The sequence below is a fragment of the Apteryx mantelli genome, unplaced genomic scaffold (genome assembly GCF_036417845.1).
Source record: "Apteryx mantelli isolate bAptMan1 unplaced genomic scaffold, bAptMan1.hap1 HAP1_SCAFFOLD_62, whole genome shotgun sequence".
NCBI lineage: Eukaryota > Metazoa > Chordata > Aves > Apterygiformes > Apterygidae > Apteryx > Apteryx mantelli.
This window is the reverse complement of record NW_027118791.1, coordinates 1,029,938-1,099,899: the sequence shown is the minus strand read 5'-3', so window position 1 is coordinate 1,099,899 and position 69,962 is coordinate 1,029,938. Positions and strand designations below refer to the sequence as shown.

The 69,962-nt window shown below is 50.0% G+C and overlaps 2 protein-coding genes across 2 annotated transcripts; one reads left to right on the top strand and one right to left on the bottom strand.

Annotated features, from left to right (window-relative positions):
- Positions 1-22,903: 22,903 nt before the first annotated feature.
- LOC136996626 (ankyrin repeat domain-containing protein 7-like) lies at positions 22,904-29,287 on the bottom strand. The gene is made up of 11 exons (XM_067317514.1): positions 29,073-29,287; positions 27,630-27,744; positions 27,210-27,383; positions 27,011-27,117; positions 26,127-26,264; positions 25,688-25,836; positions 24,846-24,879; positions 24,677-24,749; positions 24,006-24,089; positions 23,427-23,511; positions 22,904-22,983 (listed from the first exon to the last, which is right to left on the bottom strand). Exons 1-11 carry the CDS (start codon positions 29,285-29,287, stop codon positions 22,904-22,906), a joined length of 1,254 nt encoding a protein of 417 aa, XP_067173615.1.
- A 7,298-nt stretch (positions 29,288-36,585) lies between these two features.
- On the top strand, positions 36,586-64,834 carry LOC136996625 (ankyrin repeat domain-containing protein 7-like). Its single transcript, XM_067317513.1, has 12 exons — positions 36,586-36,800; positions 38,130-38,244; positions 38,491-38,664; positions 38,757-38,863; positions 39,610-39,747; positions 40,038-40,186; positions 40,995-41,028; positions 41,125-41,197; positions 41,785-41,868; positions 42,363-42,447; positions 42,967-43,139; positions 64,784-64,834. Exons 1-12 carry the CDS (start codon positions 36,586-36,588, stop codon positions 64,832-64,834), a joined length of 1,398 nt encoding a protein of 465 aa, XP_067173614.1.
- The last annotated feature ends 5,128 nt before the right edge of the window (positions 64,835-69,962 follow it).

The following is a 69,962-nucleotide window of genomic DNA, read 5'->3' as shown; positions in this document are numbered from 1 at the left end:
CCCCGTCGGCGAGCACAAGATCCAGCTCCTTCAATGCCAAAGCTTTATTGAGCTGGGGGAAGGGGTGGCCGGCACGGGGGCTGGCGCAGGGGACAGCGCTGGAGGGGATGCAGGATCCCTCGGGTGCCCTCGGAGCCAGCTGGCACCTGGGGGGAGAGAGAGGCTGAACTAAAGGGACAGTGGTGGCACAGTGTCCCTGTGCCACCCGTGTCCCTGTTCCCGTGGGCACCATGTCCCTGTGCTCCCCACGTCCTCATCCCCGTGGGCACTGTGTCCCCGTACCCGCCCCCCATATACTTATCCCCTTGGGCACCATGTCTCTGCATCCCCCCCATGTCCCCATCCCCATGTGCACCATGTCCCATGCCCCCCCCCATACCCCCATGTCCCTGTGCCCCCCATGTCCCCATGTCCCTGTCCCCATGTCCCCCAGACCCCCATGACCCCATGTTCCCATCCCCCACAGGCACCACATCCCCGTGCCCCCCATGTCCCCATGTCCCTGTGTCCCTGTCCCCCATGGGTACCATGTCCCCGTGTCCCCATGTCCCTGTTCCCGTGCCCACCAGCCCCCATGACCCTGTGTCCCCATCCTGGAGGGGCACCATGTCCCCATGCCTGCAGCACCCATGGGTGCGGGCGCATTCCCAGGCGGCCGCCCCACCCCAGGTGCCGCTTTGAAGCGGCCGCTGGTGCCGCCGAGCCCTTGCGGTGGGCACGGCCGGGCACAAGGGCCCTTCACCCGGGGTGGGGCTGCCCGGATGCCTGGGCCCCCAGCCGGGTGGGGGGGGGATGGAGAGGGAGGGGGCCTCACCTGGGGTCAGGGCTGGCACCAGCAGAGGTTGGTGCAGATGCTGGCGGGCTCCTCGTCCCGCACCAGCCCTGCCTCGATGGGCTCCAGGTAGCAGCTCACCAGGTTGTGGCAGCGCTCGGATATTGCCCGTGCCAGCAGGGAGCACACCGTGCGGCCTGCCTGCGTCACCCGGGTCTGCACCGGCACAGCCCCGCGTCAGGCACCACCTCGCATAGCCTCGCACGTGCTCGCGTGGTCTCGCACGGCAGGTGCCGCCTTGCATGGGCTTACACGAGCTCGCACGGCTTTGCACGATGGGCATTGCCTCACACAGGCTTGCATGAGCTCGCACAGGCTTGCATGGCTTTGCACCGTGAGCACTGCCTTGCACGGGCTTGCATGAGCTCTCATGGCCTTGCACGGTGGGCACCGCCTTGCACGGGCTTGCACAAGCTGGCACGGCCTTGCATTGGCTGGCACGAGCTCCCACGGCCTTGCACGGTGGGCACTGCCTTGCATGGGCTTGCACGAGCTTGCACAGCCTCGCACGGCTTTGCATGGTGGGCACCCCCTTGCACAGCCTTGCACACCAGGCATCCCCTTGCACAGCCTTGCACAGCCTTGCACACCCCTGCGTGGACCTCGCACGCCCCGGCCCCTACCATGTTGTGCGTGTTGAGCACCAGACTCTTGAGCTTCTTGAGGACCTTCTTGCAGATTGAGCAGCGGAGTTCGCCAGGGTCCTGTCCAGCAGCCCCGTGCGTGCCCGTCACCGTGAGCACCCGCCGGGCACCCTGCCCACCCCCTGGGTGCCCCAGCGGTGCCCAGCCAGGGCCCACCCACAGCCCCCCTGGTGCCCACCCAGTGCCCCCCATGGTGTCGTCCCCACTGGTGCCCACCCAGTGCCCCCCTGGGTGTCCCTAATGATGCCCTCCCAGTGCCCACCAGTGCTCCCATGGGTGCCCCATGGATGCCCACCCAGTGTCCCCATGGGTGCCCCACAGATGTCCACCCAGTGCTTGCCAGTTCCCACCCAGTGCCTGCAAGGGTGTCCCCATGGGTGCCCCCATGGGTACCTCCTTGATGCCCACCCAGTGCCCCCAAGGGTGCCCCCCATGCACCCCGTGCCCGCTCACCATCCTCTCCAGCATCTCCAGGTCCTCGAACAGGAGCTGCAGGCCATCCCCCGAGGCAGAGGGGACCTGGCACTCCGGGGTGTCCGGGCTGCACCCCTTGGCCCTCGCGGGCACGGCCCGGACCCTGGGGTGCAGCCCCTCGGCCCCCATGGCGGCCAGCAGCAGGGCTGGGCACCGCGTCAGGGGCCGCTGGCACCCAAACCTCCCGCCTCCCCACCACCCTGTGTCCCCACCCCTCCATGTCCCCGACCCTCCGGTATCCCAGATTCTCCTGTACCCCCGTGTCCCCATCCCTGTCCCCCCATCCCTGTCCCCCCCATGTCCCTTGGTATCCCCAGCCCTCCTTCCTCCCATGTCCCCGTTCCCTCTTGTCTCCATCCCTCCGTATCCCCACATGTCCCCATCTGCTGGTGTCCCCATCCCTCCCGTCCCCTCCCGTCCCATGTCCCCATCCCTGTCCTCTGTGTCCCCCCATTCCCCACATCCCCATCCCTCCCACCTCTCCACATCTCCGTCCCTGTCCTCCGTGTCCCCCTGTCCCCCCACATCCCCATCCCTCCTGTCTCTCCACACCTCCACCACTGTCCTCTGTGGCCCCCTGTCCCCCCTGTCCGTCCCGTCTGTCCCGTCCCCCCTTGTCCCCACGTCCCTGGCCCTTCCCATCCCTCCACCTCCCCAAGTCCCCATGTCCCCGTCCCAGTCCCCACCGGTGACAGCAGGCAGCAGGGCCAGCAGCGGTGGGGCCATGGCTGGCTGTCGCCGTGCCCCAGGGTGCCTTATGTACCCGCTCGGGGGGGGGGGTGGGGGGCACACTGTGGGGCTGAGGGCAGGAAGGGCCTCCCCCCTCCCCGGAAACCACAGTGGCCGCAGTGGGGGGCTGGGGGGACCCAGGCATCTGGGCAGGGTGGCCACATGTCACGTCCCCCCACTGGGGGGGGCTGCGAGCTTCCCCCCAACAGTGACCTGATCAGGGTGGTGGGGGGGACGAGGAGGTTTGGGAGGACTTGGGGGGACAAGAGGGCCTTGGAGGGGACAGGAGGGACTTGGGGGGACAAGGAGGACTTGGGGAGCTTGGGGTGACCTGAGTGGACAAGGAGGAGGCAAGGGGGGACCTGGGGGGGACTTTGGGGACCTGGGGGGGATAAGGGGGGTAGGATGGGAGCCGGGGGGCTGGAGGCACCTGGGGAGACTGGGGGAACAAGGGGACTTGGGGGAGGTGGGAGGAGTTGGGGGGACAGGGGGTGACAAGGAGGGGGCAAGGGGGGACCTGGGGGAGATAAGGGGGAGGCAAAGGAGGCGCTGGGGGGCTGGCAGGACCTGGGGCGACCTGGGGAAACTGGGAGGACTGGGGAAACTGGGGGGGACAAGAGGGGCTTGGGGGGGACTTGGGGTGACTTTGGGGACCTGGGGGGCCTGAGGAGGGAGAAGGGGAGACGGGAGGGACAAGGGGAGCTTGGGGGCACCAGGAGAACTGGGAGGATGGGGGGGGCTTAGGGGGAACTGGGGGGACGGGGGAGACCTGGGGGGGACACAGGGGACCTGAGGGCACTGGGGCAGGGGGGAAGTGTATGGGGACATGGGGGGGGGGGGCTCAGGAGGCCATGGAGGCCTGCGGGGACAGAGGACAGGGACATCCCAGCCCCCCAGTTCCTGGCAGTCATGTCCCCGTGTCCCACCGCAAACCCCAGAGCCACCCCCCTCCTCCCCCCCGGCTTCCTGTGGGGCTGGGGAGGAATGGGGACACGGGGGGGGGGGATGACACAGGGGCTGGGGGGGGGGGGAATGGAGACACAGGGCTGGCACAGGGCAGGCGGACATGGGGACATGGGGGGGGTCATGTCTGTCCCCACTGCCCCCAAATGCCACCCACAGCCCCCTCTGCCCCCCATGGCACCCCTCTGCCCCTATTGCACCCCATGCACCCTTCTGCTACCTCTGCCCTGCATGGAACCCCCCCACACACCTCCCATAGCACCCCATTGCACCCCATTGCACCCCAATGGCCTCACTGCCCCCGCACTGCACCCCCCTGCCCCCCTGGCAACCAATTGCACTGCTGTGACCTCTCTGCCCCCCACGGCACCCCTCTGCTCCTCATTGCACCCCATTGCACCCCTCTGTCCCCACTGCTCCCCATAGCAGCCTTCAGCCTCGTCTGCCCCCCATGGCAACCCTCAGCCCTCTCTGCCCCCCATGGCACCCCTCTGCTCCTTATGGCAGCACTCTGCCCCCATTGCACCCCTCTGCCCCCTCTGCCCCCCCTGTTGCACCCCCCACACACCCTCTGCCCCCCCATGACACTCCTCTGCCCTCCTTGCACCCCACTGCAGGCCGCTGCCCACTCTGCCCTCCCAGGCCCCCCCTTTGCCCCCATTGCGCCCCTCGGCCCCCATGGCATCACTTTGCACCCTCCTGCCCCTCTGCTCACATTGCACCCATTGCACCCCATTGAGCGCTTCTGATCCCAAGGCACCCCTCTGCCCTCCTTGCACCCCATTGCACCCTGCTGCCATCTCTGCCCCCAAGGCACCCCCTCTGCCCCCCATGGCACCTCTCTGTTCCCTCTGACCCCTATGGCACCCCCCTGCCCCCACTGCACCCTTCTGTCCCCTCTGCCCCCCCATGGCACCCTGTTGAACCCCGTGGCATCCTTCTGCTCCCCATTTAACCTCTCTGACCCCTATGACCCCATTGCACCCCTCTGCCCCTAATGGTACCCCCACTGCACCCCTTTGCCCCCCTATGGCACCCCTCCACCCCCCATGGCACCCTCGGCCCGCACTGCACCCCATTTTACCCCTCTGCTCCCAATGCCCCCATTTAACCCCTCTGCCTCCCCTCTGCTCCCACTGCATGCCATGGCACCCCTCTGCCCCACATGGCAACCCTCTGTCCCCCAATAACACCGCATGGCAGCCTTTTGCCCCCGTTGCACCCCATGGCACCCCTCAGCCCCCATGGCACCACGTTGCACCATTCAGACCCCCCACTACACCCCTCTGCCCCCCATGGCACCCTTCTGCCCCATCGCCCACCATTGTACCCCTCTGTCCCCAAGGCACCACATTGCACCCTTCTGCCCCTATTGCATCCTTCTGCCCCCCCCCCCATGGCATCCCCCACAGCACCTTTCTGCCCTCCATGGCACACCATTGCACCCTTCTGCCCCCCATATCACACCATTGCACGACTTAACTCACCGCCCCTCATTGCACCCCTCTGGCCCCTCTGCCCCCCATGGCACCCCTCTGTCCCGAAAGCACCACATTGCACCCTTCTGCCCCCACTGCCTCCCATTGCACCCCATTGCACCAAATGGCATCTACTGCCCCCCATGACACCCCTGTGCCCCCCTCTGCCCACCATGGCACCCCTCTGCCCTCTCTGCCACATGTGCACCCCATTGCACCCCTCTGCCCCCATTGCACCAATTGCCCCCCACTCCCCTCTCTGACCCCCCACGGTACCCTTCTGCCCACATTGTACCACATTGCACAGCCCTGCCCCCATTGCACCCCATTGCACACTTCTGCCTCCCCCCCTCCAGGGTGCCCCTCTGCCCCTATGGCACCCCAAGGCACCCCTCTTTCCCCCTCCCCCATGGCACCTCTCTGCCCTCCCTGCCCCCACATTGCACCCCACTGCCCCCATTGACTCCTATTGCACCCCTCTACCTCCTTTGCCCCCCATGGCACCCATCTGCCCCCCCAGGAGTGCAGGGGATCAGCCTATGCCAAGGAGGCTGAGAGGCCAAGCCTTCCCCACCCAGCGGACCACTGCCTGGCCAGCAAAGCCAGGGGTTCACAGCAGCACCTCTCTTTTTATTCCCTGCAGAGGAGTCCATCTCAGGTACAGGGTGGTCTCCCCTTTGCACGGCAGCAGTTCCTAGCGCCTTCCCCTCCGCTGCTCCAAGGGCATCTTCTCCCCGGTGCTAGGGAGTCCAACGGAGAGGTGGTCAGTGTCAGGTATAGGGAGAAGGCAGAGAAAGAGCGGGCCTTGGTCAGGCCAGGTCTTCCTGGAGCTGCTGTGGACCATGCCCTCCAGATGGGCAAGGAGACCTCAGGCTCTTGCCACCTTGTTGGAGAGCAGCTGGCTGCTCAGAGGACTGGAGGGAGGAGGGACAGGTCCCAAGGCTTGCAAGGGGAAGATGCTGACATGTGCCTGAGGCCGTGGCCCTGCTACCTCCTAGGCCCTCTCTCAGCTCCTTGGAAGCCACTGCAGAAGAAAGCAAATGCAGGGGAAAAAAAAAAAAAACGTTCTCCGCATTCATGGGAGGCAATGGCAGGGTCACTCCTGTGTGAGAACATTTACAGGCCAGCAGCAGGGACAGGGCTGGAGTTTGTGCTTGTGCAGGCGCTGCTGCCTGAGGAAATGGTAGGGCAGCAGCAGGCACATGGCTCAGACACGGGGCTGTATGGTCACTGCTGCCTCAGGACCTGACAGACAAGGACCAGGCACATGGCTTCACCGCTCATTCTGAGGTCACTTCTGCCTCAGGACCTGTTAGGCCATCGGCAGGCTCTTGGTTGCTGTAGTTTCTTGTAAAGCCACCTGGATAGCCCAGCAGCAGGAACAGCATCAGCACAGCGGCTGTGAGGTCACTTCAGTCTGAGCAGCTGAGCAGCAGGAACACGGCTGTGAAATGGCTTGTGAGGGCACTTCTGTCGCTGAAGACGCTAGGCCAGAAGCGCGCTGGCCTTGCAGGGCTCTTCCCTGCTGGGCTGGGCTCTCCAGGGAGGAGTGAGCTGCCCCCAGGCGGCATTGGGCAGGGGGGCTCGTGCCGGGCTTCCGCTGCCGTGGATCCAGCAGGGTGCGTGGAGTCCGCTGAAGACACTCATCACCGAGTTCACACAAGCAGGGATTTGGTTGGTTTGTTTGGGACTATTTGCACACTGAAAGCAAGAGACTGCTGTTGCATTTAAAAACAAAGATTTATTATCCTATTCAAATGAACCGCGCACAGCACACAACTACAACAACACAGTTCATGCGGTTGTGAGGTGACTCTTGTTCTACATAAGTACTCTGCCACGAAATAAATATAGGGGTGTGTGTATATATATATGCATATATACGCATACAAACACGCACACTGTATCTTCCACTCCAAATTAAAGTCAGGATGTTGCTGACAGCTCAGGGAGCTGGAAGACACTGCTCATAAACCTCTCTCCATGGAAAGAGCTTCTGCTGATCTCAGGGGGATTCAGATCGTGGTTTCCATCGCCTCGTACAACACTGTAGCTCCCACCACTGCATGGCCCTGCATCAGACTGACTGCAGGCCCTGCACTTTTTCTAGCCTACTGTTTTGTTTTGTTTTGTTTTTTTAATAATAATGGTGGAATGCAACCTAGGTGTTTTTGTGGAAAGAAATGTGTTTCTTTTCTTTCATTTAACTTAAGAGGAACAGTTATAATACATTTGTTGATTAATATAAACATTTCCTTTAGTTGGGTACATTTACCAAAAGTAAACAATCCTGCAGCCTGTAACGCTGCACTGTAGGCACTAATGGCATTTTGACTCGCAGAACACTTCTATTTCTACATCTGTGTCTTTTTCTTAATGAGAAAGGTAAAGCACAAATAGACTTAGTGCTGTTCTGTTCCTTTTTACTTTTAGGCAGGAAATCCATTCTGTTGTTGGGCCTCCCTGTATTGCAGCATCTGGACCTTTAGTAGAAGCATTTGAGAAGCATCCTGTGAAGGCATGCTTGCCGCTTTGGTCATGAGGCAGCGGCTTGTCTGCTTATGTGCTTGAGGTACCACCCGCAGGCAACGGCTTGTGGTCTTCCCGAGCAAGTAACCTGGTCCAAAGGAGCCTCTGGAAATGAGACAGCAGAGCGTGAGCTGGCGAGCTCTTCGGACAGGCTGAACGTTGGTCACCTCCTATAAAATGAACTTGGAAATTTCGATTCACAACCGGGCTTCTTTGACAGGGCCTGCCCTCACCTTTCCTGCCTATGTTGTGGCGCTGCTTGTGCTCCAGACTGGCTTGGACACAAGCCCACTCTGAACTGAAAACTCGGCACTCCCGGTGGTGCAGCAGCGTACCCAGGCTCCTACACCTTGCTGAAGGGCTCATCTGCTTTGCTCAAGCACAGCCCCACACGAATCGAGCTGTGAGGCTCCTTAGGAGGGACCTTAGCTCTCAGTAGCTCTGAAGTCAGGCAGAGGTTCAGGTCTGCTTCTGTCTGGGTAGCTAGGCCTATAATCGAATCCAAGGAGAAATTACACTCTGTTAGTAAGTAACTGTTTTGTCTTGGTAGGCGTGTTCTGACACTTTGCCTGTACCCGCTGTATGGTTGATACACAGTTTACATCCTGTTTACATCCTGTTTACACGTGTTAGTTTGCATAGATAGAGAGTTATTAGTTCCGCAGCAGCCTATTCTACATGCCTCAATATTCTCATGCAAACCTCCTTTTCAGCAGCACGCAGGAAGCCCAGAGGACAGCACCAACTATCTTTTATACTCCGCATGGCCGTGTAGAGTGGGGGGCTCTTGGAGTCTCACGGGAAGCTACATTTACTACATTTTTACAGCACAGTCCAGCATAGGCACCAGTTCTGGTGCTTGCAACATCAGATGTACGTCATGCAAATCTCCCCAAGGAGCTCTTCCATTGGTAGTTTTCCTTTTTCAGTTTCAGATTCATTTATGGATCTCTTAAGCACCTGAATGCTGTGCTTTCCCAAGCAAATGCATACTGATACCACTAGGACACCCTGCCTGAATCTCTTAAATTTCCTTAGGCAGAAGACAGTACTGAGAACACTTGTCTAAACTGTTTTCTGACTCAAGAGATTCACGCTGACCCAGCCTTCCCCCCTCCTCCCCACAGGCTTATTAGACAGATGTATAAGTTTGCTTAGGAGAAGAATTCCCGTGACTTTGAGATAGTTACTTATATCCTGAGTCCAGTGTATGTAATATGTGCAATGGAAAAGGCAAGCAAGGTACGTTCACCAAAAGCCTACCTTCTGACAGTCTGCCATTGCAAAATATAGTTGTTACATTGTTCATAAGAGAAATCCAGTTAGCATTTCAACGCCTTAACCAAGATGTCAGTTCTTTCTTCATGAAGGCTAAGGCTTGAAAAATTGGGAAGCTCAATTCCACCCTGTGTTTCAGGGACTTTAGCAAGACAACTACACCAATGCCCATCAGCAGACTTCAGTAGGAATGCATCCTTCACCTTCTAGACTTCTGAGAGTTCACGTTCAAGGAAGGCGATAAAAACGTCGAACAGGTTACTCTCATGCTGACGATTTCCTCCTGAATACAGAAACAAAAATCTTGACTAGGTGTGCTTACCGTCCAATACTTTGAAAGAGTGGAACTTGGAATTTCTACAAATTTGTCCCACTGTTAATAAATTCCTTCTAAATTGAACACTGCACTTCCAGCCATGTCAACAGTTGCTGGCATCAAGGCAGCTCCCTTTTCTCATAGAAGGCTCCAGCAGTTCAGGCCTAAGCCCCCAGGTCAGGGCTCAGTGCTGTCCCTGGAAACAGTCCTCCGTTTCCTCAGGACTGCAGAAGCCAGGTCGCTCTCCCATGGAATACTCCAGCAGCCAGGGTGCTAAGTTTCTACCTTATTTTTCCAAAGACGATGACAAAAAATGGTGTTAGGATACAAGAGTTAATATTGGCCTCCTCAAAGAGTGCAAAGCGCTTCAGCCCTAGTAGCACTACCTCAAACATTGACATCTTGGAGTCTCTACCGGAAGCCATTCTTGCAGTTCCTTCAAATGATAGCATGAAGCTAATGCCGTCCTGCTATGCAAAACTTTGCAGCTTCTCCCCAAACCACCGCTGTTTCCCCCTAGTGGTCCATCTGCCTCCTCCCATTTCCATTTCCTGTCTTTAACAGTTCATTGAACTCATTCACAAGTCAGCCCTCAGCCACGTATCTGATCTCTCTCTCTAGACAGACAGGCAAGACTTGATAGTAAAGCCTTTGGTTACTCTTTAAGAAGATGCAAGTTCTTGGATTTTCTCTCCTGGAATTTGTCAGCAAGAGTTGAGCAGAAAGTCTAAAGCTGGGGGAAAGAAAAAGGTATTCTGCATCTCCAGATAATACCTAAGTATCAATAAGAAAAGCTAACCTGCTGGTGTTTAGAAAAGAATTACAAGGAATAAAGAAGAAAAATCATTCAAAGCTTTTGGTTTTGTTCTTTTCTTTGCGATTCCTTTAAACTTGCTGAAAGCAAAGAACTTAAAGTCATATTTCATCATACTGTGAGTTGAGTTTTGCTGACAGAGAACAGATACAGGTAATCATTACATCTGCAGATATTGTGCCCATACAAGGAAACACCTGGTCTTTCAAGCAGCAAATTAGAATTGACTTCCAACAGTTAAACCTGTCGTGCTCATAAACTAATCAAGTGTACCTAAAATGCTCAAAAAATCCCCACATCGCCAAACTCACCTTTTTAAACCAGGACACTTTTGGAGTACAGTCTCCTTGTAAGCCCTTAGCTATGAGAAAGCATTGTATACGGTTTGATTCTACATATATTCCAGCTTTTATCCACCTTTAAGGAATTACTACCATAAAAGCTCAATACTGACAGAAGTTTTCTAAGCACGCAAATGTACTGATTCCTCAATTCAATATTCTCCTGCAAACAGCTGAGTTTGCATGGATAGTGGTAATACAGTCTCTGTTACCTTGGACATCACACTTTGGATCTGTCATAGGACCTCTGGATAAAGCAACGGAAAAATGACCATCTCTCTTTTTACATCTGAACTTTGGTCAGAGAGGCCACCTGCACCTAAAGATCAATTCAACAGAACACATACCATAGGTTAAAGAAAGGTAAAGAAACTCCATCATTGCCTCTATTTATAATTTGGGGGTTATGGGAGTATTCTTTCTGAATAAACTACTATAAAGGAGAGGGGCAGTAGAATTTTACATTCAAACATTTAGAGTTTACTCCCAGCCCCTCCAACAAAGTCCAATTGCTCTTAAAGAATCACTTCTAAAAGGCCAGGTGTAGACAGCCCAGCTAGAGTCACCAGTCCCAAGAGATTAAATATTATGCCAAGAGATTCAATGCTGACACCATTTAGAATCTGTACAAGAGCAGGGAGGAGAGCACTTCACAGCCACGCAGTTGCTCCTCCACTTCAGCAGATTCCTCCCTCCCCCCTTCTCTAACCACACTCACCTTCTGAAAGCTCTGCTAGGGCTGCGCTTCCTGCGCCTCGCAAAATCTTCCTCATCCTCAGAGGAGGAGGAGGGCGAATCACTGTAGGAGACGGCATGTTTCCATCTGCCAGCTTGTCAAGAACAACAACACAAACAAGATTAAGAACACACTATGTCAAAAATCAAGAGAAGTCTACCTTGGAACGCACTGCGAGAGAGATCTACGAATTGTCCAGCTCACTATCTTCCTCAGGCATGTGATTTCCAAAAGCGTTACATGTTTTTCCTTGTGAGAGCAAAATTCAGCCTTTGCTGGGAAGGCAAAAGGCCTAACTAGTTTACAACCAAAATTCAGCTACAAATTGCTCATTTTCTCCAACGCAACTGACACAGAAAGCACCCAGTTTCACTGAGCATGAAGTATCCACTCTCTGAAACATAAGCCACTTGCACATACCAGTCTGTCTTCCAAAACTGAGGCCCCTCTTCTTTCCTAAACAGACTGCTCTCAAGAATGCTAAACAAAGTGCTCATATCATGCAATAGAGAGCATTTTCCAAGTTCCAAGTGCTTACAGAACGCAAAACAACCTCTGTCACCACACTCACCGTTACCGCTTCTTTTTGGACTTGTTCTTGTTTAAGTAGGCTTCCACAGAGAAACAGTCCAAGAAGAAACTAGGATTGGCAGCTGAGGGATTAGAAAAGAACATTGCACTTCTGTTCAGTCTGACTTTTGCATACAGTAGGCCAGAGCTGTGCAAAGGCACTGTATTGTGCTTGCGAATCTATTGCCCCTGGTTTCCACTGAACTTAATGTTCAAAGCGGTTACCAAAAACAGCAGGAAAAGGAAAGAAGGGAGCTCCTGAGACAGCTTCAATTAATTATGATGCATACAGGAAAGGCTTTTGCCATTAGCTTCTGCAAAGTAACTTGAAATTCTTTCAGGAATGACACCAAGAATGCAAAACACTGAGTGTACTTGTCTAGTCAGCTTTTAATAATACCTTCTCAAGTAAGTAGCCAGATGCCAGCAAAGGAACATACATGCTCTCTTTACCTACCTGCCAACTAAGAATAATTTCATATTATTTCTCAGTTAAAAAAATTTTTTTTCAAAAAAAGAAAATTGGTCCTGCTTTCTGAATGCAAGATAAATGATAGGGAGTATAGAGACAGAGCACATGGAAAACTGAGAAATGAGTCTGTGAGCACTGCCAAGCCCACACCTCACTCCTCCAGCACTCTTCTCTTTGATCACAACGGCATGAACTTCTCTCCTCTTCTGTTCTTTACTCTCCTGTTCCTTGAATCCCTCCACTTGGTCCAGTGATGCCATCTAACTTCCTTTACACCAACACTCACACATGCTTCCCTGTAATCACACATTCTCTTCTGGCACTCTTCCCACTAGGAAAGCATACTTCAGTTTTTCTCCCCATTTCAAATTCCACAGTTTTCACTTTGCACCTTAACGGAATGCCGCCCCCTACTCTTTTCTCCCATTTGACACACTATTTATAGTGCCTTTATGCAACTTTCTCCCGTCCACCTCCCTGAAATCCACACACTTGAACCAAGTCACACCGCTCCACTCTCTAGATCTCCCAGGCCTTGTATTGAAGCCACTCTGCTTAAAATCATAGGGTAACTTTTCTGAATTAGACTTCCAGACCATTAGTCAACTCTCATTCTTCCTTACTAGTCTACTGCCTTTGGCACATTTCACCATGCTTCTTTTTAGGCATCTCTTGCCCTACTACCTCCATTTCTTTCCGCCACCCTCCCTAGCTTCCTCCTTCCCTCTCAATGGTCTCTCACAAGGAGTCCTGATGCCAACGTGCTTCTTTGGGTGGCCCAGGCTATGGCTAAACTAACGCATAAAAAATGGCCGTGCACTCTTCCCTGGCCTGTTAATGACTAATAACAAGATTACCCCAGGGCTAACTAAGACCTCATACCTGCACGTTTGCCTTGAACTTTTTGGTAGGTTTTCATTCCCCTCATTCAAAGTTTTGCACAGCCTGCAGAACATGTGCGAGGAACCGCCTTCACGAGGTATTGCATAATTACATCTCTCCCTCAAAGCCTGATCAGCTCAGCTACTGCAACATGCTCTTCTGTCCTGAAATACAGCCTTGCCCCACTCACATCCTTTCAGAAAGGTGCTGCAAAGCTCATATTCTGAGCTTAGTGCCTTAATCACAAAGAGCATTCTCCCCAAACCCTTCAAGTTTCTTCTCTCACAGCAAACATAAATTTGCTAAGGCTTTTCACGATTTAGCCTCATTCCTACATTATTTCCTACGGAGTACCCAGAGGACAGCTCTGAATTCCAAGCCGGCCCTGACAGCAGCTCCAACTGCCTGCCTGCTCAACACACAAATGCGGAAGCACGTTCCCTTCTCCCCTGTCATCTTCACGCTTCACAGGAGCTTTTCATATGCATCTGGCAGTTTACCTCACCTCCTGAATATTCTGGCTGGGCTGCTCACAACCCACAAGAACTGTCAGGCTGCTGCTGTAGTGAGAGCTGTGCTTACCATTCAGGGTAGTACTCTCCATTTCCTTGTATTCCCACCTGCCCTCAGACAAGCCTTTTCTCTTGTGTTAGGTTGTAAGCATTTTGGAAAAGGACTGGTTCCTTTTGAGGACTCTAGGTCCTGAGCTTACTAGCAGCGCCTTGGAGTCCATGACTATGGCTTTTAAGCTCCTTGGCTCTACAGAAATATGAAGAGATGAAGAGTATCCAGTAGTTCAGCTCATTTCTTTAAGATGAGGTTCTGGCTGGAACATGGTAAAGAAAACTGAAAGCCGGAACAAACCTACACTGCCATCCTGAGTGTCAGCGATTTCCTCATCCGTTCTTTAAGTTTCTTTCTTGTTCTTTCCTCCTCGGGAGTACATACCAAGGTTTTCCTAATTGCAAGAAACAAGAAGGCTCAGACACAAACATGCAGAAAATCTGACACGCACACTTGGTGCCTACATAGGAACTTTATCAAGGCTCTGCATATACACAAAAGATTAGCATACACTTCCACTATGCAGAAAGCAAGAAAGAATCCCTGGAAACCAACCATCTAGTTTTACTTATTTTCACAGTAGGCAAATTCCAATTTAGGCTTGTAGCCTTCCATCTAATAGTGGTGAGAAGTTGGAAGCGTATTTTAATAAAAGAAATGATTAGCAAAACAAAAAGCAGGACATCCACAGAGATTCCTGGAGTATATGAATCTCTCTTTCCTTTTTATCCTAGAGTTCTCGAAGAACAGGGCCGTGATCCCCGCAGGGAGCACCCAGGAGGAGAGAAGAGGAACATCATTCTGGCATCCAGGACTGACCACAAGAATTTCTGCTCTAAACTGGCATTCAGTAAATGGGGAAGCTACCATGCATTTCTTATCCAGATACAAAACTGAGTGTACCAGCTAATCACACACTAATAATCCACCAGTAGAATCATGAAAAAAAGCCATATTTAACCAGCGGATACAGAAGTATTCATACTGGCACTTGACAGGTATCATATGAAGCATTGTGGATAATTCTGGTCTCTTCTGGAAGGACAAAAAAGGGAATTTATATTCAAACAAAAAGCAACAAAGGCAGGCTGTGAATATGCTCCAGAAATGAAGTGCCTGTCATTCAAAAGGACACTAGGAGAATTTAACAGTGAAGAGCACAGTGAAGACAGAGGAAACATGATTGTTACATATAACCGAAGGTGCTCTAGGCACAGAGAACCACTTAAGCTCACGGGAAATGCTGGCACAAGAACAAACATCCATAAAGTTGCCACCAATAAATGTAGTTGGATTTGAGAAGGCTTCAAATCCCTGAAAAGAAAATTCTGGAAGTAGCTCGCAATCAAGGGAATCTCACGAGGGAGCTTAAGTCCATTTCTGAAAATGATTCTAGGATACATTTGCCCTGTAACAGGTGCCTAAACTACCGGACACAGGAGATTCTTTGGGAGGTGATGAGATGTCAAGGAAAAACAGGCAAACGGGAATCCAAACCTGAGTTTCAGAGAGAAGCACAGGAAACAATACACTGCCTTTTTAGCCTGTAGGCTAACCACACTTCCCAAGCGCACATCGTTCTTCAGTGCATGACGAACAATAAGAGTCAGTAACTGCGGAGGAAAATCACGACACGTTAACAGCTGGTTGTGCCCATGCAACGGAAGGCATCAGGCCATCTCTTAGCACATTTCAACCCCAGCCATCATTTTGATAAGTTTTAGAGTAAAAAGGCAGGCCCTGGAACAGCTGTTTGTAAACAGAGTGTCCATTCCAAAAAAAAAAAAAAAGAAAGAAAATCACAGAAAGGGCCTTCAGAGAATGCAGCATAAGGTGTATATGCCAACTTGTCCCTGTGGGATCTTGCAACGGCACTGTCATTTCTGAGGTCTGACAAGGCTTCCTTGCCATAACTTGAGGGGAAATCCCCCTGAAAGGTAACACAGTACCTGCTGACTTTCTGCTACCAGGAAGATCAGGCTCTTGCCAAGAAGCACATCCGTACTTCAGAGATGCCGACACGCCAGGCTCCCAGACATCTACGTGCGACTCTGCAGTGACTGACCAAACATGTTGCAGGTTGCCTACACGGAGCAGAGAGAGCACAGGCAGCTTCACTGACTAGCATCATCCTCAAACCCAGCAGGAAAGGAGAAAGCATCCTTCCCTTACAGAGAGCAGCAAACCTACGTAAGCCTCACCCACTCTCACTGGAGTACAGAATCGCAGAATGGCCGAGGTTGGAAGGGACCTCTGGAGATCCTCCTGTCCAACTCCCCGCTCAAGCAGGGTCCCCTAGAGCACGCTGCCCAGGATTGTGTCCAGACGGCTTCTGAATATCTCCAAGGAAGGAGACTCCACAAACCTCTCTGGGCAACCTCTTCCAGTGCTCTGTTACCCTCACAGGAAAGAAGTTTTTCCTCGTGTTCAGCCGGAACTTCCTATGTTTCAGTTTGTGCCTGTTGCCTCTCCTCCTATCGCTGGGCACCACTGAAAAGAGTCTGGCCCCATCCTCTCTACACCCTAAATTACGGAAAGCAGGCAAAAAGTCATGGGAAGGACAAACTATCCAGCACAGAAAGGTCAGGAGTGCTGCTCTTTTCTGGTTTTCCCCTTCTGATTAGAGGCCTCCATGAACATTTTTGCTAGTACCCCAGAGTGGCAGGAGGACACAACTGAAGCCTGTTCATTGCTTGCTTCCACCCCGGCCGAGGTTTCACAGGGAACACGCTCAAACCTGCTTTCCTGCAGCACAAGTCCGGCTTTTCTGACCGCCTTCTACGCTTAAGCAGAAACCCCAGCCATGAGGAGGGCTCTGATGGCTTTCCAGACTGTCGGTATTGTCAAGAGAGAAAAGACAGTCTGCACTGCAGTCAGTGATATGAAGGAACAGGAATAACGTTGGGCTCTGGATCCAAAGACGGGGAGAAGGGAAAGCAATTCAAAAAGAAGAACGAATCTCCTCGCTTTGAGAGAGGCCTGTACTCCACGACTGTCACGCAGACACCGCAGGACAGACACGTGATAGCAAGAGAAGGGTCCTGTACAAACCTTCTAGGGCGTGTTATATTCCTTTAGGGAACGGGTGCTGTAAAGATGAGTGGGTATTTCCTCCCAGTCTGGACAGCGCAGAAACAACTGGGCGGAAAGAAGAATACCCTAGTCACTACCCTCTCATCTAACATCTCAAAAGGAGTGATGAGAGACCTCCCTTATCCTGTCCACAGAAATGACTGATCATTGCCCTCGCAAGATCAAACTGCGAGTCAAGGCAAGGGAAAAGCCTGTCCTGCTTGTCCAGGATTGGCCTTCAGCAGTTAGAGGTAGTTGGAGATGTCATCTTCTGAAATGGCTTTCAAGCCCTTCCTTCCTTGCAGCATATTTGAATCACCTTAAGGGAAATAACCTGACTTACTTACTCTGTGACTTGATCTTACTCTGTGACTTGATCTTACTTCAGGAAGATTATGAGTGAAGGACCAGGGGGCAGAGAGGGAAGAAAGGGAGGGAAGATTGGGTCTTTCGGGACCCCACTACATCTGCCCAGCCACAAGAGTTCTCACTTCAAAATGATTTCTAAAAAGGGAACCAGGGCACGTAGTTGAGTGCTGCCTTAAATACTTAGGCTGAAAAATTATTAGTGAAAATCAGTTTTCTGTTCCTCTTGATGTTTGCCCCAACAAAGAAATACAATCTAAACACATTCAGAATCAGAGCAGGAAGATGGCCAGTAAAGCCTTTGCTTTTTTTCTTTTTTCTCCTCCTCCCTCCCTATCTCTCCAATCAACTTAAGCATTCAGCTGCCAATTCTTTCAGGTGACAAAGTTCATCTGAAGAACACTCCACACCTGCCACTTTGGGGGCAGCATGGCTTCGCCCATCTCCCTCCTACATGCGTGCAAGACAGGACAACCCAGCAAAACCACATCGACTTCACTAACAACAGCTTGCAAGCCCCTGAGCAAAAGCTGCTCCTCGAAACAACTCCTGTTTTAACAGGTCAACGGGTTAAACACATTTCTCCCCAAAAGACACAAAGACCACATACATTACAAAGCCATTGTCTGCAGGCCCTTGCCCAAGAGGAAGTGCACAGCTTCTGCTGGCAAGCACGTGTCAGAAATCCAGACAGACAACACAGCTCTGACCTGCAGAGGCCTCTGGAAGTCCCAGCCCTCGTCCTACACACCAAATATGCAGAGAGCTGCAAAACCCCAGCCCCTGCCCCAGACACTTCACACCTACACCACTTCCCCACTTCTGCCATTTGGGCAAGACATCTGCAGCTGATGAGGAGCTGCACTCACCTCTGCGAGTCTCTGCTTTCCTTCACCTGCTTTGTCTCTGGACACACAATCTGCCCACATGCACAGAAAAATCCTCACAGGCACTTCCATTCAGGTGTCGTGGAATCTCCTAATGAATGGAAAAGAGAGGGAGAATTTGCCTCTCTCTTGGCTGCCTGGCCCACTTGCCCTCTCAACTGGTCCATTAAGAAGAGGACCAGATGCCTTTGGCCTTTCTCTAATGGCTTGCGCTCATTAGTACGGGTTCAGGCCTTACGAGGAGGAATTCCATTCCCCTTCCCAAGCCAAGTAATGCTCACATACACGTGACTCCAGCTGCTTACAACAAAAAACAAACATAAAAAAACCCACTCACTCATCTCCGTATGGTAGGCCAACAGAAAGAATCAAAGGACACTGCCTGGCTGGGCAATAAAGTGTCCGAGGATAGTCACTGCAGGACAAGTAAAGCATCTGGGGGAGAAAACCCCCAAATCTTAACTTTACATGCACAGCGACAGGCTGTGACCTAATGGTTATTGGTCAAGAAGACCCAACCACTCAAACAGAGATGGCCAGGAAAAGACATGCTCCTTGCTCTGCAGAGGTCAAAAGAAGCAGAGCAAACGGTATTAGAAAAGGAACAGAGAACCCAAGCAAGAAATTGCATTAGGCCCTTCCAAGGACTCATGGTAGGCCTTCAGCCCAAAGACTGGGTGCACCCCTGGAAGAACAAATACAGCCAAGGCCATCGGGCTACTACCTCTGCCTGACGAAGCTCCCAGGTCTGTCACAGCCTGCTGGAAGAATACTCTCAGGAGAAAAAAAAAAAGTCACTATATGCTGCCCTCTTCTGGTCCTGCTTCCTCGACAGCTGCTGTTCAACACTAGCCAAGAGAGTACCAGGCTGAAACAACATCTCGTTCAACCCAGTGGCCCCTCTGCTCCTGCTCTCTAAAGCTGTTGGAGTAATCATCTTCACTACCTCTGCATCAGGGGCCAAGACGTCCAAGGGTGTCAGCTGAGCTAGAGATTTGTGCTATGCCAGCTAACACACGCAGAAATGTTTGCTAACACTGAAGAGCTGTGATAGTTTGGAAGCTCTTGAAGTGGGGAGAGCGGGGGCCAGGAGCAGTTACAAAGCTCTTGGAAGAACGCAATGCCTCCCATGGATAGCACGCTTCCTCTTACACTCAGGCTGCTACTAGGAAGCACTTCCTTGACATTCTTCCCTCTGCTCAAAAGCCTAGCTTTACTGATTGCTCTGTAAAGTTAGCACATTTGTGCCAGAGGCTACCATGGATTTGACAGCAAAGTTGTGGCTCTGAATATACTGGGAAGGTGGCAGAACCTCGGCATCCAAGACCCCGCACGGAGGGCACAATGCCACACGAGATCAATAACTCGGGTCCCATTCCCTCCAACTTGCAGCAAGTCAATCACAAAGACTGACGGTCTGCATCTACTAAGAGAAAAGCAACAACATCTAATCCTGCGTTAAACAGAGAGAACCTGACAAATCCTTCTGGTGAGTCAAAGCAGAAAAGCACTGACTGAGCAGTTACAGCAAAGCTTCACAAAGCTTGCTGCCTTTTGGTCCCATTGCATCAAAGCATTTCCTGGCCTTCTTTCTGACCTGTTATTAAGATACACTTGTTAAAGGAGACACAGCACAGCCTTGGGCTGCACACAATAAAACCAAAATGGACTATCCTTACTTGCTGGTGCTCCTCACCCAACTCTAAAGAAAAGCCAGTTTGACTCACCACCAGTGCCCAGGGCGTTCTCAAGTGAATGGGCACTAAGATGCGGTCCTCTTGGAAGACGTACACTCCTCCCCTCCATCTTCCTACTGCTCCAGAGCCCCCACAAATTAGTTTGCGATAGAACAAAGTACCCAAAGCATGAACCACTGGCTAGCCTTCCTTCTTCTTTCTTTACACCACAAGATTCACGTAGCGATTGGTGATCTGTATAACAAAAAGAAAGCTTGAGGTGAGAAATGCAACACTGCTTTACCAAAGGAAAAGTACACCAACACTTCTCTGCTGGCCACCCTGCAGCAGGCAGCTGCCTGAGAGAACTCCAGGCGCAGCTTCTCTTCCCAGACTTTAGCGCATGGTTACCGCTTCAGAGTTTGCTAGGAACACTTGTCACCCACTCCAGTCAATCTGGACTTGAGTAGGACTAACTCCAGGAAGCAGCACCAGACAAGAAGGACAGGTGCTTTCAGAAATACTGCGCCCTTCGAGGCTGAAAAACAGAACCTGAACACAGATACTTCGGAGATCTGCAGTGGGAGGGGGGGTCAGCAACGAATTGGGAAAAGGAAACTCACATACACCCTCAAGGGGTATTTTTCAATATATACTGGTGGAGAACACCACTGCGCTGCAGCAAGTTTTACCTCACCCTTCAGCCAGCCAAGCTCCTTTAGCCTGTGGATGCGCTCACAGGTGACCCTGAGGTTGACAGCACTGCTCATCATCTCCTCTGGTTTGCCTTCCTCCAATGCAGCAAGGACCCCTCTCGCCATTCCTGCAAAAAGCACAGGTACAGGGGAAAGGGCTCAGGAGACAAAGTCCTCAGCACAACCACCTGTGCGCAGCAGTCAGCTGAAACAAGGCCTTGCAAAGCCTGTCAAGCTACAGCTTGGAAACAGCAGGAGTGCTTCGGAGCACCGGATCACTGGCTTCCTCAGTTTGCTGCTCAGTTAGCAACAGCAGCCTGGGATTTTTTTTTCCTTTCAGAGTCCTAATTTGGAAGGGCAGGGTTGTTTCAATCTGTTTTCATATCAGTGCTGACAGGTGCAAGAGAGGAAGCTGACAGAAAACATGAGCGCTAGCAAACACAAGGAAACGGCTGAGGAACGAACACAGGAACAGCAAGAGCCTCCTCTCCCACATCAGGCTGCAGCCCTCACAACACTGAGCTTTAACCTCACCGCAGCAGGCATTCTCCACACTAAGGCACCTAACACAGGAGCCTGGAAGAACTTGAAGGTGGTGAGCTTCAAAGGGAACGGAGCTGACAACACAAGGGCAAATGGACGTCACTACATGGGAGTTCAGGCAATCAGAAGTCCACGCTGGGCGTCTGACTCGCTGCAAAAGGGCTGCTGGCATCCAAGTCCGCTTAAAGAAACCATGGGCCTATTAGCATAAAATACTCTGATCTGCAATAGCACCTCCTTCTTGCTTGAGGCTGGGTTCACAAAATTCAGAAACCACCCTTTTCCCTCAGATTGTAGCATTACTCTGCAGGCTTCAGTAAACCCTTGTTTTGCTAGTCCTTTCCAAGCCAGATTGGAGCAAGTAAGGACAGACTGCTCGACTAGCACACAACGACAAAAGTCTTGCTCATGCATAAAAGTGCAAGAAGGATATTTTGTACACACAACCAATCAACCAGCCAATTCCTCCCTTTCCGAACTCCCAAGTGCCTTTTTAGGGAAGGCCGCTTTCAAACTGTGCACCTGTCTGCTACTGAATCCAAAGCCAAATAGAGCCAAGAAAGCCACAGCGTTGGCTGAGTTTACACAAGCATTAAGAAGCTCAGCAAAGCCTCCTATATAGCTCTTCAGCTGAGATTGAGTTCTCATGATAGTTCTCATTTCCACGGTTAAGCTTGTATTTCTCATCTCAGTCCTTATCACAGCTGAAAATCCAAGAGATGCACCACATATCTCACAACACACGGAAGAGCAGACTAAACATGTGTTGCAACCTTGTACTGGAAGTCAACTAAGCTGGTGCACTGTGCGCTTTCAAGCGTTACCCCACAGGCAAGAGGGAAAGAATGAAAACAGCATGGAGTGGAGTGCTCCGAATGGCACAGCCACAAAAGAAACGACAGCAGGAGACCTCTGTCAAAGCACCGTTTGTTGAAGAAGGCCCCCCTTCCCCTGGGAAAAACAACTGGCACCACAGAGCATTCTTTACTCAACAACATACTCGGAAGAGGGCAAACAGTTACAGTTGAAAACACTCAATCAGCTTTCCCTAAAAAAAGAAATAATAAAAACAATAAAAAGACCTTGCGGGAGACAGCGTGGTGCCTTCCTGAAGTCAGCGCAAGAGCAGCCCCTGCTCTGCCCTCCTGCACCGAGCTGGGCAACACTGCTGCTGCCTCCCCGGGCACGTGGCTCCCTCCTGGCCAGGCCCTTCCCACCAGCACACGTCCCCAGGGCAAGGACCAGGCTGCGGCTGTGCTGCCAGCAGCAGCCTCGCGGGAGCCTGCTGCCAGCTCCCCGCTCCGAGCCCTGGCCTGTTCCCTGGAGCCCAGAGTTGGGCGCCAGCAGCTGCCTCCCCTCGCCCACCGCCAGGAAGGCTTTGTGCCAGGCAGCACCCGGCTGTCTGGGGGAGTGTGCAGGGAGGGCTTGGAGGAGCTCTGCAGCTCTCCTGGACCTGGGAGGCAGGTGGCGAGGGCCACGGTGACTCCTGGAGATGCCTTTTGTGTCCTGCTCATGCTGACGTGGCAGAAGCCCCCCAGCGCTGGGGTCATCACGCGTGGGTGTCGTGCTGCTTGCTGCCCACACCTGCATTTTGGAAAGGAAAAATGAGTGTGGTGTGGGGCCAGTCACTGCAAGTGCACGAGAATAACTAACAGGCATTTTTCAAGGCAAAGTAACTCTTCTTGTCCTGTTGGGTGCCCGAGAGATGGCTTCTTTCCTCAGCAGCATCCCTCAAAACCTGTAGCTGCATGACGGCCCGTGCTGTGTCCCGGGCCCTGGGGCCTTGGGGCCTTGGAAGGGCCACTGATGGGGCCTATGTCCAAAGCAAGCTCCCGAGCGCTCCCCCCCACAGGGACCCCGCTGCGCCCCTCACTGAAAGCACCTCGGAGTCCCAGGGAGAGTCGCTGTCTTCCTCCCGCTCCACTCCTGCTGCCGACGTAACACCTACAAAGGAAGTAAGAAACGACACGCCATGAGTCCTTCTTTCACTCTGCTGCTCTCCTCCATCAGGCAAGCCCTGCAGCCAAGAGACGGAGAACGGTTCAACTACAGAGGAAAAACAAAGCCGTGTCATTCAGCCCCAGCCGCACCGCCGTGTTCTCGCCACTTCCCGTGGCCTTCTCTGCAGCAGAAGATGCCCAAGCCCAGCACGGCAGCTCACACGGCTACAACAAACGCCCAACAGACGGTCGGGTAGCATGCAAACCAGGCGCGGGCAGGCCGGAGTCACGGAGTAGGGAGGTTTCAGGGGCATCTCCCCTCCAAACTAGGGCTCCAGAGTTTGGCACTCACAAGCACTTTGCACGGTAGAGGAGGAACCCTCAAAGCGCTAGCCAAAACATCCTCACACGCGCAGCAAGTCACCGAGAAACAACGCTCCTTACCTAGCACTACCCCAAAACAGCTCCCTCAACTGACACTCGCTACCCTCAACCTTCCCCCCTGGCATTTGCTGGCAAGGGCAAAAGGGGGTGCCGTACCGTCTCACAAGCAGATCACCATTTCCGGTCATTGACTCGGCACAACTAGCAAAGAAACAAAGCGGATCAATGTTTATTAACTCACCTCTCACACCAGCAGGGGCTTCTGCAGCATCCACAACTTGAGGACCACCAGTAGCCTCCTCTCCCTGACGTTCAGGTGATTCTTCCTAAAAGAGGCCAGCCAAAAGCGTTGGAAAGAACAGAAACAAGCAGCCTCTGCACAGGCAGGCAACACCTCGCAAAGTACTTCTCTCCTCTGTACCCACACAGGGAAACGTTCTCACTTCTCCTCTACCAGGCCTGCAGTTTTTCCTCGGGAACGTCTTTGAGCAGACAGCAATACCTAACGTCACAAACGCCCGGCTCTGCTTCTGCAAAGCTCCTGAGAAGCACTGCCTGCACACAGGCTGACCCTGGCTTCACCTACGTTACAACATCCAGGAGCGCACGCACCCTTTCCCCCTCCTTTGCGCCAAGGAAAACCAACAGCTGCCTGCTTCTCAAACAACCTTAGTCAAACCTCCTTCTCTTTCCTCGCTTTCACTCTTCAAACCACAATCACATCTTACTATGTCTCTGAAGAGCTACTGCAGCAACATTTGCGACAATCTCTCAAAGGTCACTGAAAAAAAAACGGAACCAGCTTAAAAATCAAACATGCCTGCATCTCCAGCAGTACAGCCTGGGTTCCAGCACCACACTCGGAGTCTTCATCACAGCGCAGTCCCAACGCCATACACCGCAACTGGGGGAAAAAAAACAAAAAAACAAACAAAAAAACCCCACAGAGTTGAAACAGGCAGCGTGAGATCACATGCAAGCCTGGAATGTCATCCGCATCCGGCACGAGAGAAAAAGACCCGCCTGAGCAACTCCCCGCCAAGCACACTTGAGGAACCTGACAAGGAGGAAAGGAGAGCCAGGGGATGAAGCATTTCAGCAGATTTTGAACAATAAATGCCCTTCCTCCATATCAGTCAGAATTCTATTGCCAAAGTCACTGGAAACAAAGAGCAAGCTCTGGAGGACAAAAGAATAGGCAACCCAGGAGCTGATCAACTTTTATGGTCTCGAGATCTGACTCACAGGAAGAAAACCACGTGGCCATTTATCTTGTCACCTACTGCTCTTTCACCCCCCCCGACCACAAGGCTGCTGCATGCTCTGCCACGGCTACAAGTCTTTGAGGAAACAGCTCACAGCAGCAGAAAGGGTGGCAGGCAGGAGACCGCTCTGCCGGAGAAAACCACCTGCCTGGAGACTGAAGTCCAGACAGGTCTTCCCTGCAAATGAGGCGTCCCATGGCAAGTGTTGCCTGTTGAGGCACTTTACCTTGGCAGCTGAACTGCGGTTTTCTTCCTCAGAAGCAGGACAGCTGTCATCACTCTCCTCTTCCTCCAACATTCTTGAAAAGCAAAGGCAAGAAGGACCCTGTCTCTCCAATCTTTCCTCTTTTTAGGCAGGTTAAAGGATTTGGGAAAAGGTATTGTTCAAGTCTCACCTTGCAAAGTATCCGTGGGAAACGTCGTCTCTCACTGTTCAAATATTAATTGACATGATTAATTCTTAGCATGTCAGACCTTCCAACGTCAACAATGCCTACAAGCGTGTAACACGGACAGTTCTACAGGCCACACTGGAGTGGAACATTCAGGCGAGACAGCACGAACAAAAGCATGCCCCAAACCACTGATTTTTCTCATCATACTGAATTCTCCCCCCCCAAACTAAGTAAGCAAGCAAATTCAACACTGTCCTCATATTTCCTTCTAACGTTCCTAACCGAAAAACTAGCATGGCGCCAAGATGCTATGTGAGCAGACAGTTAGCAAATGCTGGCGCGGGCTGAACAGGATAAGAAGTGACTCAACTGCTGAACTCTTCATACCACGCATGCGAGCATACGCCACAGGCAGAGATTGTTCTCTCTCTCTCTCTCATTCTCTCTTTGTCCCGTCCCGTCCCCCTCCACCAACCTGTGGTTGAAAATGCCAGGTACTGCACAGTATTTGTAATTTTTTTTCTTTTTCTTTTCTTTTCTTTTTTTTTTTTTTTTTTTTAAGAAAAAAGGAAAGCCCCCATCTATAAACATGGGGGATCCAATAGGCAACAACCCTCCGAACGGACGGCTAACATGCTAATTATAGAAGCGCCCTCACGGCCTTGCAAGACACGTGTCCAGTCGGCAACACAGAAGCGCATTTACAAAACTGTGTGCGCTACTCCATCCGAGACCTCCACTGAAGTCAATGGTGAACATGGTAAGCTTCAACAATATAAGCCACCAAAAGAAAAGGCTGTAGGGATTTTCCTCATCAGCTCCTCCACGGTTAAGGATCCTACCTCTGCTGGCCAGAGCGCAGGCACCCAATGCAAAGCCAGCAGCTCCTGCTCCGGGAGGCGTGCTAAGCGCTGGCACGCCCTTTGCGCCGCCTGCAGAAGCTTCTCCCGCCTTTTCCCCGACTGCAGAGTCTACCAGGTGTTGACTAACACTGTATACAGAAAGAAAGGAAACACACTGATTTTCAGACTTTGCATTGCTCGGATGCGAGCTCAGCATCACAAACGTGAAACGTAACGGAGCATTTGGGTGGAAGTCAAGGACAATTTCCCAAGTCGCACTTGACACGGGAACAATATGTACCAGAAGAGTCCTTTTCGCCCAGCTGCAACAAAGGTCTCCACACGCCATTAAACCTTGCTGCTGTTACCAAGCACGCCCATAAACCAACACGGACGTTCGGACAACTTAGCAACTCTAACGGTGACCCAAAGCACCTACCGAGCATGTCCAGAAGTTCTAGCGTAATCCTCCGCTGTCCATCCAAGAACGTCTTCCTGGGAAAGATCAGCACCATAGCGAAGAAGAACTTCTATCACGCTCATGTCCCCAGCAGAAGCAGCAAGCATAAGAGGGGTCCTAGAGCATCCAAAAGACGATAGGAAATCTATCGGCCGATACAGACATTTCACTGGCATTATTTGCAGCCCTATTTGCTCCCAAAACAATTACTTCCCCCTTTCCCACAGGCAGAAGGAAAGCAGAGCCAACTACACGGAAGCACAGGAGAACTCAGGTCGGAAGGGGCCTCAGGAGGTCTCTCCGCCTAACACCTCCCCAAAGCACGCTCAGCTACGAGGCCAGACCGGGTTGCTCACGGCTTTACTCGGTCGGTTCTTCAAAGCCGCCAAGGAGGGAGGCTGCACAACCTCCTCGGGCAACCCGTTCCCACGCGTCACTGTCCTCGCAGCCAGCAAGGTTCTCCTCACATCCAGCTGGAACCTCTCTCGTTTCAACGCGTGCCCGTTGTCAAAGCAAGTGTCAGGACAGAGAGACAACGCTGCCCGCGAGACAACACTTACCTACCAACCATGCCTGGGTTCTAAAAACCCGCTCCTGCCCAGCAGCAATGCTGGAGAACTAACGGCAACTCCCCTGCCTTGCGGCAACCAGACACAAAGCTTTCTGGCAGTCCTGAAGGCAGAAGCCAGCCAGTGAGGCGCAACAGCAGCCAAGCGCAGATCACTTTTCCAAAGTCACGCAGAAGCGACTGCTTCCGTGTGGCTACTTACTTAGGCCTTTTAGAGGCTCACGCCCACGCCTCTCATCAGTCAAACTTTAAGAATACTCAGGAGACCCACGCCCTGTTTGGACAAGCCCTTCACCTTTCAGAAGGATCTCGAGCGTGCACGTCAGCTCCTTTTTTAAGCAGGAACTCCACCATCTCTTCGTGATGTTCGGACACGGCAAGAGCAAGGGGAGTGTATCCCATCTGAAAGCATAAATCCCCTCAGTTAGAAAAACACAGAGAAGCGAAGCAACCTTTTCTTTCCAAGAGCGGCCTTACCCAAACTCTGCGCTTACCTTATTCCGTGCATCAATACGGGCATTGTGCTCCAGTAACTGCCCTGCTAGAGAGGTGTTAGGAGCAACGGCAGCGAGGTGAAGGGCAGTGCTGCCGTTAACATCGGCCAGATTAGGGTCGGCACCGTGCGCTAGCAGAATGGCAACGCATTCTTCTTGCTGGCACTGTACTGCCTGGAAACAACACAGGAAAAAAGGAAACCTTTCCAGCAACTACGTTTTCCTCTGCCACAACTCCCACAGCTTGCCAACCTCGGAAAACAATAACGCGTTCAAAGATTAGGTAACGTTAGGCACCTATTCGGCGCCAAGCACGACACAATCGCCACCCACACCTAGGTCAAGAATCACCCAAGGGAGGGATTGCTCAGTGCGTAACTTATAAGCCCTACCTACAGCAGCATCACATACTCCACGTACCTTCATCAGCGGCGATCTCTTGAAATTGTCACGAGGATCCAGCTTGCACTTGTTTCCTACTAAATAGGAAACAACCTCCGAATGCCCGTTAGCGCAAGCAAGATGCAGAGGGGTCCTAAAATTTAAATATACGACGTTAACACCGACAGACACGCACACAGCTGAAGACACCGCTCCTGCCTATGGCATGTGGGTAGGGCCACCCGTTTCCGGTTCCAAAAAACAAGCTTAGAAAAAGTTTCTCATTCCTTCAGCCATGACAGCAGTTGCACACCCAAAGCCTGGGGCGGGCTAGGAAAAATGCCCCCCACCCCACCCCAGCACCCATTTATGAAGACGACGGTCACTCAGCTCCCCGCCTCGTTCCCTGCAAATGGATTCCTGCGCCCAGCCACAGGACCCTTCCCGCACAGCCTCAGGCTTCCGGTGGGAAACTGCTGCCCTCCACACCTCTGCCCAGGCAACTGGCCACTGCCTCCAACAGCACGACACACACAGCCCAGCAAGGACGACCAAGCCTTGGGCACCTTAAGCCTACGGCAAGGGACCCTCTAGCTTTCGCCAGCATCGCTCACGTGACAACAGCGTGCCAGAGGCTAAGGAGGTGGCTTTTAGAACACCATCGCATCAGCTTTGTGCTGTGCTTTTCGGGAATTCGTGCCTTCTGTCCTTTCCCCGAGCTCACTACTGCAGCAAACGCGAGGACACGCTCGCTCCAAAGCGCCCTCGGTAACACCTAGCAAACCAGCCAGCAGAAACCTTCCCCCACAACGCTGCCATGCCCACAGCAACAAAGCAGCGCTCTGTCTTGCCGGCAGTTGTAGCTACCCTTCTCCTACAAGCTCGACCACGGAGGAAGCCCTCTCCAAGGCAGCAGAGCTGCCTTTCCACCAGCCCTCGCCAGCTGAAGGAAATAGCACTCCCTTCCTTCCTTCCTTCCTCCCTCCCTTCCAGGAAGGGCCCTGCCCTGCCCTGCCCTGCCCTGCCGCGCCGCGCCTGGAAGAAAGGCGGCCCTTCAAACTGCCCAGCATCTCCAATCAAACCACCGCAGCCGATGCGGCTACGAAGGAACACGCGACCACCTCCGAAGGGCTGCTGCCACGCACGCAATACAGGTGACGCTGCGGGAGAAGCCGCTCACAAAACCTGCCCCTCGTTTCGCCCTCCTCAGCCGAGCCAGGCCGAGCCGAGCCGAGCCTCGCGGGCTGCCACCAGGCAAGGAGACCTCTCTGCTCGCAGCAAGGGCCCGCTGGAGCCTCCCAGCTGCGCCACCGCCGCCCCCTCCGCCCGCCGCTGCGGGGCCGCGCCGCAGCCACAGACGCAGCCGCCGCCGCCGCCGCAGCCCGGCCCTCGCGGCCGCCCCTCGCGCCTCCCCCCACGCTCGCGGCGCGGCCCAGAGCCCGGCCGGGCGGGCGCGGGCGCGCGCGGCGCCACCCCCCTCACCGCTTCGCCTTGTCCCGCCTGTCGATGCCGAGTCTCCGCAGCCACCACGGCCGCCGCACCCGCGCCAGGTCGCCGCTGGCGGCCGCGCGGTGCAGCTTGCCCAGCTGCTTCTCGCGGAGCTCGGAGGCGGCGCCGACGCAGGGCAGGGAAGCGCTGCCGGACGGCGACGGCGGCGGCCCCTGCCCCTTGCTGAAGAGCCCGAAGAGCCTCTTCATGCTGCGGCGGGGACGGGACGCGGCCCGGCACGGGCACGGCCCCGCGGGCACGGCCCCGCCTCGTGCGGGGGCAGAGGAGCCGAGCGCCGGCCAGTGGCCGCGGCCCGGGACAGCTGCTGCGGGGCTGCGGGCTCGGAGCCCCCGGGCCGGGGGCAGAGGCGCGGGCTGAGAGCAGGGATGCAGCAAGGCTCCCAGCGAGGCACGCGGCGGCCACAGCACTGAGAGCAACCGCCTCCAGACGCCGCGCGGGCGCCGCGATGCGCAACGGCCGCGGCGAGCTCGCGCGGCGGCGTCACAAGGCGGAGCGGGGGGGCCGCTGCGCGCCTGCGCAGTGCCGCGGGGGCGGGGCCGGGGCCGGGGCCGGGGCTTCCCTCCCCAAAGGCGGCGCCTTTGCTTGCATCCAGGCGACTCGCCAGGAGGAGAGGAGATGCAGCCTCCTTTCAGGGAGGTGGAAGTTCACCAGCGAAAACGCCCTCCCTCATGAGACTCCGCAGCCTCCCAAGCCCCCGCGCACTCGCGGCTCCCTCGAATATCAGCTCGGCCTCTCAGCCTGCCCGCCGTCCGTGCCCAGGCGCCTCCTACGCGCCGGCTAGCCCAGCTTGCCGTTCGCTAGCGAACTGCGCGCACCCCCGCGGGCACCCAGCAGCTCAGGGGAAACAGAAAGGCGCTGGTGCCCGCACCACAGACACGGGGGCCGCTATGGCCCGAGGGCTGCCTCCGGGGGCTGCCACCTAAGTCACTCGCTCCCGTCCGCCCCGTTGTCACCGAAATGGGGAGAAAAACTCCTTAGCGCCAGTGTAGCACTGAGAAGCAGGCATTCTCTTTATTACGGCGCCGGGTGCACAGGGGATCGCTCCGCCCAACGTGCATGCCGCGTGTTGCATTAGCCAAAGCTTCTATTGCTTTGTTACATACCCATGCATTAAATTTCCCGGAATGATTGTACATATTCATTCTATTTCCTGGAACTAATTATCATATTTACAGAGTCATTACGCATGCGGTCTGAGTCTGAGTCTCCGGGGGGCTTCTATGGGGGTCCCTGGTGGTCGCTGAAGAGCCCATTCACGGCTCTTAAATCCTGAACCAACCTATATTCTTTGCCATTTTGTTTCTTTACTGATAATCCTGGGGTGTTATATTCTGCTTCACGCTCTATCAATAACCCATAATTCAAAAATGTAGTTGTTAATTCTTCCAACCCTTTTCTAGCCTCCCACTTAACAGGATACTGCTTTTGTCTTACCGGTTTAGTCCCGGATTTTAGAACAACCTTCACTGGTTTCGCCAATTTAGACCAACCTGGAATTCCGCTAGCCCATACCAAGGCTATTACTGCATCGTCTGCTTCGGCAGGAATCTCTTCCTCCGGTTTTTGCGTGCTCTGTAACATAAAAATTCTCGCTTCCGCAGCTTTTGATTCAGGTGTTAGTAGCTGCACCTCTCCATTCTTAAAGGTTATCTGCGCGTTCAACTTATTCAATAAATCCCTTCCCATCAAGGGTATGGGACATTCAGGCATATATAAAAATCGATGAGTCACCCCGTTTTCCCAGTTTAAGTTGTAAGGGCTGCAAGAAGGGCCGATCCTCTCATTTGCCTGTAGCGCCAACAACGCTTACAGTTTCATGGCTAAAGTTTCCTTTACAAGTATTAAGTACAGAGTAAGCGGCTCCTGTATCAACTAAAACTTCTACTCCATCATTTCCCAGCCTTAGTGGAACCAGGGGTTCGGCTGGGGACGCTTCCCCCGGTCCCCTTCCGGATTCCTCCTTTAATGTCAGTAGCTTAATGGCTTGCAGGGCTGGGTCGGTTCCCAGCCTGAGGTTGCCAGCCCTTTCTTTTCCAATGCCCCCTTTCTTTGCAGATTGCACACTGATCTTTCGCCAGACGGGGTTGCACAAAAGGAGGTGATGTTCCCTTTCCCTTACTCCCTTTCACGCCTCGGTAACGCCCTCCTGGGCCTTCCCTTTCTCTGTAGGCTCCTCCAGGAGCCCTGCTTAAAGCAGCAGTCAATCTGCCTTCTCTTAGGGTTTCCCTTCGAACCTCTTGCATCTCTTTTTCCTTTTCCCTATTATTAAAAGCCGTCCATGCCACTTCTAACATTTTCCTAAATCTTTCGAATCCGCCTCTTCTGATTTCTGAAGGTTTTATTCTTATGTCTGGGGCTGATTGTCCCAGACATACGTGAAGTGAACTGCTGGGCTTCCTCTGCTTTTTCAGGATCCAGGGTGGTAGATTTCCCGGCAGTAGCCTTTAATCGTTCCATAAAAGCAGACGGGGATTCATTTGGCTCTTGTCTGACCTCATAGAGCTTAGACCAATTAATCGCTTTTGGCATGGCGTGTCTTATGCCAAACCTTATCCGTCTCTGCTATCCTGCTAAGAGTCCCCGGGGTCCCGGCTGCTTAGGATCCCACCCTGGCTCTGCAGCAGGAAAATTCTGGTCTATTGTTCCCTGCAAATCCCCACCAGCACGTGCTCCTTCTGCTTGTTTCCGAGCAGCGTTTAATACCATCTTCTTTTCAGTATCGCCTAGCGGTGTGTCTGATATGACCTGTGAACCATTCCAATCCGGATCCTGAGTCCTAATTACAGTTTCAAACGCTTTAGCCACTCTCTCTGGATCCTCTCTAGAGTTCCCTGCTATTTCCTTCCAGGACCTTAGCTCCGTTATTGAAAAAGCTACTTTAACTGTTACTGGTCCGTTATTTCCAACCGCCTGCCGAAGGGGAGCCTGTAAAGCCTCCCCCGCTTCCCCTTGTCGTCCCCTTGTTCTCCCCGCAAGCGGGCTAAATCCTTCCGCCCCTCTAAATCCTCCTCCCTGTTCATAACTCCCCTCCCCTGGTCCCTCTGCACCTCCAGCTCCACCGATAGCCTCGAAATCCCTCCCCCCCAACCTCTGTCGGGCAGCGACCACCGATTCCAAATCTTCTTCCTCCTCCCGTCCACACTTCAAACACCTTTTTCCCATACTACAAGCGGAACAACACCTTTTCAAATTTCGACCCTTTCCCTCTTTCTAGCTTTGGCTAATGCAACACGCGGCATGCACGTTGGGCGGAGCGATCCCCCGTGCACCCGGCGCCGTAATAAAGAGAACGCCTGCTTCTCAGTGCTACACTGGTGCTAAGGAGTTTTTCTCCCCATTTCGGTGACAGTTTTGGCGACCCGGGTGGGACTCTGCTTCTGAATCTTGACAGATCCGCGGGATCGCAGGACCTCCAGCCGGCACCGAGGGATTCTCCGAAGTCTTTCATAGCATGATGAGGGGGTTTTCATCCCCCCCTTGCCTTATTTCATACAACTTCTGCTAACATTTGCACTTCCTCTCGTTCCTCAAACTGTTTAATACAACCTCTCCCAATATCACATGCAGAACAACATTCCCGTCTCCGTTTCTTCTGCACCTCCTTATCAGCCAAGACTTAGATACCATTAGAATCATTATCCATCAGTTTACAATTTTTTTCTCGCTTCACAATCATTTCGTAAAGTGAAAAAGAAATCCACATATGGTACTTCATCCCATTTCCCCTCCCTCCGGCAAAACAACATTAATTGTAATATGGTATTATAGTTCACAGTTCCATTCTTAGGCCATTTTTCCTGATTGTCGAAAGTATACGTTGGCCACCAATGATTACAATATTCAATTAATTGCCTTTTTGTAAGTGTACCTCCCAGCGGACCTGCCGCCTCCTTCCAATGCTTTAAAATACATCCCAGAGGTGATTTCTTCAAGATCCCCCCCTCTTTCGATGCTTGGTTACCCATAACCACAAAATCCACAAAACAAAGTCCAGTAACATTCCAAATGTCAAATTACCACAAAAATCAAGCAATTCGGGACTCTAACCCCACCTGGTGGGACTCTGACCCACTTGTGGGACTCTAACCCACTTAAGGTACCTCTTTAGTCCAACCCTGCGAGGCTTTTGCCGCGTCTTACGGGTGGGCAACCCAACCCTCCTCCCCCGTTATTTTTATTTTTATTTTTTTAAGAAAGGAATGCCTTTACCTTCCCAGGGGTCTTGTTCAGAGCTCTTCAGAGAATCCCTCGGTGCCGGCTGGAGGTCCTGCGATCCCACGGATCCGTCAAGATTCAGAAGCAGAGTCCCACCCGGGTCGCCAAAACTGTCACCGAAATGGGGAGAAAAACTCCTTAGCACCAGTGTAGCACTGAGAAGCAGGCGTTCTCTTTATTACGGCGCCGGGTGCACGGGGGATCGCTCCGCCCAACGTGCATGCCGCGTGTTGCATTAGCCAAAGCTAGAAAGAGGGAAAGGGTCGAAATTTGAAAAGGTGTTGTTCCGCTTGTAGTATGGGAAAAAGGTGTTTGAAGTGTGGACGGGAGGAGGAAGAAGATTTGGAATCGGTGGTCGCTGCCCGACAGAGGTTGGGGGGGAGGGATTTCGAGGCTATCGGTGGAGCTGGAGGTGCAGAGGGACCAGGGGAGGGGAGTTATGAACAGGGAGGAGGATTTAGAGGGGCGGAAGGATTTAGCCCGCTTGCGGGGAGAACAAGGGGACGACAAGGGGAAGCGGGGGAGGCTTTACAGGCTCCCCTTCGGCAGGCGGTTGGAAATAACGGACCAGTAACAGTTAAAGTAGCTTTTTCAATAACGGAGCTAAGGTCCTGGAAGGAAATAGCAGGGAACTCTAGAGAGGATCCAGAGAGAGTGGCTAAAGCGTTTGAAACTGTAATTAGGACTCAGGATCCGGATTGGAATGGTTCACAGGTCATATCAGACACACCGCTAGGCGATACTGAAAAGAAGATGGTATTAAACGCTGCTCGGAAACAAGCAGAAGGAGCACGTGCTGGTGGGGATTTGCAGGGAACAATAGACCAGAATTTTCCTGCTGCAGAGCCAGGGTGGGATCCTAAGCAGCCGGGACCCCGGGGACTCTTAGCAGGATAGCAGAGACGGATAAGGTTTGGCATAAGACACGCCATGCCAAAAGCGATTAATTGGTCTAAGCTCTATGAGGTCAGACAAGAGCCAAATGAATCCCCGTCTGCTTTTATGGAACGATTAAAGGCTACTGCCGGGAAATCTACCACCCTGGATCCTGAAAAAGCAGAGGAAGCCCAGCAGTTCACTTCACGTATGTCTGGGACAATCAGCCCCAGACATAAGAATAAAACCTTCAGAAATCAGAAGAGGCGGATTCGAAAGATTTAGGAAAATGTTAGAAGTGGCATGGACGGCTTTTAATAATAGGGAAAAGGAAAAAGAGATGCAAGAGGTTCGAAGGGAAACCCTAAGAGAAGGCAGATTGACTGCTGCTTTAAGCAGGGCTCCTGGAGGAGCCTACAGAGAAAGGGAAGGCCCAGGAGGGCGTTACCGAGGCGTGAAAGGGAGTAAGGGAAAGGGAACATCACCTCCTTTTGTGCAACCCCGTCTGGCGAAAGATCAGTGTGCAATCTGCAAAGAAAGGGGGCATTGGAAAAGAAAGGGCTGGCAACCTCAGGCTGGGAACCGACCCAGCCCTGCAAGCCATTAAGCTACTGACATTAAAGGAGGAATCCGGAAGGGGACCGGGGGAAGCGTCCCCAGCCGAACCCCTGGTTCCACTAAGGCTGGGAAATGATGGAGTAGAAGTTTTAGTTGATACAGGAGCCGCTTACTCTGTACTTAATACTTGTAAAGGAAACTTTAGCCATGAAACTGTAAGCGTTGTTGGCGCTACAGGCAAATGAGAGGATCGGCCCTTCTTGCAGCCCTTACAACTTAAACTGGGAAAACGGGGTGACTCATCGATTTTTATATATGCCTGAATGTCCCATACCCTTGATGGGAAGGGATTTATTGAATAAGTTGAACGCGCAGATAACCTTTAAGAATGGAGAGGTGCAGCTACTAACACCTGAATCAAAAGCTGCGGAAGCGAGAATTTTTATGTTACAGAGCACGCAAAAACCGGAGGAAGAGATTCCTGCCGAAGCAGACGATGCAGTAATAGCCTTGGTATGGGCTAGCGGAATTCCAGGTTGGTCTAAATTGGCGAAACCAGTGAAGGTTGTTCTAAAATCCGGGACTAAACCGGTAAGACAAAAGCAGTATCCTGTTAAGTGGGAGGCTAGAAAAGGGTTGGAAGAATTAACAACTACATTTTTGAATTATGGGTTATTGATAGAGCGTGAAGCAGAATATAACACCCCAGGATTATCAGTAAAGAAACAAAATGGCAAAGAATATAGGTTGGTTCAGGATTTAAGAGCCGTGAATGGGCTCTTCAGCGACCACCAGGGACCCCCATAGAAGCCCCCCGGAGACTCAGACTCAGACCGCATGCGTAATGACTCTGTAAATATGATAATTAGTTCCAGGAAATAGAATGAATATGTACAATCATTCCGGGAAATTTAATGCATGGGTATGTAACAAAGCAATAGAAGCTTTGGCTAATGCAACACGCGGCATGCACGTTGGGCGGAGCGATCCCCTGTGCACCCGGCGCCGTAATAAAGAGAATGCCTGCTTCTCAGTGCTACACTGGCGCTAAGGAGTTTTTCTCCCCATTTCGGTGACAACGGGGCGGACGGGAGCGAGTGACTTAGGTGGCAGCCCCCGGAGGCAGCCCTCGGGCCATAGCGGCCCCCGTGTCTGTGGTGCGGGCACCAGCGCCTTTCTGTTTCCCCTGAGCTGCTGGGTGCCCGCGGGGGTGCGCGCAGTTCGCTAGCGAACGGCAAGCTGGGCTAGCCGGCGCGTAGGAGGCGCCTGGGCACGGACGGCGGGCAGGCTGAGAGGCCGAGCTGATATTCGAGGGAGCCGCGAGTGCGCGGGGGCTTGGGAGGCTGCGGAGTCTCATGAGGGAGGGCGTTTTCGCTGGTGAACTTCCACCTCCCTGAAAGGAGGCTGCATCTCCTCTCCTCCTGGCGAGTCGCCTGGATGCAAGCAAAGGCGCCGCCTTTGGGGAGGGAAGCCCCGGCCCCGGCCCCGGCCCCGCCCCCGCGGCACTGCGCAGGCACGCAGCGGCCCCCCCGCTCCGCCTTGTGACGCCGCCGCGCGAGCTCGCCGCGGCCGTTGCGCATCGCGGCGCCCGCGCGGCGTCTGGAGGCGGTTGCTCTCAGTGCTGTGGCCGCCGCGTGCCTCGCTGGGAGCCTTGCTGCATCCCTGCTCTCAGCCCGCGCCTCTGCCCCCGGCCCGGGGGCTCCGAGCCCGCAGCCCCGCAGCAGCTGTCCCGGGCCGCGGCCACTGGCCGGCGCTCGGCTCCTCTGCCCCCGCACGAGGCGGGGCCGTGCCCGCGGGGCCGTGCCCGTGCCGGGCCGCGTCCCGTCCCCGCCGCAGCATGAAGAGGCTCTTCGGGCTCTTCAGCAAGGGGCAGGGGCCGCCGCCGTCGCCGTCCGGCAGCGCTTCCCTGCCCTGCGTCGGCGCCGCCTCCGAGCTCCGCGAGAAGCAGCTGGGCAAGCTGCACCGCGCGGCCGCCAGCGGCGACCTGGCGCGGGTGCGGCGGCCGTGGTGGCTGCGGAGACTCGGCATCGACAGGCGGGACAAGGCGAAGCGGTGAGGGGGGGTGGCGCCGCGCGCGCCCGCGCCCGCCCGGCCGGGCTCTGGGCCGCGCCGCGAGCGTGGGGGGAGGCGCGAGGGGCGGCCGCGAGGGCCGGGCTGCGGCGGCGGCGGCGGCTGCGTCTGTGGCTGCGGCGCGGCCCCGCAGCGGCGGGCGGAGGGGGCGGCGGTGGCGCAGCTGGGAGGCTCCAGCGGGCCCTTGCTGCGAGCAGAGAGGTCTCCTTGCCTGGTGGCAGCCCGCGAGGCTCGGCTCGGCTCGGCCTGGCTCGGCTGAGGAGGGCGAAACGAGGGGCAGGTTTTGTGAGCGGCTTCTCCCGCAGCGTCACCTGTATTGCGTGCGTGGCAGCAGCCCTTCGGAGGTGGTCGCGTGTTCCTTCGTAGCCGCATCGGCTGCGGTGGTTTGATTGGAGATGCTGGGCAGTTTGAAGGGCCGCCTTTCTTCCAGGCGCGGCGCGGCAGGGCAGGGCAGGGCAGGGCAGGGCCCTTCCTGGAAGGGAGGGAGGAAGGAAGGAAGGAAGGGAGTGCTATTTCCTTCAGCTGGCGAGGGCTGGTGGAAAGGCAGCTCTGCTGCCTTGGAGAGGGCTTCCTCCGTGGTCGAGCTTGTAGGAGAAGGGTAGCTACAACTGCCGGCAAGACAGAGCGCTGCTTTGTTGCTGTGGGCATGGCAGCGTTGTGGGGGAAGGTTTCTGCTGGCTGGTTTGCTAGGTGTTACCGAGGGCGCTTTGGAGCGAGCGTGTCCTCGCGTTTGCTGCAGTAGTGAGCTCGGGGAAAGGACAGAAGGCACGAATTCCCGAAAAGCACAGCACAAAGCTGATGCGATGGTGTTCTAAAAGCCACCTCCTTAGCCTCTGGCACGCTGTTGTCACGTGAGCGATGCTGGCGAAAGCTAGAGGGTCCCTTGCCGTAGGCTTAAGGTGCCCAAGGCTTGGTCGTCCTTGCTGGGCTGTGTGTGTCGTGCTGTTGGAGGCAGTGGCCAGTTGCCTGGGCAGAGGTGTGGAGGGCAGCAGTTTCCCACCGGAAGCCTGAGGCTGTGCGGGAAGGGTCCTGTGGCTGGGCGCAGGAATCCATTTGCAGGGAACGAGGCGGGGAGCTGAGTGACCGTCGTCTTCATAAATGGGTGCTGGGGTGGGGTGGGGGGCATTTTTCCTAGCCCGCCCCAGGCTTTGGGTGTGCAACTGCTGTCATGGCTGAAGGAATGAGAAACTTTTTCTAAGCTTGTTTTTTGGAACCGGAAACGGGTGGCCCTACCCACATGCCATAGGCAGGAGCGGTGTCTTCAGCTGTGTGCGTGTCTGTCGGTGTTAACGTCGTATATTTAAATTTTAGGACCCCTCTGCATCTTGCTTGCGCTAACGGGCATTCGGAGGTTGTTTCCTATTTAGTAGGAAACAAGTGCAAGCTGGATCCTCGTGACAATTTCAAGAGATCGCCGCTGATGAAGGTACGTGGAGTATGTGATGCTGCTGTAGGTAGGGCTTATAAGTTACGCACTGAGCAATCCCTCCCTTGGGTGATTCTTGACCTAGGTGTGGGTGGCGATTGTGTCGTGCTTGGCGCCGAATAGGTGCCTAACGTTACCTAATCTTTGAACGCGTTATTGTTTTCCGAGGTTGGCAAGCTGTGGGAGTTGTGGCAGAGGAAAACGTAGTTGCTGGAAAGGTTTCCTTTTTTCCTGTGTTGTTTCCAGGCAGTACAGTGCCAGCAAGAAGAATGCGTTGCCATTCTGCTAGCGCACGGTGCCGACCCTAATCTGGCCGATGTTAACGGCAGCACTGCCCTTCACCTCGCTGCCGTTGCTCCTAACACCTCTCTAGCAGGGCAGTTACTGGAGCACAATGCCCGTATTGATGCACGGAATAAGGTAAGCGCAGAGTTTGGGTAAGGCCGCTCTTGGAAAGAAAAGGTTGCTTCGCTTCTCTGTGTTTTTCTAACTGAGGGGATTTATGCTTTCAGATGGGATACACTCCCCTTGCTCTTGCCGTGTCCGAACATCACGAAGAGATGGTGGAGTTCCTGCTTAAAAAAGGAGCTGACGTGCACGCTCGAGATCCTTCTGAAAGGTGAAGGGCTTGTCCAAACAGGGCGTGGGTCTCCTGAGTATTCTTAAAGTTTGACTGATGAGAGGCGTGGGCGTGAGCCTCTAAAAGGCCTAAGTAAGTAGCCACACGGAAGCAGTCGCTTCTGCGTGACTTTGGAAAAGTGATCTGCGCTTGGCTGCTGTTGCGCCTCACTGGCTGGCTTCTGCCTTCAGGACTGCCAGAAAGCTTTGTGTCTGGTTGCCGCAAGGCAGGGGAGTTGCCGTTAGTTCTCCAGCATTGCTGCTGGGCAGGAGCGGGTTTTTAGAACCCAGGCATGGTTGGTAGGTAAGTGTTGTCTCGCGGGCAGCGTTGTCTCTCTGTCCTGACACTTGCTTTGACAACGGGCACGCGTTGAAACGAGAGAGGTTCCAGCTGGATGTGAGGAGAACCTTGCTGGCTGCGAGGACAGTGACGCGTGGGAACGGGTTGCCCGAGGAGGTTGTGCAGCCTCCCTCCTTGGCGGCTTTGAAGAACCGACCGAGTAAAGCCGTGAGCAACCCGGTCTGGCCTCGTAGCTGAGCGTGCTTTGGGGAGGTGTTAGGCGGAGAGACCTCCTGAGGCCCCTTCCGACCTGAGTTCTCCTGTGCTTCCGTGTAGTTGGCTCTGCTTTCCTTCTGCCTGTGGGAAAGGGGGAAGTAATTGTTTTGGGAGCAAATAGGGCTGCAAATAATGCCAGTGAAATGTCTGTATCGGCCGATAGATTTCCTATCGTCTTTTGGATGCTCTAGGACCCCTCTTATGCTTGCTGCTTCTGCTGGGGACATGAGCGTGATAGAAGTTCTTCTTCGCTATGGTGCTGATCTTTCCCAGGAAGACGTTCTTGGATGGACAGCGGAGGATTACGCTAGAACTTCTGGACATGCTCGGTAGGTGCTTTGGGTCACCGTTAGAGTTGCTAAGTTGTCCGAACGTCCGTGTTGGTTTATGGGCGTGCTTGGTAACAGCAGCAAGGTTTAATGGCGTGTGGAGACCTTTGTTGCAGCTGGGCGAAAAGGACTCTTCTGGTACATATTGTTCCCGTGTCAAGTGCGACTTGGGAAATTGTCCTTGACTTCCACCCAAATGCTCCGTTACGTTTCACGTTTGTGATGCTGAGCTCGCATCCGAGCAATGCAAAGTCTGAAAATCAGTGTGTTTCCTTTCTTTCTGTATACAGTGTTAGTCAACACCTGGTAGACTCTGCAGTCGGGGAAAAGGCGGGAGAAGCTTCTGCAGGCGGCGCAAAGGGCGTGCCAGCGCTTAGCACGCCTCCCGGAGCAGGAGCTGCTGGCTTTGCATTGGGTGCCTGCGCTCTGGCCAGCAGAGGTAGGATCCTTAACCGTGGAGGAGCTGATGAGGAAAATCCCTACAGCCTTTTCTTTTGGTGGCTTATATTGTTGAAGCTTACCATGTTCACCATTGACTTCAGTGGAGGTCTCGGATGGAGTAGCGCACACAGTTTTGTAAATGCGCTTCTGTGTTGCCGACTGGACACGTGTCTTGCAAGGCCGTGAGGGCGCTTCTATAATTAGCATGTTAGCCGTCCGTTCGGAGGGTTGTTGCCTATTGGATCCCCCATGTTTATAGATGGGGGCTTTCCTTTTTTCTTAAAAAAAAAAAAAAAAAAAAGAAAAGAAAAGAAAAAGAAAAAAAATTACAAATACTGTGCAGTACCTGGCATTTTCAACCACAGGTTGGTGGAGGGGGACGGGACGGGACAAAGAGAGAATGAGAGAGAGAGAGAGAACAATCTCTGCCTGTGGCGTATGCTCGCATGCGTGGTATGAAGAGTTCAGCAGTTGAGTCACTTCTTATCCTGTTCAGCCCGCGCCAGCATTTGCTAACTGTCTGCTCACATAGCATCTTGGCGCCATGCTAGTTTTTCGGTTAGGAACGTTAGAAGGAAATATGAGGACAGTGTTGAATTTGCTTGCTTACTTAGTTTGGGGGGGGAGAATTCAGTATGATGAGAAAAATCAGTGGTTTGGGGCATGCTTTTGTTCGTGCTGTCTCGCCTGAATGTTCCACTCCAGTGTGGCCTGTAGAACTGTCCGTGTTACACGCTTGTAGGCATTGTTGACGTTGGAAGGTCTGACATGCTAAGAATTAATCATGTCAATTAATATTTGAACAGTGAGAGACGACGTTTCCCACGGATACTTTGCAAGGTGAGACTTGAACAATACCTTTTCCCAAATCCTTTAACCTGCCTAAAAAGAGGAAAGATTGGAGAGACAGGGTCCTTCTTGCCTTTGCTTTTCAAGAATGTTGGAGGAAGAGGAGAGTGATGACAGCTGTCCTGCTTCTGAGGAAGAAAACCGCAGTTCAGCTGCCAAGGTAAAGTGCCTCAACAGGCAACACTTGCCATGGGACGCCTCATTTGCAGGGAAGACCTGTCTGGACTTCAGTCTCCAGGCAGGTGGTTTTCTCCGGCAGAGCGGTCTCCTGCCTGCCACCCTTTCTGCTGCTGTGAGCTGTTTCCTCAAAGACTTGTAGCCGTGGCAGAGCATGCAGCAGCCTTGTGGTCGGGGGGGGTGAAAGAGCAGTAGGTGACAAGATAAATGGCCACGTGGTTTTCTTCCTGTGAGTCAGATCTCGAGACCATAAAAGTTGATCAGCTCCTGGGTTGCCTATTCTTTTGTCCTCCAGAGCTTGCTCTTTGTTTCCAGTGACTTTGGCAATAGAATTCTGACTGATATGGAGGAAGGGCATTTATTGTTCAAAATCTGCTGAAATGCTTCATCCCCTGGCTCTCCTTTCCTCCTTGTCAGGTTCCTCAAGTGTGCTTGGCAGGGAGTTGCTCAGGCGGGTCTTTTTCTCTCGTGCCGGATGCGGATTACATTCCAGGCTTGCATGTGATCTCACGCTGCCTGTTTCAACTCTGTGGGGTTTTTTTGTTTGTTTTTTTGTTTTTTTTCCCCCAGTTGCGGTGTATGGCGTTGGGACTGCGCTGTGATGAAGACTCCGAGTGTGGTGCTGGAACCCAGGCTGTACTGCTGGAGATGCAGGCATGTTTGATTTTTAAGCTGGTTCCGTTTTTTTTTCAGTGACCTTTGAGAGATTGTCGCAAATGTTGCTGCAGTAGCTCTTCAGAGACATAGTAAGATGTGATTGTGGTTTGAAGAGTGAAAGCGAGGAAAGAGAAGGAGGTTTGACTAAGGTTGTTTGAGAAGCAGGCAGCTGTTGGTTTTCCTTGGCGCAAAGGAGGGGGAAAGGGTGCGTGCGCTCCTGGATGTTGTAACGTAGGTGAAGCCAGGGTCAGCCTGTGTGCAGGCAGTGCTTCTCAGGAGCTTTGCAGAAGCAGAGCCGGGCGTTTGTGACGTTAGGTATTGCTGTCTGCTCAAAGACGTTCCCGAGGAAAAACTGCAGGCCTGGTAGAGGAGAAGTGAGAACGTTTCCCTGTGTGGGTACAGAGGAGAGAAGTACTTTGCGAGGTGTTGCCTGCCTGTGCAGAGGCTGCTTGTTTCTGTTCTTTCCAACGCTTTTGGCTGGCCTCTTTTAGGAAGAATCACCTGAACGTCAGGGAGAGGAGGCTACTGGTGGTCCTCAAGTTGTGGATGCTGCAGAAGCCCCTGCTGGTGTGAGAGGTGAGTTAATAAACATTGATCCGCTTTGTTTCTTTGCTAGTTGTGCCGAGTCAATGACCGGAAATGGTGATCTGCTTGTGAGACGGTACGGCACCCCCTTTTGCCCTTGCCAGCAAATGCCAGGGGGGAAGGTTGAGGGTAGCGAGTGTCAGTTGAGGGAGCTGTTTTGGGGTAGTGCTAGGTAAGGAGCGTTGTTTCTCGGTGACTTGCTGCGCGTGTGAGGATGTTTTGGCTAGCGCTTTGAGGGTTCCTCCTCTACCGTGCAAAGTGCTTGTGAGTGCCAAACTCTGGAGCCCTAGTTTGGAGGGGAGATGCCCCTGAAACCTCCCTACTCCGTGACTCCGGCCTGCCCGCGCCTGGTTTGCATGCTACCCGACCGTCTGTTGGGCGTTTGTTGTAGCCGTGTGAGCTGCCGTGCTGGGCTTGGGCATCTTCTGCTGCAGAGAAGGCCACGGGAAGTGGCGAGAACACGGCGGTGCGGCTGGGGCTGAATGACACGGCTTTGTTTTTCCTCTGTAGTTGAACCGTTCTCCGTCTCTTGGCTGCAGGGCTTGCCTGATGGAGGAGAGCAGCAGAGTGAAAGAAGGACTCATGGCGTGTCGTTTCTTACTTCCTTTGTAGGTGTTACGTCGGCAGCAGGAGTGGAGCGGGAGGAAGACAGCGACTCTCCCTGGGACTCCGAGGTGCTTTCAGTGAGGGGCGCAGCGGGGTCCCTGTGGGGGGGAGCGCTCGGGAGCTTGCTTTGGACATAGGCCCCATCAGTGGCCCTTCCAAGGCCCCAAGGCCCCAGGGCCCGGGACACAGCACGGGCCGTCATGCAGCTACAGGTTTTGAGGGATGCTGCTGAGGAAAGAAGCCATCTCTCGGGCACCCAACAGGACAAGAAGAGTTACTTTGCCTTGAAAAATGCCTGTTAGTTATTCTCGTGCACTTGCAGTGACTGGCCCCACACCACACTCATTTTTCCTTTCCAAAATGCAGGTGTGGGCAGCAAGCAGCACGACACCCACGCGTGATGACCCCAGCGCTGGGGGGCTTCTGCCACGTCAGCATGAGCAGGACACAAAAGGCATCTCCAGGAGTCACCGTGGCCCTCGCCACCTGCCTCCCAGGTCCAGGAGAGCTGCAGAGCTCCTCCAAGCCCTCCCTGCACACTCCCCCAGACAGCCGGGTGCTGCCTGGCACAAAGCCTTCCTGGCGGTGGGCGAGGGGAGGCAGCTGCTGGCGCCCAACTCTGGGCTCCAGGGAACAGGCCAGGGCTCGGAGCGGGGAGCTGGCAGCAGGCTCCCGCGAGGCTGCTGCTGGCAGCACAGCCGCAGCCTGGTCCTTGCCCTGGGGACGTGTGCTGGTGGGAAGGGCCTGGCCAGGAGGGAGCCACGTGCCCGGGGAGGCAGCAGCAGTGTTGCCCAGCTCGGTGCAGGAGGGCAGAGCAGGGGCTGCTCTTGCGCTGACTTCAGGAAGGCACCACGCTGTCTCCCGCAAGGTCTTTTTATTGTTTTTATTATTTCTTTTTTTAGGGAAAGCTGATTGAGTGTTTTCAACTGTAACTGTTTGCCCTCTTCCGAGTATGTTGTTGAGTAAAGAATGCTCTGTGGTGCCAGTTGTTTTTCCCAGGGGAAGGGGGGCCTTCTTCAACAAACGGTGCTTTGACAGAGGTCTCCTGCTGTCGTTTCTTTTGTGGCTGTGCCATTCAGAGCACTCCACTCCATGCTGTTTTCATTCTTTCCCTCTTGCCTGTGGGGTAACGCTTGAAAGCGCACAGTGCACCAGCTTAGTTGACTTCCAGTACAAGGTTGCAACACATGTTTAGTCTGCTCTTCCATGTGTTGTGAGATATGTGGTGCATCTCTTGGATTTTCAGCTGTGATAAGGACTGAGATGAGAAATACAAGCTTAACCGTGGAAATGAGAACTATCATGAGAACTCAATCTCAGCTGAAGAGCTATATAGGAGGCTTTGCTGAGCTTCTTAATGCTTGTGTAAACTCAGCCAATGCTGTGGCTTTCTTGGCTCTATTTGGCTTTGGATTCAGTAGCAGACAGGTGCACAGTTTGAAAGCGGCCTTCCCTAAAAAGGCACTTGGGAGTTCGGAAAGGGAGGAATTGGCTGGTTGATTGGTTGTGTGTACAAAATATCCTTCTTGCACTTTTATGCATGAGCAAGACTTTTGTCGTTGTGTGCTAGTCGAGCAGTCTGTCCTTACTTGCTCCAATCTGGCTTGGAAAGGACTAGCAAAACAAGGGTTTACTGAAGCCTGCAGAGTAATGCTACAATCTGAGGGAAAAGGGTGGTTTCTGAATTTTGTGAACCCAGCCTCAAGCAAGAAGGAGGTGCTATTGCAGATCAGAGTATTTTATGCTAATAGGCCCATGGTTTCTTTAAGCGGACTTGGATGCCAGCAGCCCTTTTGCAGCGAGTCAGACGCCCAGCGTGGACTTCTGATTGCCTGAACTCCCATGTAGTGACGTCCATTTGCCCTTGTGTTGTCAGCTCCGTTCCCTTTGAAGCTCACCACCTTCAAGTTCTTCCAGGCTCCTGTGTTAGGTGCCTTAGTGTGGAGAATGCCTGCTGCGGTGAGGTTAAAGCTCAGTGTTGTGAGGGCTGCAGCCTGATGTGGGAGAGGAGGCTCTTGCTGTTCCTGTGTTCGTTCCTCAGCCGTTTCCTTGTGTTTGCTAGCGCTCATGTTTTCTGTCAGCTTCCTCTCTTGCACCTGTCAGCACTGATATGAAAACAGATTGAAACAACCCTGCCCTTCCAAATTAGGACTCTGAAAGGAAAAAAAAATCCCAGGCTGCTGTTGCTAACTGAGCAGCAAACTGAGGAAGCCAGTGATCCGGTGCTCCGAAGCACTCCTGCTGTTTCCAAGCTGTAGCTTGACAGGCTTTGCAAGGCCTTGTTTCAGCTGACTGCTGCGCACAGGTGGTTGTGCTGAGGACTTTGTCTCCTGAGCCCTTTCCCCTGTACCTGTGCTTTTTGCAGGAATGGCGAGAGGGGTCCTTGCTGCATTGGAGGAAGGCAAACCAGAGGAGATGATGAGCAGTGCTGTCAACCTCAGGGTCACCTGTGAGCGCATCCACAGGCTAAAGGAGCTTGGCTGGCTGAAGGGTGAGGTAAAACTTGCTGCAGCGCAGTGGTGTTCTCCACCAGTATATATTGAAAAATACCCCTTGAGGGTGTATGTGAGTTTCCTTTTCCCAATTCGTTGCTGACCCCCCCTCCCACTGCAGATCTCCGAAGTATCTGTGTTCAGGTTCTGTTTTTCAGCCTCGAAGGGCGCAGTATTTCTGAAAGCACCTGTCCTTCTTGTCTGGTGCTGCTTCCTGGAGTTAGTCCTACTCAAGTCCAGATTGACTGGAGTGGGTGACAAGTGTTCCTAGCAAACTCTGAAGCGGTAACCATGCGCTAAAGTCTGGGAAGAGAAGCTGCGCCTGGAGTTCTCTCAGGCAGCTGCCTGCTGCAGGGTGGCCAGCAGAGAAGTGTTGGTGTACTTTTCCTTTGGTAAAGCAGTGTTGCATTTCTCACCTCAAGCTTTCTTTTTGTTATACAGATCACCAATCGCTACGTGAATCTTGTGGTGTAAAGAAAGAAGAAGGAAGGCTAGCCAGTGGTTCATGCTTTGGGTACTTTGTTCTATCGCAAACTAATTTGTGGGGGCTCTGGAGCAGTAGGAAGATGGAGGGGAGGAGTGTACGTCTTCCAAGAGGACCGCATCTTAGTGCCCATTCACTTGAGAACGCCCTGGGCACTGGTGGTGAGTCAAACTGGCTTTTCTTTAGAGTTGGGTGAGGAGCACCAGCAAGTAAGGATAGTCCATTTTGGTTTTATTGTGTGCAGCCCAAGGCTGTGCTGTGTCTCCTTTAACAAGTGTATCTTAATAACAGGTCAGAAAGAAGGCCAGGAAATGCTTTGATGCAATGGGACCAAAAGGCAGCAAGCTTTGTGAAGCTTTGCTGTAACTGCTCAGTCAGTGCTTTTCTGCTTTGACTCACCAGAAGGATTTGTCAGGTTCTCTCTGTTTAACGCAGGATTAGATGTTGTTGCTTTTCTCTTAGTAGATGCAGACCGTCAGTCTTTGTGATTGACTTGCTGCAAGTTGGAGGGAATGGGACCCGAGTTATTGATCTCGTGTGGCATTGTGCCCTCCGTGCGGGGTCTTGGATGCCGAGGTTCTGCCTCCTTCCCAGTATATTCAGAGCCACAACTTTGCTGTCAAATCCATGGTAGCCTCTGGCACAAATGTGCTAACTTTACAGAGCAATCAGTAAAGCTAGGCTTTTGAGCAGAGGGAAGAATGTCAAGGAAGTGCTTCCTAGTAGCAGCCTGAGTGTAAGAGGAAGCGTGCTATCCATGGGAGGCATTGCGTTCTTCCAAGAGCTTTGTAACTGCTCCTGGCCCCCGCTCTCCCCACTTCAAGAGCTTCCAAACTATCACAGCTCTTCAGTGTTAGCAAACATTTCTGCGTGTGTTAGCTGGCATAGCACAAATCTCTAGCTCAGCTGACACCCTTGGACGTCTTGGCCCCTGATGCAGAGGTAGTGAAGATGATTACTCCAACAGCTTTAGAGAGCAGGAGCAGAGGGGCCACTGGGTTGAACGAGATGTTGTTTCAGCCTGGTACTCTCTTGGCTAGTGTTGAACAGCAGCTGTCGAGGAAGCAGGACCAGAAGAGGGCAGCATATAGTGACTTTTTTTTTTTCTCCTGAGAGTATTCTTCCAGCAGGCTGTGACAGACCTGGGAGCTTCGTCAGGCAGAGGTAGTAGCCCGATGGCCTTGGCTGTATTTGTTCTTCCAGGGGTGCACCCAGTCTTTGGGCTGAAGGCCTACCATGAGTCCTTGGAAGGGCCTAATGCAATTTCTTGCTTGGGTTCTCTGTTCCTTTTCTAATACCGTTTGCTCTGCTTCTTTTGACCTCTGCAGAGCAAGGAGCATGTCTTTTCCTGGCCATCTCTGTTTGAGTGGTTGGGTCTTCTTGACCAATAACCATTAGGTCACAGCCTGTCGCTGTGCATGTAAAGTTAAGATTTGGGGGTTTTCTCCCCCAGATGCTTTACTTGTCCTGCAGTGACTATCCTCGGACACTTTATTGCCCAGCCAGGCAGTGTCCTTTGATTCTTTCTGTTGGCCTACCATACGGAGATGAGTGAGTGGGTTTTTTTATGTTTGTTTTTTGTTGTAAGCAGCTGGAGTCACGTGTATGTGAGCATTACTTGGCTTGGGAAGGGGAATGGAATTCCTCCTCGTAAGGCCTGAACCCGTACTAATGAGCGCAAGCCATTAGAGAAAGGCCAAAGGCATCTGGTCCTCTTCTTAATGGACCAGTTGAGAGGGCAAGTGGGCCAGGCAGCCAAGAGAGAGGCAAATTCTCCCTCTCTTTTCCATTCATTAGGAGATTCCACGACACCTGAATGGAAGTGCCTGTGGGGATTTTTCTGTGCATGTAGGCAGATTGTGTGTCCAGGGACAAAGCAGGTGAAGGAAAGCAGAGACTCGCAGAGGTGAGTGCAGCTCCTCATCAGCTGCAGATGTCTTGCCCAAATGGCAGAAGTGGGGAAATGGTGTAGGTGTGAAGTGTCTGGGGCAGGGGCTGGGGTTTTGCAGCTCTCTGCATATTTGGTGTGTAGGACGAGGGCTGGGACTTCCAGAGGCCTCTGCAGGTCAGAGCTGTGTTGTCTGTCTGGATTTCTGACACGTGCTTGCCAGCAGAAGCTGTGCACTTCCTCTTGGGCAAGGGCCTGCAGCCAATGGCTTTGTAATGTATGTGGTCTTTGTGTCTTTTGGGGAGAAATGTGTTTAACCCATTGACCTGTTAAAACAGGAGTTGTTTCGAGGAGCAGCTTTTGCTCAGGGGCTTGCAAGCTGTTGTTAGTGAAGTCGATGTGGTTTTGCTGGGTTGTCCTGTCTTGCACGCATGTAGGAGGGGGATGGGCGAAGACATGCTGCCCCCAAAGTAGCAGGTGTGGAGTGTTCTTCAGATGAACTTTGTCACCTGAAAGAATTGGCAGCTGAATGCTTAAGTTGATTGGAGAGCTAGGGAGGGAGGAGGAGAGAAAAAAAAAAGCAAAGGCTTTACTGGCCATCTTCCTGCTCTGATTCTGAATGTGTTTAGATTGTATTTCTTTGTTGGGGCAAACATCAAGAGGAACAGAAAACTGATTTTCACTAATAATTTTTCAGCCTAAGTATTTAAGGCAGCACTCAACTACGTGCCCTGGTTCCCTTTTTAGAAATCATTTTGAAGTGAGAACTCTTGTGGCTGGGCAGATGTAGTGGGGTCCCGAAAGACCCAATCTTCCCTCCCTTTCTTCCCTCTCTGCCCCCTGGTCCTTCACTCATAATCTTCCTGAAGTAAGATCAAGTCACAGAGTAAGATCAAGTCACAGAGTAAGTAAGTCAGGTTATTTCCCTTAAGGTGATTCAAATATGCTGCAAGGAAGGAAGGGCTTGAAAGCCATTTCAGAAGATGACATCTCCAACTACCTCTAACTGCTGAAGGCCAATCCTGGACAAGCAGGACAGGCTTTTCCCTTGCCTTGACTCGCAGTTTGATCTTGCGAGGGCAATGATCAGTCATTTCTGTGGACAGGATAAGGGAGGTCTCTCATCACTCCTTTTGAGATGTTAGATGAGAGGGTAGTGACTAGGGTATTCTTCTTTCCGCCCAGTTGTTTCTGCGCTGTCCAGACTGGGAGGAAATACCCACTCATCTTTACAGCACCCGTTCCCTAAAGGAATAGAACACGCCCTAGAAGGTTTGTACAGGACCCTTCTCTTGCTATCACGTGTCTGTCCTGCGGTGTCTGCGTGACAGTCGTGGAGTACAGGCCTCTCTCAAAGCGAGGAGATTCGTTCTTCTTTTTGAATTGCTTTCCCTTCTCCCCGTCTTTGGATCCAGAGCCCAACGTTATTCCTGTTCCTTCATATCACTGACTGCAGTGCAGACTGTCTTTTCTCTCTTGACAATACCGACAGTCTGGAAAGCCATCAGAGCCCTCCTCATGGCTGGGGTTTCTGCTTAAGCGTAGAAGGCGGTCAGAAAAGCCGGACTTGTGCTGCAGGAAAGCAGGTTTGAGCGTGTTCCCTGTGAAACCTCGGCCGGGGTGGAAGCAAGCAATGAACAGGCTTCAGTTGTGTCCTCCTGCCACTCTGGGGTACTAGCAAAAATGTTCATGGAGGCCTCTAATCAGAAGGGGAAAACCAGAAAAGAGCAGCACTCCTGACCTTTCTGTGCTGGATAGTTTGTCCTTCCCATGACTTTTTGCCTGCTTTCCGTAATTTAGGGTGTAGAGAGGATGGGGCCAGACTCTTTTCAGTGGTGCCCAGCGATAGGAGGAGAGGCAACGGGCACAAACTGAAACATAGGAAGTTCCGACTGAACACGAGGAAAAAATTCTTTCCTGTGAGGGTAACAGAGCACCGGAAGAGGTTGCCCAGAGAGGTTTGTGGAGTCTCCTTCCTTGGAGATATTCAGAAGCCGTCTGGACACAATCCTGGGCAGCGTGCTCTAGGGGACCCTGCTTGAGCGGGGAGTTGGACAGGAGGATCTCCAGAGGTCCCTTCCAACCTCGGCCATTCTGCGATTCTGTACTCCAGTGAGAGTGGGTGAGGCTTACGTAGGTTTGCTGCTCTCTGTAAGGGAAGGATGCTTTCTCCTTTCCTGCTGGGTTTGAGGATGATGCTAGTCAGTGAAGCTGCCTGTGCTCTCTCTGCTCCGTGTGGGCAACCTGCAACATGTTTGGTCAGTCACTGCAGAGTCGCACGTAGATGTCTGGGAGCCTGGCGTGTCGGCATCTCTGAAGTACGGATGTGCTTCTTGGCAAGAGCCTGATCTTCCTGGTAGCAGAAAGTCAGCAGGTACTGTGTTACCTTTCAGGGGGATTTCCCCTCAAGTTATGGCAAGGAAGCCTTGTCAGACCTCAGAAATGACAGTGCCGTTGCAAGATCCCACAGGGACAAGTTGGCATATACACCTTATGCTGCATTCTCTGAAGGCCCTTTCTGTGATTTTCTTTCTTTTTTTTTTTTTTTGGAATGGACGCTCTGTTTACAAACAGCTGTTCCAGGGCCTGCCTTTTTACTCTAAAACTTATCAAAATGATGGCTGGGGTTGAAATGTGCTAAGAGATGGCCTGATGCCTTCCGTTGCATGGGCACAACCAGCTGTTAACGTGTCGTGATTTTCCTCCGCAGTTACTGACTCTTATTGTTCGTCATGCACTGAAGAACGATGTGCGCTTGGGAAGTGTGGTTAGCCTACAGGCTAAAAAGGCAGTGTATTGTTTCCTGTGCTTCTCTCTGAAACTCAGGTTTGGATTCCCGTTTGCCTGTTTTTCCTTGACATCTCATCACCTCCCAAAGAATCTCCTGTGTCCGGTAGTTTAGGCACCTGTTACAGGGCAAATGTATCCTAGAATCATTTTCAGAAATGGACTTAAGCTCCCTCGTGAGATTCCCTTGATTGCGAGCTACTTCCAGAATTTTCTTTTCAGGGATTTGAAGCCTTCTCAAATCCAACTACATTTATTGGTGGCAACTTTATGGATGTTTGTTCTTGTGCCAGCATTTCCCGTGAGCTTAAGTGGTTCTCTGTGCCTAGAGCACCTTCGGTTATATGTAACAATCATGTTTCCTCTGTCTTCACTGTGCTCTTCACTGTTAAATTCTCCTAGTGTCCTTTTGAATGACAGGCACTTCATTTCTGGAGCATATTCACAGCCTGCCTTTGTTGCTTTTTGTTTGAATATAAATTCCCTTTTTTGTCCTTCCAGAAGAGACCAGAATTATCCACAATGCTTCATATGATACCTGTCAAGTGCCAGTATGAATACTTCTGTATCCGCTGGTTAAATATGGCTTTTTTTCATGATTCTACTGGTGGATTATTAGTGTGTGATTAGCTGGTACACTCAGTTTTGTATCTGGATAAGAAATGCATGGTAGCTTCCCCATTTACTGAATGCCAGTTTAGAGCAGAAATTCTTGTGGTCAGTCCTGGATGCCAGAATGATGTTCCTCTTCTCTCCTCCTGGGTGCTCCCTGCGGGGATCACGGCCCTGTTCTTCGAGAACTCTAGGATAAAAAGGAAAGAGAGATTCATATACTCCAGGAATCTCTGTGGATGTCCTGCTTTTTGTTTTGCTAATCATTTCTTTTATTAAAATACGCTTCCAACTTCTCACCACTATTAGATGGAAGGCTACAAGCCTAAATTGGAATTTGCCTACTGTGAAAATAAGTAAAACTAGATGGTTGGTTTCCAGGGATTCTTTCTTGCTTTCTGCATAGTGGAAGTGTATGCTAATCTTTTGTGTATATGCAGAGCCTTGATAAAGTTCCTATGTAGGCACCAAGTGTGCGTGTCAGATTTTCTGCATGTTTGTGTCTGAGCCTTCTTGTTTCTTGCAATTAGGAAAACCTTGGTATGTACTCCCGAGGAGGAAAGAACAAGAAAGAAACTTAAAGAACGGATGAGGAAATCGCTGACACTCAGGATGGCAGTGTAGGTTTGTTCCGGCTTTCAGTTTTCTTTACCATGTTCCAGCCAGAACCTCATCTTAAAGAAATGAGCTGAACTACTGGATACTCTTCATCTCTTCATATTTCTGTAGAGCCAAGGAGCTTAAAAGCCATAGTCATGGACTCCAAGGCGCTGCTAGTAAGCTCAGGACCTAGAGTCCTCAAAAGGAACCAGTCCTTTTCCAAAATGCTTACAACCTAACACAAGAGAAAAGGCTTGTCTGAGGGCAGGTGGGAATACAAGGAAATGGAGAGTACTACCCTGAATGGTAAGCACAGCTCTCACTACAGCAGCAGCCTGACAGTTCTTGTGGGTTGTGAGCAGCCCAGCCAGAATATTCAGGAGGTGAGGTAAACTGCCAGATGCATATGAAAAGCTCCTGTGAAGCGTGAAGATGACAGGGGAGAAGGGAACGTGCTTCCGCATTTGTGTGTTGAGCAGGCAGGCAGTTGGAGCTGCTGTCAGGGCCGGCTTGGAATTCAGAGCTGTCCTCTGGGTACTCCGTAGGAAATAATGTAGGAATGAGGCTAAATCGTGAAAAGCCTTAGCAAATTTATGTTTGCTGTGAGAGAAGAAACTTGAAGGGTTTGGGGAGAATGCTCTTTGTGATTAAGGCACTAAGCTCAGAATATGAGCTTTGCAGCACCTTTCTGAAAGGATGTGAGTGGGGCAAGGCTGTATTTCAGGACAGAAGAGCATGTTGCAGTAGCTGAGCTGATCAGGCTTTGAGGGAGAGATGTAATTATGCAATACCTCGTGAAGGCGGTTCCTCGCACATGTTCTGCAGGCTGTGCAAAACTTTGAATGAGGGGAATGAAAACCTACCAAAAAGTTCAAGGCAAACGTGCAGGTATGAGGTCTTAGTTAGCCCTGGGGTAATCTTGTTATTAGTCATTAACAGGCCAGGGAAGAGTGCACGGCCATTTTTTATGCGTTAGTTTAGCCATAGCCTGGGCCACCCAAAGAAGCACGTTGGCATCAGGACTCCTTGTGAGAGACCATTGAGAGGGAAGGAGGAAGCTAGGGAGGGTGGCGGAAAGAAATGGAGGTAGTAGGGCAAGAGATGCCTAAAAAGAAGCATGGTGAAATGTGCCAAAGGCAGTAGACTAGTAAGGAAGAATGAGAGTTGACTAATGGTCTGGAAGTCTAATTCAGAAAAGTTACCCTATGATTTTAAGCAGAGTGGCTTCAATACAAGGCCTGGGAGATCTAGAGAGTGGAGCGGTGTGACTTGGTTCAAGTGTGTGGATTTCAGGGAGGTGGACGGGAGAAAGTTGCATAAAGGCACTATAAATAGTGTGTCAAATGGGAGAAAAGAGTAGGGGGCGGCATTCCGTTAAGGTGCAAAGTGAAAACTGTGGAATTTGAAATGGGGAGAAAAACTGAAGTATGCTTTCCTAGTGGGAAGAGTGCCAGAAGAGAATGTGTGATTACAGGGAAGCATGTGTGAGTGTTGGTGTAAAGGAAGTTAGATGGCATCACTGGACCAAGTGGAGGGATTCAAGGAACAGGAGAGTAAAGAACAGAAGAGGAGAGAAGTTCATGCCGTTGTGATCAAAGAGAAGAGTGCTGGAGGAGTGAGGTGTGGGCTTGGCAGTGCTCACAGACTCATTTCTCAGTTTTCCATGTGCTCTGTCTCTATACTCCCTATCATTTATCTTGCATTCAGAAAGCAGGACCAATTTTCTTTTTTTGAAAAAAAATTTTTTTAACTGAGAAATAATATGAAATTATTCTTAGTTGGCAGGTAGGTAAAGAGAGCATGTATGTTCCTTTGCTGGCATCTGGCTACTTACTTGAGAAGGTATTATTAAAAGCTGACTAGACAAGTACACTCAGTGTTTTGCATTCTTGGTGTCATTCCTGAAAGAATTTCAAGTTACTTTGCAGAAGCTAATGGCAAAAGCCTTTCCTGTATGCATCATAATTAATTGAAGCTGTCTCAGGAGCTCCCTTCTTTCCTTTTCCTGCTGTTTTTGGTAACCGCTTTGAACATTAAGTTCAGTGGAAACCAGGGGCAATAGATTCGCAAGCACAATACAGTGCCTTTGCACAGCTCTGGCCTACTGTATGCAAAAGTCAGACTGAACAGAAGTGCAATGTTCTTTTCTAATCCCTCAGCTGCCAATCCTAGTTTCTTCTTGGACTGTTTCTCTGTGGAAGCCTACTTAAACAAGAACAAGTCCAAAAAGAAGCGGTAACGGTGAGTGTGGTGACAGAGGTTGTTTTGCGTTCTGTAAGCACTTGGAACTTGGAAAATGCTCTCTATTGCATGATATGAGCACTTTGTTTAGCATTCTTGAGAGCAGTCTGTTTAGGAAAGAAGAGGGGCCTCAGTTTTGGAAGACAGACTGGTATGTGCAAGTGGCTTATGTTTCAGAGAGTGGATACTTCATGCTCAGTGAAACTGGGTGCTTTCTGTGTCAGTTGCGTTGGAGAAAATGAGCAATTTGTAGCTGAATTTTGGTTGTAAACTAGTTAGGCCTTTTGCCTTCCCAGCAAAGGCTGAATTTTGCTCTCACAAGGAAAAACATGTAACGCTTTTTGAAATCACATGCCTGAGGAACATAACGGGCTGGACAATTCGTAGATCTCTCTCACAGTGCGTTCCAAGGTAGACTTCTCTTGATTTTTGACATAGTGTGTTCTTAATCTTGTTTGTGTTGTTGTTCTTGACAAGCCTGCAGATGGAAACATGCAGTCTCCTACAGTGATTCGCCCTCCTCCTCCTCTGAGGAAGAGGAAGATTTTGCGAGGCGCAGGAAGCGCAGCCCTAGCAGAGCTTTCAGAAGGTGAGTGTGGTTAGAGAAGGGGGGAGGGAGGAATCTGCTGAAGTGGAGGAGCAACCGCGTGGCTGTGAAGTGCTCTCCTCCCTGCTCTTGTACAGATTCTAAATGGTGTCAGCATTGAATCTCTTGGCATAATATTTAATCTCTTGGGACTGGTGACTCTAGCTGGGCTGTCTACACCTGGCCTTTTAGAAGTGATTCTTTAAGAGCAATTGGACTTTGTTGGAGGGGCTGGGAGTAAACTCTAAATGTTTGAATGTAAAATTCTACTGCCCCTCTCCTTTATAGTAGTTTATTCAGAAAGAATACTCCCATAACCCCCAAATTATAAATAGAGGCAATGATGGAGTTTCTTTACCTTTCTTTAACCTATGGTATGTGTTCTGTTGAATTGATCTTTAGGTGCGGGTGGCCTCTCTGACCAAAGTTCAGATGTAAAAAGAGAGATGGTCATTTTTCCGTTGCTTTATCCAGAGGTCCTATGACAGATCCAAAGTGTGATGTCCAAGGTAACAGAGACTGTATTACCACTATCCATGCAAACTCAGCTGTTTGCAGGAGAATATTGAATTGAGGAATCAGTACATTTGCGTGCTTAGAAAACTTCTGTCAGTATTGAGCTTTTATGGTAGTAGTAAAAAGTAATTTCTTAAGAGTGGATAAAAGCTGGAATATATGTAGAATCAAAGCGTATGCAATGCCTTCTCATAGCTAAGGGCTTAGTGTCCTGTGTACTACAAGGAGACTGTACTCCAAAAGTGTCCTGGTTTAAAAAGGTGAGTTTGGCGATGTGGGGATTTTTTGAGCATTTTAGGTACACTTGATTAGTTTATGAGCACGACAGGTTTAACTGTTGGAAGTCAATTCTAATTTGCTGCTTGAAAGACCAGGTGTTTCCTTGTATGGGCACAATATCTGTAGATGTAATGATTACCTGTATCTGTTCTCTGTCAGCAAAACTCAACTCACAGTATGATGAAATGTGACTTCTTTAAATTCTTTGCTTTCAGCAAGTTTAAAGGAATTGCAAAGAAAAGAACAAAACCAAAAGCTTTGAATGATTTTTCTTCTTTATTCCTTGTAATTCTTTTCTAAACACCAGCAGGTTAGCTTTTCTTATTGATACTTAGGTATTATCTGGAGATGCAGAATACCTTTTTCTTTCTCCCAGCTTTAGACTTTCTGCTCAACTCTTGCTGACAAATTCCGGGAGAGAAAATCCAAGAACTTGCATCTTCTTAAAGAGTAACCAAAGGCTTTACTGTCAAGTCTTGCCTGTCTGTCTAGAGAGAGATCAGATACGTGGCTGAGGGTTGACTTGTGAATGAGCTCAAAGAACTGTTAAAGACAGGAAATGGAAATGGGAGGAGGCAGATGGACCACTAGGGGGAAACAGCGGTGGTTTGGGGAGAAGCTGCAAAGTTTTACATAGCAGGACGGCATTAGCTTCATGCTATCATTTGAAGGAAGTGCAAGAATGGCTTCCGGTAGAGACTCCGAGATGTCAATGTTTGAGGTAGCGCTACTAGGGCTGAAGTGCTTTGCACTCTTTGAGGAGGCCAATATTAACTGTTGTGTCCTAACACCATTTTTTGTCATCGTCTTTGGAAAAATAAGGTAGAAACTTAGCACCCTGGCTGCTGGAGTATTCCATGGGAGAGCGACCTGGCTTCTGCAGTCCTGAGGAAACGGAGGACTGTTTCCAGGGACAGCACTGAGCCCTGACCTGGGGGCTTAGGCCTGAACTGCTGGAGCCTTCTATGAGAAAAGGGAGCTGCCTTGATGCCAGCAACTGTTGACATGGCTGGAAGTGCAGTGTTCAATTTAGAAGGAATTTATTAACAGTGGGACAAATTTGTAGAAATTCCAAGTTCCGCTCTTTCAAAGTATTGGATGGTAAGCACACCTAGTCGAGATTTTTGTTTCTGTATTCAGGAGGAAATCGTCAGCATGAGAGTGACCTGTTCGATGTTTTTATCGCCTTCCTTGAACGTGAACTCTCAGAAGTCTAGAAGGTGAAGGATGCATTCCTACTGAAGTCTGCTGATGGGCATTGGTGTAGTTGTCTTGCTAAAGTCCCTGAAACACAGGGTGGAATTGAGCTTCCCAATTTTTCAAGCCTTGGCCTTCATGAAGAAAGAACTGACATCTTGGTTAAGGCGTTGAAATGCTAACTGGATTTCTCTTATGAACAATGTAACAACTATATTTTGCAATGGCAGACTGTCAGAAGGTAGGCTTTTGGTGAACGTACCTTGCTTGCCTTTTCCATTGCACATATTACATACACTGGACTCAGGATATAAGTAACTATCTCAAAGTCACGGGAATTCTTCTCCTAAGCAAACTTATACATCTGTCTAATAAGCCTGTGGGGAGGAGGGGGGAAGGCTGGGTCAGCGTGAATCTCTTGAGTCAGAAAACAGTTTAGACAAGTGTTCTCAGTACTGTCTTCTGCCTAAGGAAATTTAAGAGATTCAGGCAGGGTGTCCTAGTGGTATCAGTATGCATTTGCTTGGGAAAGCACAGCATTCAGGTGCTTAAGAGATCCATAAATGAATCTGAAACTGAAAAAGGAAAACTACCAATGGAAGAGCTCCTTGGGGAGATTTGCATGACGTACATCTGATGTTGCAAGCACCAGAACTGGTGCCTATGCTGGACTGTGCTGTAAAAATGTAGTAAATGTAGCTTCCCGTGAGACTCCAAGAGCCCCCCACTCTACACGGCCATGCGGAGTATAAAAGATAGTTGGTGCTGTCCTCTGGGCTTCCTGCGTGCTGCTGAAAAGGAGGTTTGCATGAGAATATTGAGGCATGTAGAATAGGCTGCTGCGGAACTAATAACTCTCTATCTATGCAAACTAACACGTGTAAACAGGATGTAAACAGGATGTAAACTGTGTATCAACCATACAGCGGGTACAGGCAAAGTGTCAGAACACGCCTACCAAGACAAAACAGTTACTTACTAACAGAGTGTAATTTCTCCTTGGATTCGATTATAGGCCTAGCTACCCAGACAGAAGCAGACCTGAACCTCTGCCTGACTTCAGAGCTACTGAGAGCTAAGGTCCCTCCTAAGGAGCCTCACAGCTCGATTCGTGTGGGGCTGTGCTTGAGCAAAGCAGATGAGCCCTTCAGCAAGGTGTAGGAGCCTGGGTACGCTGCTGCACCACCGGGAGTGCCGAGTTTTCAGTTCAGAGTGGGCTTGTGTCCAAGTCAATCTGGAGCACAAGCAGCACCTCTCCATTTACATCAGCAAATAGTTTCTGTCATCAGGCTATGCTAGGTTGTAAATTATGGGTGCTGACAGGAAGTTTGTTTTTTAAAATCACCGACCAGACACTGACTACTCTTTCTGTCTCAGCAATGGTTTTGGATCAGAAAGTAAGTGGAAATTCATATTTCATTCTTGTTTTGTCCAGTTCAGACTCTCTAGACCTGACCGGCATGCCAGACAAGCACTGTTTCCTTCTACGGCTGTACCTAGCAAAAGAATTCCCCAATGTGGGCTACCGCAGTTTTCTTGACCTGTCTTCCTTCAGTCCTCCTCATGGAGGAAGGTCATGACTTATATTGTCATAGGACATACTGTATATATTCAAGAGAAGGCTGGGATCACAGGAAAGCACCAGAGATTACACATTCTTTTACATCTCCTGAATAAAGATTAAGCAGTGCAGTCACATAAGGTTAGTACCTCTGCAGTCATGGGACTGTTGCAGAATGCAGTACCACTGTTTTCAAACATTACTGCTGGAATGGAACCAAATCAGATGTTTGACTTTCAACAAGAAAAAAGAATGTTAGCCTACTTTAAAGTGCCTTTTCAATATTTAATTTATTTCATTTTTTTTCCCACCCTTTTTCTCCCATTGCTTGCTAGTTTCAGTTCTTAACTCAGTGTTTTCAGTAGAAAATCTTTATTTAGTTCTGTTTTGTTGTTTTTTTTCCCTTGGCCAAATTCTCTCTGGGTTATATCGCTGTGATTTCAGAGTAAGTCAGGAGGAATTGTTCTAGATTTACACTAATTTAAAACTAAATATTAGCTAAAGGGAGATACTAGATTCAGACTAGTGCAATTGAATGCTTTCCTCTGCTTCAGTCAGCTGCAGTGATTAGTCAGTCTTCATGTTTCACTTGTGAATATAGCAGATTTTAGATATAAATCTGACTTACACAGTAGTTGCACATCTAGGCTGGATGCAGATGACTGCACTCAGACACCATTTGTATGACAGTGATTGAGCAAATCCATCACCGTACAGGTAACCAGGGAGGACAGGTCCCTGTGGATAGTGTGAATGGAAATGCTGTTATATCTGCCCCTGGACAAAATGCCCATTCCTGTATTTGAATGTAGTTTATTCTCTGGAGCATGTATTTGAACTTTGATCTCAGGGTGTTCTTAAAACTCTTTCCACTTGAATTCTGCCCCAATACACCTGTGCTTTTCCATTCTTTGCAGCTCTTGGGTTTTGCAACCAATTCAGCTGCTGTAAGTGTTCTTGTCTTCTCAATCTACAAGAGACACTATCAACATTCTTCATCTTTTTCTGTGTTTGATTTTAGTGTTCAGACCCTCAAATACCTTTCTCCTGTGCATTTTGCATACAATAAAAACACTCCAAGATATGTCAGGCTTTCTCAGGTAAGCTGTGATAGATAGATTAGCTGCATTTAGAAGGAAAAAGAAAATATGAAATATATTCCGAAGATACAGCACAATTGTTATTTTTTCTTACAGTAGCACCCACCAACATTAACAGAGCTCTGATACACTTGCATATAGTAGTTATATAGTCACAGCTAACTTCAGTCAGTAGAGAGAAGAGGGAGCAAAGAGAAGACATTAGCACAGTAGGGAAATTAAATAATTCATCATGGTATCTTGACACTAATCCTCGCTTCTTTGATGTATATAAATCATTGAAGGGCATGTTGTCCTGTAAATGCTCTAACCAGGCTCCAGGTTAGCCAGCCGAACACCCAGTGTGCTTTGGAAGCCCCTCTTGGCACAGCGCAGAGTGTGAGATATTACCCAGGCTGTCTTGGTGAGACCCATCCAGCTTCAGCCCTCACCTTGTTAGAGTCTGGCCAGCAGGAACTGCAAGTAGACAGATCTACAGTCAAGGAGAGCTCCAAATCACTACCGCATCTGTAGTGCGTTTCTCCTCAAAAATCCTTTCAGGTTGGGAAGTGCTGTAATATCTTCTATATAGAGGAAATCAGGTTCAAGAACATCAAAGCCACATCAATATAATCTGTGAAGGCAGGTCAGAAAGCCTGTAGTTCCAGGGTCAGATGAGACAACCTCACTTGTATCACTTGTACTCATCTAGCATCCCTAATATTTCTCTACCCATGAAATATACCATACTCAATAATACCTTCAGCTCCTGCTTTACATTTGATTTACAGCAGCTGTGCTGCCTTTTGCTGCTAACGCTGTTATTGCCAGGGATTTTGATCTTAGTGACTTTGAGTACAGAGGGTGGATTGGCAGTCACCCATGCTCCAGCGGATGAAGCAAGCCAGTCCATGGTGTAAAGGGTAGGGATGGGAGCTTTAGGCATCACCTTTATGCTAGAACTCGAGCAAGGCTGTTTTGACTAGGGCACTTCACTGACTTTCCTTTCTCTTTTCCAAGATCCGCACTGTGCTGTTTTGCAGCAGCTCAGCTGGTTTCCCCATTGCCAAGAGGACTGTCTTATCCTCCATGTACGTATATATTTGTGTGTGTGTATAGGGGTGCGTGTGTGTGTGTGTGTGTGTGTGTGTGTGTGTATGATGTTTGGGTGCCTGATAAAAAAAGGAAACACATTAAAAAGGTGCATCATCTTTAATGTATTTATCACCTTATGGTAGACATCCATATAAGGTTGCCCAGAGAGGTTGTGGAGTCTCCTTCTCTGGAGATATTCAAAATGCGCCTGGATGCAATCCTGTGCAATGTGCTCTAGGTGACCCTGCTTGAGCAGGGGGGTTGGACTAGATGATCTCCAGAGGTCCCTTCCAACCTCAGCGATTCTGTGATTCTGTGAAGTGATTGTCAGCTTCATTTGCTTGCATTCCTAACTTATTTAAATATAAAGACATTTCTTTTCTGTTTTTCACTGAGGAGAGAATAGAAAGGTAAGCTTAGATGAACCAAAATATAAATACATCATAGGCAGGTATAGCAATAAGAAAGCTGCCTTGGCAGAACTGTGTTTTGTAATGCTTCTGTCTGCCTCAGAACATGATGACCTCATTGGGAAATATCTTATTTGCTTGGAAAAAATTAAGCTAAAAAAATTTCTAAAGAATTAATGGAGTTTGACCGTCATTACAGAAATGGTCACTCTTTTATGTAAAAACAGAACACTTTTATTCTGCTGTTTAATGAAAATATTACAGTGGAACAAAGGAAATTGCAGTCTGTGGAAATGACGGGATAGTTGAGAAATCATTATCCTTCTGTTTAATGCCTGTGTAATGACTGAAGTTGATTATTTTGTCATATAGAATAAAGGCAAGAGGCATTATATTTTTATTTACTCATTTGCAGGTTTTCTTAAGCTGATATTTTTCAGATCAGTCTTGGGAATTTAGAAATATGTCTAAATTATTAAGAATCAGTGAGATACTATTAAGATGTGTCAAAATTCCCTAGACTGTTTTGAAAAACTGTACTGTTACTTTTACAGAAATGTGGGAAAAAGGCTTTTCCAGAGCTTCTCTTCTTTTTGTAATTTTAACAACATTTCTTAAATTTCAGGAAAAAAAAAAGAGGCCAGAATACTTGTTGCAATACAAAGTGCTGTTTGTGCTGAAGCTAACTGACAGGGCCATGTGAAGGGAAGAACTGGAGCAATTGCTGAAGCTTTAGTTGTTAACTGTAGTGCTGAGTTTCAAAGTGAAGGCTGTGGCGGTAGCAGAAGATAAGAATTGTAGAAGGAAAAGGGCATATTCAAGGTGTGCTTCAAAATACTACAAATAAGACTTCAATGTCAAGTGGTACCATGGAGAGCGGAAAAGAGAACACAGACGTTATGAAGACAGATATTATGACGAAAAGACAGATCTTATGAGGAATAGACGGATGTTATGAGGAATAGCAAAGGAAGATTCCCAGTCTATCAGCACGGCCCTCAAAAGCCTGATGAAGACTGGAGGGGTGAGAGGATCTGGTGGATGGTCTTTGTTCATGACAGCATCAGAACGACTACAGAAACATGAGTTCTAGATATTCTGGCTACACGTGCAGTACAATGTCCAGGTTAGTGTCCCACCCAAAAAAGCAGCTCTCTTCTCAGGAGACATATTCTCATGCTTTAATTCCTGGGATTAGTTTCATGAAAATCAGCATGTTGGTTGTTTCAAATTGAAGATCAGCAGTCAAGTGTGAGGAAGAAGACACAAAGGCAATGTTGTTCCTCACAGCTATTATGCTATGAGGAGCTATAGCTGTCACTGGCTATTTTTATATAGGTACATGCAGTGTTTCCCTTTAGTAGGTAGAAGAGGTCTTACGGCTGGATCCCTATAGGGACGCAGCTATCCAGTGTGCAGCTGCACAGGTGTAAAACGTAGATTCTCTAACCTCCTGACTTCTCAGCCACCTCATCTTAGAGGTTCTCCAGCTTTTTATATATTCATGCATCAGTTTCCTGGAAAGCTGTATTTTTTTGATAGAGAGCATGCACACAGCACCACCAAACTGCTCAGCTACTGACTCGCTCTTTGATCTTTAACTCACATTTCTTCATCTGTCTTGCCCGTGGCCCTGTGGAAATAAGCATTCCCGCAAGCACTTGCTGACTCAGGCCTGGCTTTAATGACACAATCCTGTTTACCCAGAGGTTAAAATGGTAAAAATTAATTGATTTACATCAGAGCTGTACACATCCAAATCTAAAAGCTTGTTCACTCAAAATCCAAATTTCATACAAGCGAACAAACAAAAGCCATCTAAAACTTCTCGTTCATTAAGAGTTTTTGAAAAAGTTTAGACATTTTTGTTGTTATTATTTTATCCAAAATAACCCTTCCATCCAAAGTATTAATCTCAAATGTATTTATATGGTTGTTAAAGAAGTAACTCAAGCAAGAGTATTTCATTAGAAACTCTCTTTAACTACACAGAGAGGAATTCATAGTTGTGCTCTATCTTTGTGCTTAATCACCTCCTTTCAACACAGTAATTTATTAGCAAATCTCTTGAGGAGCAGTTCTCGTTTGTGTTGGGAAGCAAAGTAAAGTCCTTGTACGTTCAGTGATAATGGTTTAGTTACATGCCAGATTTTGTGAAGCCCATTATCTATATTATGTGTCATTTCAAAATGACTGGAGTATTCATTTATTTTGATGGTGATAAATGAATTCTAGAAAGATTTGTGATTACTTTGTTGATCTAGCCCTATTCCAAATTCTCTGAACTAAGAAGAAAACAAAATCTGTCTAGTTCAATGAGGAAATAAAAAAATCATAGCCTAATGAATACCTAAATGAACTAAACCGAACCAAATCCAAACAGCTCAAGCTTTATGCACTTTAGTCAAGAGGGAGACAACTAAAAGGGACAATGTTTTGGTTTTGCTCTTTGCTAACATATGACATTTGGGGCTCAATGGGACAAAATGATTTCTTGTTACAAGGGTATGATTCCTAATGGAAAAGAGAGTAACTTTTTGGGGGGAAAATATGCACACACCACTGGGGATTGTTTGGCAGGAAGAATGAAGGCAAAAAGCTCCCATGTTGTCTCAGAATAAGGGCAATAGATTTTGTCAGACCTCCTGCACAGGTAATGCGTATTGTGCAGAACAGAAAGTATGAGATAGCATCTAAAACAAACAGATTTTTATTAGTCACTGCCTAGGATATCTTCTAATACCTCATGATTTGCCTTTATTCCATGTAACTATATGGTCTGAATTGGAACATCAATATTAGGACTCTAAACCGAAGGTGGGACAGTGTGAGTGAAGAGCATCAAGCAGAATATCTACATTTAGGAAAAGGAGAAAAAATGATGTGGTCAATGACAGGCGCACTAGACCTTAGTAGTATGTGATGCTGTACAGCAAATATTGAAGGAAAGAATAAATGAAGAGAGGGGACATAAATGGAAAAGATGGCTTTTTAAAATTAAACACAGTTTTTCAGGGACAGACTGTCTGAAAAAGAAACAGGTAGTTGTTCTGTAAGCAAAAAATGATTTTTTCTACAGAAGAGAAGAACCTTAGGTTCAGACTACGCAGAATTTATTGAAGTATTTGACACAGTGCCACATAAAGACATTTTTAGGTAAGCAGGAGAAGAGGAGAGCACTATAAGAAATGTTGTGTCTTCTTCCAATCCTCCTCCCACCCAGTGTTTAACTGGGCAGCAGCATCCATCCATGCCACAAGCCAGCCAGGCTCTGGAAGGCTGGATACAGCCTGCATGACTGCCACATAACATCTGGACAAGAACTGGCCTTCATCCAGCCAGCTGAGATGTCAGGCAGAGTGAAGCTACAGTCGTCTGTCTCCCTCTGGGTATAGGAGAGTCATCTTCGCCTCATCTCCTCCGTGGTACTCCGGAGCAGAGCCATTAGATGCTGCTGGAACTGGCACCCTGAGTAAATGCAAGTCTCACTGCCGCAAACACGCTATAAAGCTTTGTGACAGCAACAGAAATTAGGGTTTCAAACACCAATTTTCCACACTCAGCTAGCTAAATGCTCACATCACAGTTGTTGTAACCCTCACATTACCATATTCTCCTTGACATTCGTCACCATTAGTTGTTGTCCCACATCTAACATTTAGTGGTAATCTCTGAGATGAGGATGCAAAGGTGCATTTTTATTGCGTTTATAGCATGCTTTTGAGTGCTATGAATATTTTAGAAATGGAAATCCCTCTTTGCCATTTTTCTTCGTTCTGCCCACTCTAGCATGCCATTTTTTTGTTTATGCTAATGGAAGCAATAAGCTCTGCAGAGAAGCGCATTAGAGGAGACTTCTGAGTGCCTCTGAGACGTCTGCTTGCCTCTGGGCAGGTCTTCTGTAAAGAATGTGAGGCCTACAGAAATGGACCATTCCCTGGATAACCGGCTGCTGTTTTAGCTTGTAGGCTAGAACGACAGCTTCTCAGAAGTTTTGCAGCAGCACCACAGTCTGGATTCACTTTCGTGTTTGCACACAGAAGTTTGGTTCTAAGTTCCTAACATGACTCTTCATTAAGCAATGTGTCCACCTATGGCTACCCTGGGAGTCTTCAGGAAAGGATTTGTATGAAGCTCTTGTGAAAGAGATGTGCAGGTTGCTGCAGACCCTATTTGCAGTGTGGGGTTTTGACGGGAAGGAGAATTCAAGGCAGATTTGCCCTGATCTTTACAAACACACATACACATACGCATACACAGAAAAATAGGATTGGAAGAGGCTTTGAGAGGTCATTTCATCAGTTCTACTAACCTTAGGCAGATTAACTACACCTGTGTGGTTCCTGACTAATATTTGATCTCTTCTTAAAGCCTCTAATGATGGATAATCTATCTTCTCCCTAGGCAATCTCTTAGACTGTTTAACAGGTACAAACATGTCCTGTCATACTCTTTGCATTGCATTTCGCAGACCTCTGAACACTTTGAGGACAGTGAGTTCCCTTAAAGAAGCAACCATATCATTTTCACAGACCTCCATCACGCAATCAGGAATGGTGGGGACAGAATCTACTAATTGTGGGTGGAGGGAAAATCTATGGAATTTGCATTTCACCATATAGTACCAAGAGAAAAATCTAGCACAGGAACTAATCTTCTGCACACACACACACACACACATACGCACACACCATTTGCCAGAGAGCTATGAAGTACCTATTCTGCTTTGGGCTTTTTATTATAATAATACAATTACTTTTGTCAAGAAGTATATCACTTAACCTGATTCTAAGAAAAATGGGCAAGGATTCTTAATAATTAACAAAATGCCATTCCTTTAAAAATGTCACCAACTTTATTAAACTGAAGTTGCCATTCACAGTCACTAATCCACCTACAGATTGAAATTTTCTTTAGAAGTTACTAGAACCTGCTCATATTGAAAAGAGGAGAGGCAGGATAGGCCTCTGGCTGGATGACAAGTGCTGAAAGTTTGGTGAAAGAACAAGCAAGGGTTTAGCAAAAGCTGAGCTTTTATCCAGCTGATTAGAGTGAGATAATAGGAGTTAAGTCCAACTGATGAAAGTTATAGCCTCAGATTCTTGTGACATTTGGGAACTCAGCAGCCAATGATTTATGCTAAATTTGGGAGCCTAAATCCCCTTATGTTCCTGCCTACAGTGCATAACTACAGCAAGGTCTATGTTCCTTGCACACAAGCAGGTAAAATTCTTGTTGATGTTGACTAAAATTTTGGAGACTAATATAACGTTTGATGGGCATATAGCAGATAAACATTAGTTACAGGGGCTGCCCTGTCGCATCATGTTGCATTGATTTTTCTTCCATCTGATCTCTTCAGGCAGTCCATCCATGAAGTGAGATTCCAGATCTGAGAGATGTGCTCAGCTGTCAGCTTTTAGCTTGGCTCAGGGTAGATGCTGGTCTGACTCTCAATTTTTCATTAATCTAGAAGACTTGCAAAATAGGTGGATCTGACCTTTGAATGTAATCCTTTTCCAGAGCCTTGTGGGGATGGAATACAGACTACAGTTGCTTGGCCAGATTTCATTGACAAATACTGATTCATTGAAATGAAAATATTTTGTAGAAAATATATCAGTTTTGATGGAACTTCCACTAATTCACAGGCAGGAGCCTGTGGGAAATGTCTGCTTTTCAACCAGCTCACCTGACTGCTGGGAGGTAATTTGCTGCCTGTTACTTCAAGGCATCCCTGCCCACTGGCTTGGAAGCAACTTCCTCCTCCCAGTTGCAATGGCACTAAGTGCACCAGGGCTCCCAGATTCCTATCTGGTTTTCCAGGTTTTTGCCATGGAGCCAAGAACTGTAGTTCTGGCTTAAAAAAACTATTGATCTGTGAAACCTTTCTGCAATGTCAAGGTCCAGCTCCACCACACCTACCTTCCAGCACCTTGCTGAGGACCAGGATATAGGACTGTGGCCATCTTTGTACACTGAAAATTGTCAGCAGGAGGCACGTTTAAGTTCAGGCCACCTGATTTGAGTCACTCTGGAATCATCAGCTCTCCCTGCTTACTGTACATGGGTGACTGTGCTCTGAAATAAAGCATAGCACTAGATATCTGAAATTAGGTAGGGTTAACAGAGACCAAATGAACTTCAATGAGATAAAGCTGCCCCTTGGGAGATTCCTTTAATGACAATTTTCCCAACAGCCTTCTCAAGATGGCTACTGCATGATTATTTTAACACTTTCTGTTTAGACTCTTATCCCGAATTCTTATAATAAATGACATGTAACTTGTGTGTACTGCCATGCCAATATATTACCAGAGAATATATTAATGATACTTTATAGGCAAGGAGACATTTGCCATATTGGGCTGTCTGTATATAATAATATATAATAATGTATATAATATTAATAATAATGTCTGTATATAGTACAATGTGCTTCAGTCCAAGTAAATGGCAAGACTGGACCCAAATTCTACCCATATACAAATACAGTATATGAGAAATCTAAAATGCATTTGGATATATGCATTGATCTCAAGGAGGCTGAACCCTACAATGATTAAACTGCAATAAACCAGCGATTACTGTGCTGGCCACTTCTTGGAAGAGAAAAAAAGTCTTGGCTGTAAGAGCTGTTTAATGGGTGCGTGGAGCCGCTGCATGTGGAGCGCGCAGGTGTTACAAGGGGGCACCTGAAACTCAGCGGCGCAGCTCTCCCGACTTTTTCTCTGTGCCTTTTAACTAGCTGCCCATGCTGCATTTTCCTGCCTCTCCCCGTTTTGTTCCAAAGAGGGATATCAAGGTTGTGAAAGAGCAGAACGTGAATAGTCAGCTAATCAAATCACCGAATGCCAGGAAGGTCAGCGCCGTCGTGGGAGGGTATTGACTTCCACAAGCTGTCGCAAAGGAGCACCGCAGCGTTCGAGCCATGCGCAGGGGAATCAGCCCAAATTTGAAAGGGAAATGTGAGTTGCTTCTCCAGCCTGGGTGCTGAGGGGAAGGAGGACTAGCGGGAACAGCAAACTAGACGCATCTAGTGCTCTTTATTCTGCCTTTTGGCAGCGAAGGGCCCCGATCCCCCTCCTGCTGCACATCAGCGGAGATGCATTACCTCCATGTGCACGATCCTTGCTCACACCAGCAGCCCGCGATTGCTGCCTCGAAACCCCAGTCCCGTTGCCCATCCGCTTACTGGAACAACTCAGCGAGGGCCACGTGGAAGTTACTTATTTGTGCCATTTAGTTTCCCCTGTACAGGCACAACGCTCGGGAACGTCTTCGCGTGCCACTTGCACGTGAAGCTGGGGATGAGGATTTGCCACGATGGACAGAAGCAAAGAATGAGCGCTTGTGTGTTCTTAGTTAATATTTTCTCCCCGGCCCTCCTCTGGGCCAGTCCCAGTTGTCGAAAGCCTCTGTTTACCAGTCCGGCTTCCCTATTTCAGTACGATGCATCCCTTCTCATCTGCTTGTGTCTTGGCTGGCGGTTAGTCATTTGATCACTTGATTATCAAGGAATAAAAGGGAAAAAGAAACAGATTGGTAAAAAAAATTGGACTTCTTCAATAGCTGGAGATCAAAGAGCGCAAAAGCGGACACATTCTGAAACGCCCTGGCTACAGAGCACTGGCGATAGGGTTAAACGAATGCCACCAGGAAGCCGTTACTGGTTTTGTTGCTATTATTTTAATAAAAACTGACATGTTGACTTCTCTGTCTAAATGAAGTAATAACTTATACTGGTAGGCTCTACCATACCGTGTTAATTGCAGCTAACGTAGTTTAGCCAAACGGTTTAGTCTATATTTAAACCAAAGCGAAATAGTTTAGTCTGAACAACTTTGCATTTCCTCAGCTGTTCATAATATTGTGCGTATTGCTTCAAAGCAAAGCAAAGCTTCACCTCAACTAGGCAAAATAATTGGCCCCCTCTTTATCTAAAGCTACAGGGTAATTGTGGATAGATGTGGCTCAGACCCATCAGCTCGTTCAGTCCTTCCCTCTGCCAAGGTAGGGTTGGCACTTTTAGGGTATTCAGCCTCAGTTCTCCCTCCCTTATTTCAACTCATTCTTTCTGAGCTACATTCCTGCGTACGAAACAGCCCCTCTCTTCTTCCTTATTATTAATGGTCTACAGGCAGCCGGACACTATTATGCACTTTCGTAGGTGCTCAGAGGCAGTTCGTTCTTCCATTCTTACCTAATTCATCACTTTCTGTTTCAGACCTATGAAAGGTTCTTTGAGTTGTTTTCAATGTGCGTTTCTCTTAAAGATAAATGCCTGTTAATAAACAGTCTAATATAATATTCAGGGTTGACATTCAGAAGTATTTAAACACTGGAGAAGAAAAATTCTTCAAGAATAAAACAATTTAAAAAAACCCACTCTCTTTATTGACAAATATATCTCCAAACTGAAAAATACAGACCAGTCGAGCATACTTTCCTTCAAAAATAGAGAAGCTCCTGAATTTCATTTAAATGAGGCTTGTGTTTTTGGATAAATTCTGATTCCTTCTGATTCTTTTAAATCAGGATTAGACCACAGAAGAATACTTGATCCAAGATCGGTATCAGACAGAGGATGTGCAGAAATGGTGGTAACGCCCTGCATTTTGGGCAATATAGCCTTCATGTTTCTCTTTTCAATAACCCAACTATGTGCTTCTAGGCCAAAGGAGAGAATCACAGTCCATGTGAAAGGGTAGAGAAATTCTGCAACATTAAAACCTGCTTCCCTGTACATGAATCCAAAAATTTCCAACATTTTAACATGCACTGTGGTTGAGTATTAAAAAAAAACCAACCAACCAAACAAAAAAACTTCCTGAGCAGGTATTAGAGATCTTTCTCTCAGCAACTATTATCACGTAAAAACACATTTCGAACCATGAGATTCTTTGGTCCTCAGTCTAGTTTCATTTACATTGGTGTAAAGCAGTAGTTCAATGCTATTGAAATCAGTGAAAGAAAAAAACAGCATCAGGCCTTAGTAGTGATGCAGAAGAAAGCTAATGTATTATTTTAAGATAACAGGCAAATTCGAGGCAGAACAATAATCCTGACAGCC

Coding starts and splice junctions, on each gene's coding strand:
- LOC136996626 (XM_067317514.1), bottom strand. CDS start 29,287: ATGAAGAGGCTCTTCGGGCTCTTCAGCAAGGGGCAGGGGCCGCCGCCG. Junction 25,837..26,126: donor AGAACTTCTGGACATGCTCG/GTAGGTGCTTTG, acceptor TTCTGTATACAG/TGTTAGTCAACACCTGGTAG. Junction 23,512..24,005: donor CTGTACTGCTGGAGATGCAG/GCATGTTTGATT, acceptor GGCCTCTTTTAG/GAAGAATCACCTGAACGTCA.
- LOC136996625 (XM_067317513.1), top strand. CDS start 36,586: ATGAAGAGGCTCTTCGGGCTCTTCAGCAAGGGGCAGGGGCCGCCGCCG. Junction 36,801..38,129: donor AGGCGGGACAAGGCGAAGCG/GTGAGGGGGGGT, acceptor TTTAAATTTTAG/GACCCCTCTGCATCTTGCTT. Junction 40,187..40,994: donor CTGCGCTCTGGCCAGCAGAG/GTAGGATCCTTA, acceptor ATATTTGAACAG/TGAGAGACGACGTTTCCCAC.